Genomic DNA, 60,948 nt, shown 5'->3' with positions numbered 1-60,948 from the left:
CGCAAAGATGGATGTTAATATTGTTTATAGATAATTAAAGCGTTTAGCCGATTACCGCCAGCTCCACTGGGACAGTGGGCGTGTGTTATTCTGGGGGTGGGGCTGGCAGCAAAGACTCTTCCTGGAAGGGGCGGTTCCTCACTTTGTGGCGTCACAATATGAGGACTCACTGGTGCTCAGAAAGCTCAGAAACACGTGAATGGATAAAAATACTGCTTTGGGGGTGTTTATAGTGAGGAATGAACAATATAATATAGTTAAAAGCTCAAAAAGTTGATTTTGCATATAGGGCCTTTAATAGAATTAGCTTTAAATGCTAATGTACATTTATGAAAGAAAAGACAAAACTGATCACCTATTGTGTGACACTCAACAGCACCATGCACACTGTGGTTTCTGCAAGACGTGATGACGTCAGCTGTAGGTACTTTAACCAATGTACTGTGTCTGTTACGTTTGCCCACAGGTTGCTGTTGGTGAGTCTGATTTCTCTAAACACGCATGACATGATTGCAGCTGTTTGAAAACAGAGCTCGCGTCACGGGCGGCCCTCCTGGCGCGTGCATGCGTGAGCGTGCTGCTGCTGAAATAATGCCGCGGTTGTCCTGCTGATATCCCACAATTCTGCTGCGGGTTGCAGGCTGCTGTGTGATAGGCTGCCGGAGAGGGGGAGCTGCAGCAGAGGAGCAACGCTGTCAGGAAAACACAAGCCCGCCACGGCTGCAGTTCTCCCCGCCGAACAAGGACAGCTCGCCCGGTAAAAACAAAGCTTTCATTTTGATGCCGACAAGCGCCCTACTTGCGGGGGAAAGCCTCGTCTCCGGTTGTTGTTCCGTCATCGGATTCATTCACGCCTCGTTTTGGTCGCGTGAGCTCGGCTGCCGCTCACACAGTCACACTTGATCTCTGTAGTCGTTGCTGTGTTGTTTAGGCGGAAAAAAGTGGAGTGGACGTAGCTAGCCGAGTCACAAACACGGCAGGTCATGATGAGATCGTAACCGCGCGCGCGTTTCGGGACACGCCGCGCTGCGAGCAGCGTCGTGGGGAGGAAGGGTTCGCTTCCTTCTCGTCTGCGTGTCGTGTGTTGTGGACGAAGTCAAGTTTTGGTCGGTAGGTTTTGAGGGGGGCTAACGGGAAGAAAGTGAATAACTGGGAGGAACGGAGCGACGGGGAAGCCCGCGCGCCGCTGCAGACATCAGAGCGGGACGGCGGCGAGCCGCAGCCGCGTGCGCAGATAGTACTTGGAAGAAGTTGATGTCGCAGGTTAAGACGGCGTACACTCGGCTGCTTTGATCTGCAGTGCGGTGGGCGTGGCTAAGGCCAGGATGACTCGGGCCGAACCCTGATTTAGCATCCTTACATCCCGGTAGGCGCCGCGTGCTGAAAGGCAGAGCCCGACGGGGCAATGTGCTTCAAACTGCACAGTAAGCTGCTGCTACTGCCATCAAAGCTGGAGCTCCGAGGAGCAGAAACCCCAGCAGGCCTCGTTTTGAAGCTTTCGGAGCTCTGCCTTTGGGGCTTCACCTCTGTAAGTCCCAGAGAGAGGAGAGCTTTCTGAATCAAAATACACCAGAGTAAGAACACAACTCTCTTCATGGTGTAAAATTACTTCAAAGACTAAGTGTGATTTGGAGAGTGAAACCTCTCAGATCAGCTAAGCGTTTAATTTATAAAGGAATTGCTATTGGTAGAATAAGAAAATCTTCTGATGAGCCAGTATTGACTTCATAAAGGACAAGCAAGGTTAAACATTTCCAAGTGAGGCACTGTGGCTCCTTCGCTAATAACTGATCCAGACAGGGAGGTTTTCCTGCAGGAGCCTTTGTCTGGATGCAACCGTGTTGTTTGGATTTTGTTGCATTAATGTCCCACTCAAAGTAAAGTTTAATACAGTGTAAAATCTTTCCAGTAGTCTTTTAATTATAATTAAGCAGTTTTAAGCCAAGTGTATTATGTTCATTCCTCACAAAAACGAACCCAAAGTGGTATTTTGATCCATGCGAACATTTCAGAGAATTCCTCTAAAAACCTGCTCTCTGAGCACCAGCCCCTCCCCAATCCACAAGGAGGGGTCCTCACATTGTGGCATCACAAAGTGAAGAACCGCCTCTTCCAGGAAGAGTCAGCGCTGCAAGCCCCGTCCCCAGGCGATGACACATGCCCACTTTCTCCTTGGAGCTAGTGGTCATTGACGAAACGCTTTCCTTTTATATGAAGAATATGAACATCCATCTTTGTAAAAGTTCAGATGTTGTTTGTTTTTGTGGCCGGAGTCTCAGAGATCAAGCCCCCTACATTCCGGGTAAGAAAAAAAGGTGTGAAAATAATTCATGTTTCATTTAAAAAACTCTTTTTTTCGTGTGCCAAAGGTTAATATATGATCATATATATATGGATATAGTTTAATCTGAAAGTCTTAAGAATAGTATGATATGGACCCTTTAAAAATTAACTCCTTAGTTGTGGGTGTGGAGCATTCTCGCCCCTTTCCTGCCACCCATATATGAGAGCTCTCTGTTTACATGCTCTCCTAGGGGCTTAGGAGGCGGGACTCTTGGCACAGAAGCAACTCTACGTTAATATCCCAGCATTCCTTTGTGTACCCATATATAGCCAGCTCGTATGGCTGTAGAGTCCCTGTGTGCTTTTTTTGAAAAAGACAGTAATGCTAAGAATGTAAACGCTGAAAGGCAAGCGGATGGGATTTATGACCTCCTCAGCAAAAATGCTTGAAGTCACCTTCATGTGACCAGACTCTTCTCCTTAAAATTCTTCTGCTGAATGCTAATGCAGTCTGAGTACTCTGTCTAAAAGGAACAAAGACTGTAGGGAAAACTGTTGGAGCAGCTTCACAGTTAAATAACTGATTGTGAATGTATATTATTACCAGACAGGGATTAGCCTTGGGTCATTTTGACAAGTTTTCACATTTTTCCTAAAGGTTGGTTCTTTGTGTATTTCACGGAATCAACAATTGTACAATGTATTACGTCTTTCTGCTTTCATTTAACTAACTGTTAGCCTGCTATTAAGCTTCCACAGGGCTGCTTTATAGTGTTTCTTTGTTGGTTCCACAGTGAAACACAAGAGGCCCAGTTTGTTGTGCAGTGTGGAAGCAGAAGTGGTTGAAAACAACCCTTGCTTGTATAATTGTACAGTTTATCAGGGGTGGCTCATTAATGCTATTCAAATGAAGTTAATGTATGCATTGTGGGGGATTTCACAGAGGGATTGTCATCAGAGACAATTTGTTTATTTCTTCTTTAAAAAAGTGGAACCTTTAGGTGATAGAAAACAATCTCTAAAACCTTTGTGAAAGACGCAAAAACCCTTCATACGTTGTTGTGACTGCACTCATTCCTTGCTGCTGTCGCCTTTTATGGTCTATACTTTCTATAGCGCTTTCCAAACTTACTTAAGGCCCTAAATGCTATACAGTCACAAGTCCCCTTCACCCATAAACACTCACACATTCACTGTCTGAGTGGTAGGTACCATGCAAGGACACTTCAACTCATGGGAACCAAACCTGCAACCCTCTTATCAGGGGTTGACCCAAACTTTAGTTTGTTGCAGTTCTAGATTTGATTAAATTGCTTAACAATGAAACAAGGGTTTCCATGCTCCGACAGAAGCTCTCCACACAGCCATTGGCCCACAAAGACGAAGCAAAGGCCCGTCTTTGCCCAGACGGTCCATGTGTCTGTTTAAATGGCCCCCTGAAGAGTGGATTAGTCCTGTCCTTGTGTACACCTTCTCATCAAGTGACGCCTTTCCAGAACCAAAAGGGATTTAACCAGTAAGACCCCTTGTGGTCCAAATGTGAAGCACAGGACATGAGGTGGAATAATGGTGCTCCCTTTTTACAGCTAAAACGGACGACTAAAAGGTTGTATCTGTGGTTCTTAGTACCGGGATGATGATCTGAGCAACCATCTCCAGTCAGGATGTTTCTCCAGAAGGGACTAAAGATCAGCCGGTAACAGTGAGGTTGACAGGTGGGCAAACCTGAGGCGTCACAAACACATCAGCTGATGACTTTAAAGACAAACTATAATAACTCAGGTTGTCCTTGGTGTACTGCTGAACACTGGACCTCATAAGATCTTGTACGGATGTCAGTAAGATATAAACATACAGTATTTTAGTATCAGTCTCATCCCAGCAGCTTTTTACCTTTATGAACCTGATGCACCTCCATTTTGGTTCTTCAACGCCTCTAAATCCTAATGTTTTTGGTTGGAAGTGTTCGGCATTAAGAGGACTTTTGGGAACATTAACCTCTCCAACCCAGGGGTCTCGTCTGAGCGCTCGCACCAGCTTCATGGTATCTGCTTACACTTGCAGGGCTGCGTGTGACAGCTGTCAGCCTGCATGTAGCGACCTCATCATAGATAACAGGCCTGCTGGAGAGGGGTCAGGACACGTCAAATAACATCTACTCCCCTCCATGAAATCGGTTTTAGCCCCCTGTGGGGGTTTGCATGTGGGGTAACAGTAGAGGCAGAAACGGGCCCAGCTGTGATCTAATCTGGCTAATGGCACTCAAGACAGATGGCAGCTCCCTCCTCTGTTCTGTGTGTGTGTGTGTGTGTGTGTGTGTGTGTGTGTGTGTGTGTGTGTGTGTGTGTGTGTGTGTGTGTGTGTGTGTGTGTCTGCACGTACATGCATGTGCACAGGCCCCTTTCCAGCATTAGGAATTGTAATCACAAATGAGCCTTTAAATGGAAGTTTACACCCACTGCCACTACAGTTACTTTGTATCCCACTTCTTGGTAAATGCGATACCTGAATTAAAAGATCAAACAGCACACATTTATGTTTTAAAGGGTCTAAATCATGCTAAATCAACCTTTTTGAGCTTTTAAGTGTATTATAATGTTAATTCCTCACTAAAAACATTCCCAATCCCCATGGATCCATTCACACATCTGAATCAGTCGACCTGGTCCCTTTGCTGAAAAACAGCCCCAAAGCATGATGCTTCCACCCCCATGCTTTACAGTAGGTATGGTGTTTTTTGGTTGTAACTCAGCATTCAAGTAGAGTTCTTGCCAAAAGTTCAATTCTGGTTTCATGTGACCATAGGACATTCTCTCAATTCTCTTCTGAATCATCCAAATGCTCTCTAGCAGACTTTAAATGGGCCTGAACATGTACTGGCTTTAAGAGGGGGACACGTCTGGCCCTGCAGGGTTAGAGTCCCTGGTGGTGTAGTGTGTTACTGATGGTAGCATTTGTTACTTTGGTCCCAGCTCTCTGCAGGTCATTCACTAAGTTCCCGTGTGGTTCTGGGATGTTTGCTCACAGTTCGTTCTTGTGATAATTTTGACCCCACGGGGTGAGATCTTGGGGGGAGCCCCAGATGGAGGGAGATCATCAGTGGTCTTGTATGTCTTCCGTGTCCTAATAGTTGATTTCTTCACACCAAACTGCTTACCTGTTGCAGATTCAGTCTTCCAGCCTGGTGCAGGTCAACAATCTGGTTTCTGGTGTCCTTAGACAGCTCTTTGGTCTTGGCCATAGTGGAGTTTGGAGAGTGACTGTTTGAGGTTGTGGACAGGTGTCTTTTATTTAGGTAACCAGTTCAAATAGGTGACATTAATACAGGTAACCAGTGGAGGACAGAGGATCCTCTACAGAACAAGTTACAGGTCTGTGAGAGACAGAATGTTTGTTTGTAGATGACTAAATACTTATTTTCCACCATGATTTGCAAATAAATTCTTTAAAAATCAGACAATGTGATTTTCTGGATTTTTTTTCTCATGTTGCCTTTCATAGTTGAGGTTTACCTATGATGAAAATTACAGGCTTCTCTCATCAATTTAAGTGGGAGAACTTGCACAATTAATGGCTGACTGAATACCTTTTTGCCTCACTGTAGTTTACTCTGAAAGGCTTTAGAAAAGCATGATATAGACCCCTTTATATTTAGGCTTAAATGCATGTGATGATTCTAATTTTAGTTGAGACTGTGAAAGGATATTTGAGTTGTAGCTCATTTTAAAGTTATGCTCTGATTGTCTTTTCATCTATTTTCAAGCGTTCCCAGTGGTCTTTAAAATATGATGAAGCCGTTTTAGCCAAAATCCAAAACTTGTGTCGTTTTCTGGGGTTTCGGCAGAGCGGCAGGAGTTTATTAGAAATTCATCTCTGAGTCGTGTGTGTGTGTGTGTGTGTGTGTGGGGGGGGGGGGGGGGGGGGGGGGCTGTTGATAAGAAGCAACCATTGGCTGTGTAAGAGAACTGGACTGAGCAGCTGTAATGACACCCTTAGAAAATGCCTTACCTTCGGCTCCAGTGAAACAAAGCCATTTCAGTCGCCATTTTTCAGGGATATGGACGTCGCTGTGTTGGAGCCAGACAACAGTGATTGGTCCGGATCCTTCTGAGTCCCGTTTTTATGGCAGCTACTGTTAATGTTCGAGGTGAGGGGAACCACATAAGGCACATGACTGGTCAGTTTAAAACTTGCGATAAAGAAAAAAATATCATGAAAAAAATTAGGAATATCAAGAAGATGTTAAGAAACAGGTATCAGAGCCAGAATGGTGTTTTCTGACCAATAGGACGTCGAACAGCTGTTTATTTCTCTGCAGAAGTCTATGGGATTTTGTCCTATTAGAGCCAGCAGGTGCTTCCTGTTTGGAACATGAGGGGGAGGGGTCACTCAGTCCAACTCTCTTTATACAGTCACTGGTCCTCAGATCCCCAACTTAATATTAACGATGCAAAGAAAAAAAAATGTGGGCAATAACAGAGCTATCCAGCCGTACTGTTTAGAAACAGATTCCAGCTCAGACAAGTAAAACAAAGACGTACATCTATTGGTCTGCAGGTAGATGCATCAGAATGGAGCGGAGCAGGGAGACTTTGGCTTGGCCAGCAAATTTTCGACGTCACAAATGCCATTTTTTATTAACAGCATTTTCCGTCTGCTCCCGACTCACTATCTGAATAAAGAAATACTCAGAAATGCAATTTCTAGCTTAATTTTCTTTATACATGTCCTCCACCGTGAGAACAATTGCCACAAGAACACGTTAAAAACACCAAAAACATCATTTCCATTGGAGTGGGTCTTAAGCAATCCACAAGTTGTGACCGGCTAAGAAAGTTAGAAATGAATGTCTATAAGGGAGCAGTTCTCTGCCTAAACCAGAGCTCCGTTGGCTCCATCATCTCTACATTTGAGGCATTGAATGTGAATGCATTTTCTTGTGCCAGCTCACACACAAGCCCTCTGTTTGCGCTGTTGTGCGCGCTCGTGAAGGGTGCCTGCCACTGGCGGTTAAACGTATTCTTTTTCCATTTCTATGGTACTATGATGTTCCTCTCCTCAGTCCATGGTTCCTGTTTCCGTGGAGGTGCAGAGGTTGGATGAGTCGCCATTTTCTGTCAGCTGACGGCTGCAGATTTTACACGCATTGCCCAATATTGGAGAAGCACAGACTAGTGACCTTTTAAAAGTGCTTTCCTTGACTTGGGAAATATGTTTTTGTAAACGTCGAGGCTGCAATGTGGATCTTGCAACACTGGATTCAATGAAGTTGTTTCTAGTTTGGTGTGTTTTGTAGAATTGACGATCTTTGCAGTTTTCTTTGTCGTCGTGAGCTGGATAAGGATGTTGCATTCACTGACCCTTGGACTTCTTTTATTGAGTTATTGCTTCTTAGAACCAAAACTACATTGAAGTTTCCAGCAGGTTGTTGCTCTGGGTCATTTTTTTATGTGCTATAATCCTTGTTAATGTAACAAAATTTGGTGTTAAATGAAAACAATCTGTTGTCAAATGTTAACCTTCAGATGGGCGATGTTCTGGATATGAATGACTTTCAGTTGCAGCTTTTTTCAGCAGCCGTTTGGAGTTATTCATCACACTTGTTAAATAAAGCTGAGGCATGCAGAGGTTATGGACTATGCATAATTCTACATCTTGTAGATACATTTTTTTATTCACTCGAGTTCTTTTCTGCATTTCGTCAACATGCTAGCATTTTTGGGGATCCCCTTCCTCTGCAGTTGTGTTGGCTCAGAGGCTGCTGTCCTCAGCTGCGGCTGGAAGTCACAGATCCTCCCACCCTGCGGTAAACATGTCCCTATAAATAGAGCTGAGGGAGAAACAAGCCAGCGGCAGAACGACAGGCATCCACACTACAAGCTCCAGCACAAAAACACACACCCACCCTCCCAACCCAACATCCCAAGATCTGACCCTGTGGCTCCTGCTCCCACTCGGGGCCCCCAGTCAGGTTCATCCAATCCGTCATCACCGAGAGCAGCAGTCAGAAGGTGCTTTTTCCTCACGGCCCGGTTTGTGCCTCTGTGGACGGCATCTGTTCCTGTGCATTGCTGCGTGTGCTATTCACAGAAGTAAAGGTCAGGCTGGGAAGAAGCGTTCTGCTCGAATACTTTAAATTCTTGTGTGTAAATACTTGGGAGACGGGAGGTAGTATTCTGATTATTTTAGCTCATGAAAGACATGTGACTCCTCGTTACAGCTGTGAAACATGACACCCCCCTTTTAGAAAAGTTTTTTAAATCTAACTTAAACACATAAGTTAGCTAGTAAGAGCAAATATTTTCTGGCTACTTGTTGTTAAATGTTTTTTTTTTTTTTATGTGCAATTGAAGATCCAATATGAGGAACAGGTCCAAGCAATTGACTTTTCTTCAGCTTGATCTCCAATGCTTGGTGATTTTAGCACAATTTTGCAAAGACAAAAGAGGGTTTTTTGGGAAAACATCTATTGCTGCTCTTATTTTGTCTTATTTTAGCAGCAAAGTAAAATTAGAATCGGAGTCTAATCAGTTTTAAAGCATCTCATCAGCATTGCCCTTTATAATCAGCGGCTTAAGAGAATTTTTGACCCTGTGGTCCATCAGCTGACTCGCTCGGATTCTCTGTGTTCCTCCTCCAGTGTGATTTGCCATGACGACTGAATCAGGCTCGGAGTCCAAGCAGCCGCAGGAGAACAGGGAGGCGGAGAAATCTAAAGCGGCGGAGGAGCAGACCTCACCACAGAACCAGCCCGAGAAGTTCCCCGCCGCCGCCGGACACAGCACGCCGGCCAAGAGAGAACAGGTCAGCGCGCAGAGCTTTCCACGGCGGTTCTGACACAATGGCCTCCAAATCACGCCGTTCCCCATCTTTCTGTAGCATTTACATGGTAGAGAAATGAAGAATGTGTTTTGGCTGCTTTGTTGACCCAATTAACTTTGATTAACTTTTTTCTAAATGCATACTGTCTTTTTTGAAAGACCTCATTAGTAGTTCTTCATGAGGTCCTTCTGAATGTCATAACTCTTTGTCTTACGGTCAGTGCTCTTTGCTTTTAGCATCAGAATAAGGAAAGGACATTGACTGCAGCTCCGCAGTGTCACACCGCCACTATGTTCATTTAACGCATTTTCTGTGAAGAAATCTTGCGATCATGCAGATGTCCATTGAGGGTTTCGGGTCTTTAGTTACAAGTGCTATAACTGCAGAGAGCGTCCGTGCCTGAATGAACCAGCAGAATAGCTCTATATTAGATGATGTGGGGGACGTGACCATGGAAGCAAAAGAACATCTGCAGCAGGGCGTAACACTCGATCCTCCTGGTGAATGTGAAGAACAAACGTCTGAAGCCTCTTTTTCAGGTTAAAGCCGGTCAGGGTCGGCTTTGTTTTCACTGAGGTGGAAAATTAGATTTTTCGCTTAAAGACATAATGGTGCTGAACTTCTGATCTCATCTGCTTGGTTGGATTCAGTTTTACTTGGGTAGGAATGTGAGGAAACTGGTGTTTCTTCTGAAAGAAAGTGACGGGCGAGGGCTGCAGGTGAGGGTACTGCAGAGCTGTTTAAAACCCTTTCAGTCTCCAAAAAAGAATCATCACAGTGGGGTTATAAGTAAAGGGTTAATGATGTTTTCTGCTTTCAGGAGCAGCAGAGAGAGGATCAGGTGTCCCACAGGTCGTCCTCCAGTCGTCTGTCCAAGTCTCCTTTGAGGGGAGTCCGTAAAGTGAAGATAATGCAGTGTAAAGTGGCCCTGCTGGACGGCTCCGACTACACAGTGGATGTGGAGGTGACTTCTGGCTCTTCAATAAAAACAAATCCCTCATAGAGCCATAGATGTTTAAAAAACCGTTTCTGCATCATCCTGTTTTGTTCTGATTCTAGCATATAAAACCAGTCCTAACACAAAAATCTGAATCCTCTTCTTCCTCTGTGGGACCTGAAGGCAATCTGCAGCGAACAGAGCGTTCTTCTTTGGCTCAAACTGGTGGTCTGGAGTCTTTTCTGGAAACAGATGCAATTAAAGTCCCTCTCCAATCCTCTGCTGATCTATTTTCAAAAATATTGTCGTTTTCTAGGACATAATTTCTGCAGAGCGGCATTAGTTCATCAGAAATTCCCCTCTGATTTGTGGTTGGCGACATAAACCAGAGGAAGTAAGCCTCTGCTTATTTCCTATCATCCCTTTGTTTGCAGTCTCTTCTGCTACTTTACAGCCCCTCACAACTGCAAGCTAACTTCACTGAACAGAAATGGCAGCAGTACCAGACCTATCCAGCCGAACATTTTAGTATGGCGTTTCATATCTGCCATAAAGTGAAAGGGCATGAAGACAAATGAATGGGCGTATTCAGGATTTGAGTGAGGGAACCTTACAACCGCGCAATTCTAACCGAGCGATCCCGCATTTTAAAACTGCAGGCCTGCAATCCTAACTGAGCGGTGATCCCACACGGTCAGTTCCTCTTAGCGCCCTCACCAGCATTTTCGCTCAGTATCAAGGGGGTGTGTTTGTCACTTGCGGTCAGCAACCTTTCTGGTCATCTTTTGGTGGAATCATCCGGAGTCGATCAATACCAGAAAATATCAGACACTTAGACGCAAGTTCTCCTCCATCAAGCTATTCCTAAAGCTTTGACATGCAGAACTCTGAAGCTTTCCTTAAACGTGTTCAGGAGTCTTCTCTGCTAATCTCCTTTTAGCAGATTCCTTCACCCCGGGGGTTTGGACTGAGGGATTAGCCAACTCTTCTGGTGGTAATTGTAAGTTGATGAGTTCTGGGAGTAAAAAGCAGCATTTGTTAGGAGGAATCTGTGTCAGATGTCCCACTGCCACCTTGGAGGTTTTTTTAAGGGCAAGAGTGTTTATTCTAAAATAAATGTTTACATATTAGATTTTCTTATTTGTCGCTCCTACATGACAATCATTTTAGATTTTGACTTGTGGGAAGAAAAAATGATCTTTTTTTATTTTTAGGAATCTTGACCAAGAACAGTTCAAGTCTGAATGAAGTGAAGTGAAATATTTAGTCTTTGGGGTTAAAATTTGAATGAATTGGAGCCGTTCTAGAGATTCTTTGCTTAAACATGTGAAGATGGAGTTGCAGTAATCAAGACGAGAAATTTGACTTTATTTTAGATGATGATAACAACAGCGAACAAGTGACCCGACATGAGAGTCAAGGGATAAAACCTGGTCGAAAGTAATGAACTAACTGTGGAGCTCTTGTGCTGAAAACAGGATTCATTTTATGTTAAATGTCTTAAAGGTCCTGGCCACTTCCTACTCATCCCTAAATGAAATGTAAAGGTTTTTCTGTCATGATGGTTTATGAGTCTGGATTCAAGCTTTTCTTTGACATCAAATTCCAACATCTTTCTGTGAATCTGCACAAGCACCTGCTTAGGTGAGCAGTTCCTGGATTTTCACACTTGACTACATTAAAGGGGTCACAAAAACCGTTGTGACCAAAGAGGAAAAAAAGGGGAAAGGGCGTTATTTATTTGTACTGAAAAACCTAAAGGAAACCAGAATAGGTGAAGGGAGAGATCACCCTGGGTTGGTTTCAGTCTGCAGGCCTGCAGCCAGACTCAGTCCATCCCACACAGTAGACCTTCCTGCTGTGGCACAGAAGAATTGCAGAAATGCAGACTATAGTTGAGCCCTATAAACCTGTTTGTGTCGGTTCTATTCTGGATGGTTTCTACTTTTCATGGCTGGAACAAACGGATCACCTCTTTGAAGGAGGGGGGAATCCAGCAGAACCAGACTTTTCTCTGGTGGTGCTTACTGCCTAAAAAAGTTAGTTGCCAGTTATTTTTGATAAAAGCACAAAAGGGGGAACTGTTAGTCACTTCTGCAGCAACCACTAAGGCAGAGTCAGCCCGCCCACCGACAAAAAGCAGCTCCACTCACAGCCAGCAGACGTGAAGTGTTTCTTCTGGCTGTGCATGACCAACGATTGAGGTCAGAAGACTCTCAAATCCACCCAGTCCCTTTAGAAAGAAGTCCAGTTTGTCAAGACTTGACGTTTTTATCTTGCCGGTCTTGGTGGAATTTCCTCCTGTGAGGAGTTGTGTCTGCGTGTTGGTTATCAGTTCGGACTCTGTCCTTAAGTTTTTGAAGAAAATGCATCCAGAAAATACTAACTTCTGGTAATTTTTTCCTGATGTTGTTTACTAAGTGCAGCAGTAAATACCATTTGTATTGTTACGGTGATGAAAGGAGTTTGTTTTTCTGTTAGACAGACTGTCAGCAGTGTATAGAAACTCCTGAGGGTGATGGATGGAGGAGCTTTGCTCCGTCACAGCTTTACGTTTCTGTGTCAGAAGCTGCCGTCACTCCTGATTTTGCTGGTTCTGCAGGCGAATGAACTGTTGGATTAACTCCCCTCCAGCAGTGAAAATCCACACAGTTTGAGAGATTCTTTGGTCGTGGAGCTGGAGATCGATCCTCTGCATTTAAGTCCTCTTGTACACCTCGCAGCTCCTGCCATGCCGCTGTGCAGAGGATGTGTCAGACGGCACGCTGCTGCTTCAGACGGTTGCATTGCTGCAGGGCGCCATGTGTGCTCTGTCATGCTACTGCGACAGATGTGCCGGCGTGCTGCGAGAATCATCCGTGGCAGGCTTTTGGCCCACTCAGAGGAGAGGCAGGCGTGTGCATTCAGGAGCCGTGCACCAGTGTCTGTGTCAAAGCTTTGGGCGTTGGGAATCGGTCGGAGGGGGGGGCACAATGAGGAAAAACGAATATTTTTCTGGTAGTGGTGGAACGATGGCAGAAGCTCTGAACTCACTCAGCCTTTATAGGATTCATGTCGACCACTTCTCTGGTATCATAGTGCATCGTGGGTAACGTTTGCTTCACTTGAAAAAGCCTGTTTCCTGGTTTACTCTGTGAGCCTTTTTCATTCAACCATTGACTGTAAATGAGAACCGGACTGAGAAGCCCCTCCCCCCTCACTTTCCATACGGGAAGTGGCTCCAAGAAGCCAGAATCCCATAGACGTCTATAGAGAAATGAACCGCTGTTACTCTGTCATTCTATTGGTCAGAACAACCATTCTGGATATGATGCCTCAGCAAAAGTGTGTGTTCTCATGTCCAATTTTCAAAACGGTCGACAGATTTTCAAGTGGTAGGGGTGTGGACTTCCAACATCCTAACTCCTGATTGGCAAGAGAGGTTGCCATAGAAAACGTTGACTTAGACCAATCACTCATTGCTAACAATTTCTGGCGACATCCATATCCTGAAAGAATGGCGACTGAATTGACGTCATTCAGTTGGAGCTGGAAGCAAACCATTTCCCATGGAGGACGTCCGCCTCACTCGCTCCAGTTCTTATATACAGTCAATCCTTTTCACATACCGTATTTTCCGGACTATAAGTCGCACCGGACTATAAGTCGCACCAGCCCAAAAATGCATTATAAAGTAGAAAAAAACACAGATAAGTCGCACTGGACTATAAGTCGCATTTTAACTTTCACAACCTTATATGACACAATCATAGCAGACTGTTTATCTAATAATTTCACAGTAATTTTTTCTCAAACTTATTTATTTATTCTTTTCATGAAGCATCATTGGCCAACTAATACTCTGTTTTCATCCTGTATTTGTAGAAACAGTTTTCACTTTTATTGCATTTCTGAATCTATGAAATCATTGGAAAATAGAATATTGTGTTCTTAGCCTTCAAGATCTTACTGTAAAAAAAAGTTTGCTGATTCTCTGAGTCACTTAACATCCTCTTAACACTTAACATACCTCAAACATCAAATTGACCCAGAAACATCATCTCTGTTCCTCACAAATGAACATAACAGGAGGGTTAACAATGTATTTATTTCAATTTATTTCTAATATAAGTCGCTGCGCAGTATAAGTCGCAGCCCTTGCCAAACTATGAAAAAAAGGGCGACTTATAGTCCGGAAAATACGGTATATGGTTTCAAACAGGGAAATGTTTAGAGGCTCCACTGTGATCAGTGCACATCTGTCCTACACGGCGGACAACATCTGCCCGTCTCATCAGCACACACTCTCTGTTACATCCAAAGGCATAAGGTTTCTGCTTAAATACTCACCAGCTTTTAGGAGAATTTCTGATGATTGGTGGCTTCTTTTACAGAAAAAATCTGCCTCTTTAACAAAACTTCTTCTTTATCTGGAAAAAATGATACGCTTGAAAGTATACATGCACTCAAAATCTAGGAGCAGCTGTTTTAATCTAACGTTTGACCCAGATCAAGGAAGGCAGTGATCATCCACTCACTGAAAACCCCCAACAGAGTTTAACTTATGATTTACCCCCAGAATTTTCCTTTTGTTTCACAGAAACGAGCAAAGGGCCAAATCCTCTTTAGCAAAATTTGTGAACACCTCAACTTACTGGAGAAGGATTACTTTGGCATCACATACAGAGATATAGAGAACCAGAAGGTTGGTCGCCAAACTCCCCTCATGTTCATTTCTTTCTGGTTTTAAAAACCTGTTTACTTTGTAGTTGGCTCTCAAACGGGTGACTCTCATGTGTGCTTATCTGTGCAGAACTGGTTGGATCCCTCCAAGGAGCTGAAGAAGCAGATCCGCAGTAAGGAATCAAGTAAAACCACCAATCATGTCTTAATAATAATGAATTGGATTAATCTGCGCCTTTTCAGACGCTCAAAGCGTTTACAATATGTCCTTTATTCATTCACCCCTCGTTCATACTTGGTGATGGTAAACTACTGATGGGGCAGACTGATAAAGGCGGGAGGGTAAAGTGTCTTGCCCAAGGACACAACAACGGGGGGAGCGGGGATCGAACCGCCAACCCTCTGATACACTGCCGCCCAGAGCTTTGATGGATCTTCCTGATTTTAACACGAGTGTGTTTATGTCTTAGATGGTCCCTGGAACTTTGCTTTCAACGTCAAGTTTTACCCCCCAGACCCCTCCCAGCTCTCAGAGGACATCACACGGTCAGTCCCAGTTGAAGTTCTTTCGTTTTTTTTCAGTCTACATCTTTAGAAATCTCTTTCTATTACAAAGTGATTTTAAAGGAAATGGAAGATTTATGCGACCACAGAATATTTTTCAGACTTTTTTGACAAAACCAAATAAAGTATTAATGCCTTCGTACCTGCAACCCACAGGTACTACTTGTGCTTGCAGCTGAGGGACGATGTGGTGTCTGGCCGCCTGCCCTGCTCCTTTGCCACCCACACAGTGCTGGGCTCCTACACGGTGCAGTCCGAGCTCGGGGACTATGACCCTGAAGAAATGGCCAGTGACTACGTCAGCGAACTGCGCCTGGCACCCAACCAAACCAAAGAACTGGAAGAGAAGGTCATGGAACTCCACAAGACCTACAAGTTGGTGTCTTCACTCTCTCCGTCATTGTTTTTCAACCACTGTTTCTGCGTGACTGTTTTGTTTTCAGCCATTGTTTAGGAAATGTTTTGAAAGTTTTCACTGTTTCTAATGTCCTGTGGCAGTGTGTTCCATAACCGTGTGCCTATGATTGACACCACTGTTTGGCTAAACTTAGTCCTGCGTCTTTGAACATCACAGTCCCCTGGAGTTGGAGCCCTGAGTTCTTGTGTGGCTTGCTTATGTCGGATGTGTCTGATCAGGGGGATGACGCCAGCTGAAGCAGAGATGCACTTCCTGGAAAATGCAAAGAAGCTGTCCATGTATGGTGTGGACCTCCATCACGCTAAGGTGAGCAAATCTCTTCAGTCAACGCAAGTTATTACTGCAAGTCACTTTTCCTGCCTAAAGAAAACTAATATCACTTCAAAATGTAATAATGCAAGCTACAGTTTTCCCACCTGTTCAGAAATGTTTTGGTTTTTTTCTGCAACATTTCCTGCAGCAGAAATGGGGTTTCCAGTTCCATCAAAGGTGGTAAAAATCAAATAAATGAAATCTATTTAGAATACTTCTGCAGGTTGTGAAAATCCTCTGGCCTTTACTCAGTTTGACATTTCATTAGACACAGAATGGGACGTTTTCTCATGAATTTCTCTACATCTGAAGAATGTTGGGATGCTCTTGTTGGACCACTATGAGGAGGGACAGCTTAATGTTGTTCATGTTTAGCATTAGTTGATCTGCTTTATTGCATTGGCTGAGATGTTTTCCATGAGTTTCCGCTCCGTCCTCGCTGTGCAGCTGTTGCTGAAATGTGACGTGTGATTGGTATCGCTTGAGGATCATGTCTCCGTTCTCATGGATCGGTGTTGGCAGAACAGCTAACAGTGTTTTTTTTCATCCAAACCTCATCATTTAGTGGCTTTAGTTTGCTTGTTTCCTGAACTGTTGGAGTTTGTGTTGCAGCATCATTTCTCTAGTAGGAGGGGACACTTCCTGGAAAGAGTGTAAATATTCCTGAAGTTCATGTCTTACATTAAATAAAAAAATAATTCAGCTCTAAGTGAAAAGCCACGATTTAAAAACTGTACGTACTAAAAGTGACAGCTATGGGTTGTCTGGTAAAGGACAGTTTTCTTTTGGCTTCTCGTCGGGCTCTCCTCCTGAAAGAAGACGTGTTTTTTTTTCTTTTGATGTGGTTTAGAAAAGTGGCAGTGAGTCAAGGAACAACCAAAGTTTCTGTTGTTTCTAAGCAATCACCGCTGTGCAGAGAATCATTTGTGGTGCATCATGAGTGCGTGGAACAACTTTACAGCCAAGACCGACCTTTGTTTAGCTACGTGAAAAATTAGGCAAGAATTTAGCACATAATATAAATATTGTATTACAGTAATGAAAAATAACAATAAATCATTATAATAAAAAAGGTGTGGTTGAACAGAAATATTTCACTGTGTGATTATATAAACCCGGGGTCTCAAACTCAATTTACATTGGGGGCACTGAAGGCGGGGTCTAGCTGAGGCTGGGCCGGAACCTCAGCGTGCACACACTTGTGTCTGAGAGTCAATGCCAGTTTAAATCAGAATATTAGGCTAGCTTTGTGTTAAATGATCAATTAGGCTTAGAGTTACATCTCCTTTACCGTTTCCCTCTTCTTGAAAACATGCCTGTGGGCTTGCACATCTGGCAGCATCCTCAGTCAACGCCTTTCTTTTCTTTAATCTGGCCTTTTCCGCCCCGCCTAGTCTCTTCCTACCAAGGTTATTATAGTTAACGAAAACGAACGAAAAAACTAAAACTAGAACTGAAAAAACATTTTCGTTAACTGAAATAAAAATAAAAACGAGAGTTTTTAATAAAACGAAAACTAACTAAAACTGTTTGTTGTGTGAATAAAACGAACTGAAACTAAATAATAATAACCCCAAAAAAGACTTAGTTTTCGTCTTTGTTAATACATAAGTCTTTTGGGTTGAAATAAAATCTATTTACTTCACGCTGCTAGTTTTACTGTGTATTTGACCCCTACGGCATCACGTTGTCACGTTGTCTGTGAGGTCACATGATGTCTGTCAGACACTGCCGGCTAGCGTTGTCATAGACATTTACATGAGCGTGATGGCTGCATTAAAAGTTGGGAGAAAGGGGGAGAGTCCTATTTGGGACTTTTTTGAATATAACAGCGTCGAAAACTAAAGTAAGTGCCTTGTAGTCGAAGCAGGAGACAAAATTTGTGGAACGCTCCTCAAAGGGAAAAACCCTACGAATCTAAAAGTACATTTAAAAAGCGCACACAAAAACGCAAATCAACAGTACCTAGACAAGCTAGCCTGTCGCCCGCCCTCCCCCGAAAAAGAAGCTAGAGCAGGTAACGTAATGCTGTTATCGGCTGTTTTATTTTAATTTAAGGATGGTTGTCCTTGTGTCCTCTGAATAATAAGTGTTTCAAAATGTATCTTTGATTGAGTTTTTATTATACAATACTTATTCTGGTGATTTTGAATCATGCACCTGATAAATATCCTAATTTACAAAAAAAAAAAAAGAAAAAACTAAAACTAACACTAAAACTAATAAAAACTAAACTAAAACGAAGCAATTTCAAAAAATAAAAACTAATAAAAACTAGTAAAGCTGCCTCTAAAAACTAATTAAAACTAAATAAATTTAAAAAGAAAAATTCGAAACGAAATAAAAACTAAAACTAATAAAAAATCCGAAACTATTATAACCTTGCTTCCTACCCGTTTTTACGCGCGTTAATCTGCCGGCAGGCCCGCTTCTCTGCTCCAACTCGACTTTTTTTTTGGTAAGACGCGCTCTGGTGGATTCAACCAACTGTGAGCAATGCAAAAGGATGTTTGTGCATGCTGTTAACTGCCAAATTGGCGATGCCATTCCCTAAAGGGACGGGTCAATTTTGCAGAGATTCATTCATATTCTACTGTGACTATTTTCCCTTAACACCGACTGGCCCATAAATGAAGCGGCCCACCGGGAATCCTCCTGACTCTGCCGATTCCCCACTCCGCCCTTGAATGCAGCAGTGAAAAGATTTACAAATGAGCCTAATGGTGGAGGTTCCCATGATGCCTTATTTACTCTGCATGTTACATGAGTGACTTATGACATGAACACATTTCACCGGTGCATTCAGACGCCACGCTCGTCACCGCCGTCCCACAAACATCATGGCTGCCGTTGTGATGCTGCTGCGCTGACTCACACCGTCACCTCCACCTCTGGTTGGGGTGGTGCAGCTCTGGAGCCCAGCATGCTTTTCAGAGCTCTTTGTGTTCCACCGGCTTCAAATGCATCGTCCTAAAACCCGGACAGGAAGGACAGACGGAGCGCTGTCATCCCGGAGCGAAGTCATAATGGTCGGTCTCTGTGATGCCAACGAGTGCTTTGAAAGGCAAAACGGGTGTAAATACGTGGATGCAGGGAGGAGTTAGTCCTCAGATGTAGATCAGGATTGGTGAGATGACAGAGATGAGGAAGAGGCTTTGATCAGTCAGAACTGGCGTCACCATCAGCGCTCGGTGTAGCTCCTCTGAGTCATCATTTTTTATATCTAAGAAGCCTAAATGCACATCAGAAGAGCCTCCTTCTTTTGTCTTCTCTCCTCTCTCATTAAATGCAAAGTTGGTAGGGAGTCTCTCTGAATGCTTGGCTCTGGATGAGGAGGAGGTAAGAGGCTGTTTTCCGTGTGCTTCCACTGCCTGAGTGAGTGTTCAGAGTGTTTTTCCACTTCTGCATGGTTACAAAGGTATCCTTTCCAGCATCCCGTTCCTCGACCTGACTCCGGGTCTTGGTTCTTGGGATGAGCGCTTCCTCATTGGTTTCACTGCTCATATCATTCTTAGTTGTGCCAGAAGGTTTCCTTCTACATCCCTCGTTTTGTCAGACTTGCTTTTGCTAAAAGGTGCACCTTGAATTCATGTTCAGCGTCACCACAGAGTGCATAGAGGTGATTAGAAGACCACCTGCCTGATTGCACTGCCTGCCTGCCCAAACCTGTTATTATCACCAACCTTTTCTTAAATTCCCTCTTTATCCTGCTGGGCTCCAATGCTTGAGGACTTCCCGTTCTCCCTGTAGAGTTGAAAAATTTGAGGGTGTGTGGACAGAAACATGTTTACATGAAGGTTTTGAGCAACGCTGTGTGAGATGGTCTAGTTATGGACGTTTCCTTCTCTCCTCTCCTGGTGTGGTGTTTGCAGGACTCTGAGGGAGTGGAGATCATGCTGGGAGTTTGTGCCAGCGGCCTCCTCATCTACAGAGACAAGCTGAGGATCAACAGATTTGCCTGGCCTAAGATCCTGAAGATCTCCTACAAGAGAAATAACTTTTATATCAAAATACGACCTGGAGAGGTAAAGATAAACTATGGGAGGAGTTTGAATGAGTATCTTTAAACTTGTCTAATAATTTAAACTAGTCTAATGATTTAAATTAGTTTAACGGTTTAAACTAGTCTAATAGTTTAAATCAGTTTAATGGTTTAGACTAGTGTAATAATTTAAATTAGTTTAATGGTTTAGACTAGTGTAATAATTTAAATTAGTTTAATGGTTTAAACTAGTCTTATAATTTTAATTAGTTTAATAGTTTAAACTAGTCTTATAATTGAAATCAGTTTAATGGTTTAGACTGGTGTAATGATTTAAACTTGTTTAATGGTTTAAACTAGTCTAATGGTTTAAACTAGTCTAATGGTTTAAACTAATCTAATGGTTTAAACTAGTCTCATGGTTTAAACTAGTCTCATGATTTAAACTAGTCTAATGATTTAAACTATTCTAATGGTTTAAACTAGTCTAATGATTTAAACTAGTCTAATGATTTAAACTAGTCTAATGGTTTAAACTAGTCTAATGATTTAAACTAATCTAATGGTTTAAACTAGTCTAATGGTTTAAACTAGTGTAATGATTTAAACTAGTCTCATGATTTAAATTAGTCTAATGATTTAAACTAGTGTAATGGTTTAAACTAGTCTAATGATTTAAACTAGTCTAATGGTTTAAACTAGTCTAATGGTTTAAACTAGTCTAATGGTTCAAACTAGTGTAATGGTTTAAACTAGTCTCATGGTTTAAACTAGTCTAATGATTCAAACCAATCTAATGGTTTAAACTAGTCTAATGGTTTAAACTAGTCTAGTGGTTTAAACTAGTCTAATGGTTTAAACTAGTCTCATGATTTAAACTAGTATAATGGTTTAAACTAATCTAATGGTTTAAACTAGTCTAATGGTTTAAACTAGTATAATGGTTTAAACTAATCTAATGGTTTAAACTAGTCTCATGGTTTAAACTAGTCTAATGATTTAAACTAGTCTAATGGTTTAAACTAGTCTAATGGTTTAAACTAGTCTAATGATTTAAACTAGTCTGATGGTTTACACCAGTCTGATGATTTAAACTAGACTAATGGTTTAAACTAGTCTAATGGTTTAAACTAGTCTAATGGTTTAAACTAGTCTAATGGTTTAAATTAGTCTAATGATTTAAACTAGTCTAATGGTTTAAACTAGTCTAATGATGTTTATTTAGTTCAGACTTTTTTCCTTGTAATTGTTAAAAAAATGAGTAAAGTCTGGATTAGTTTTGTGAAAAGCAGTTGATAAATGTTCTTTATCTGACAAACATCATGGGGTTTTCAGGCTGTTCTGCATATCATTTGACAGGAACTGATCTCATTATTTTCCTATCTTGCAGTTCGAGCAGTTTGAAAGCACAATTGGCTTCAAGCTCCCAAACCACCGTGCTGCCAAACGGCTATGGAAGGTGTGTGTGGAGCACCACACCTTCTTCAGGTAGGAGTGTGACCCTTTGGAACTGCAGCAGGTGCAGCTTTATTGAAAAACATCAGGTTAAAGTCGGTCGACAGGAAAGGATGGGATGCCTTGTTAATGAAAGACGGATGGTGGGAGTGCACGCGGCTCTCTGCTGTTTTCTGGCTTTGGGTGATGACAGAAGTGCAACCATGCAGTTTATTCAGTCGCTGTGTGTGATTTCTCTGTAGGGAAGGAAAGGCAGAGTTTAGGCTCTTAATTAGAACTTCATGCAGACTTGCTGCTTTAAGCAGAACGTGGAAAGTTTACACCGAAGGCTCCCTGGAGATGGTTCTAACGAAGAGTTTCAATGTTTTTCACTGCTTGTTTTAATTCTGCTGTTATTTCCAGTTTGATTAATGGGCACATTTGAAACCGGTTACAGGCTCGTGTCTCCAGAGGCCCCTCAGAAAAAGTTCCTGAGCCTGGGCTCCAAGTTCCGTTACAGCGGCAGGACGCAGGCTCAGACCCGCAGGGCCAGCTCCCAGATCATACGACCGGCGCCGTTCTTTGAACGCACCTCCAGCAAGCGCTACAACATGTCCCGCAGCTTAGATGGAGGTGAGGCGGCCCAAGCACCTTTTAACCCCCCTCCCCCCCTTATCATAAGAAGCATGTGCACACGTGAACCGCTCTTCACATTTCTAACATACCTGCATCCTTCTGGGCTCCAGCTACCATTGCAGAGAACCACGACACTCTGATGAAGGACAGCACTGCCGGCGGAGATACCAAAGCCGCCGCCATTATCACCACGGTAACCACAGAGAGGGAAGAGAAGACGGAGCAGGAGGATGCTCAGAAGAACTCCACTGACACGCATGAGGCAGGTGCCACATCACAGGAACCAAAGGTAAGCGGCCGTCTCACCTCTGCAGCATTCAGGCGCCCACAGCGCTGTTCTCACTTTGGGAGGGGGGGCTGTCAAATAAACAGTGGGATAAAGGGGCAGTTTTGCTTTTGGAAACCTTCTTAATTTTCTTTTCTTTAAAAAATCCTTTACATGCCGCTGCTGTAGGTTAGGTCTGACTGCTTCTCATCTTGTGTACGCTTTACTAATTGCTTTTTTTCCCTTGTCCTTCCTTTGACCCCACAACACACACACACACGTGCGTGCTGGTGTGCATTCATCTCCTCCCCATTTTGCTTCTCCTCACCGACGCACACGTCGCGCTTCGGTTGACCTTTCCTTCCATCAGCGCCCCCTTCATGCGTACACAGCCGACCCGCTCCGCTCTGAGCTCTCGTTGCCGTCATCTCCTGTTCTGTCCACCAAAGTGCGGCGGAGGCGCCGGGAGAGCGCCCATAAGAGGGCTTCATCAGTCAGTCCAGCCAAAGGCGGCATCGGGTGCCGCCGCCGGCAGGCTCGCGCCGACCGCAAAGCCGCTCTGCTGGAGGAGCAGGAGCTCTTGCTTTCGGCGCGAAAGCAAAGGCTGGAGCAGGGCAAAAGCCGCAGTGGCACGCTCTTCTCCTTCTCCCTACACCTGCCTCACCTGTCATCCATCCTGGATGACGATGGTTACATCACCTTTCCAGACCTTTCTGAGATGAGCTTCCTCCCCCACTGCGCGCAAAACTTCCTGCCCATTAAGTCCCCATCGCTCATTCCCTGCTTCCTCTTCATCTTCTTCTTCCTCCTCTCCACCTCCTTCTCTGTACCCTACGCTCTCACCCTCTCCTTTCCCCTGGCTCTGTGCCTCTGCTACCTGGAGCCCAAGGCAGCCTCCCTGACCGCCTCCATAGCCCAGGGCTACCATGACCATGACAGTTCAGAGGAAGAGGAGGTGTGTGCGTACGCCTGTCTACACCAATGCCCGCCCACGGCGGTCTGTTTACTCCACCTAACTCCATAACTGTCCTGTTTCACCTGTTCAGAGCTGACCTGCAGACAGTGTGTGTGTCCCAGTGTCCCACTCTCTGCCCAGTCATGCTCCCATCCTGTAGCAAACCTCATCATCTGCATCGCCGCCTTACAGAGGTTGAGCTGCAAGTCTCACCATTTCATTGGCTGCTCCACCTTAGGAAGGATTAGTCACAAAATCGCCACCCTTTCTTTTAACTCCCCTAAAATAAAGTCGTTCCGGTATAATCTCATTATCTGCAGAGTGATGTCAGCGCCTAACACATCTCGCTGTTACCTTAATATAAGGGTTAGAGTCACCCCACCACCACCACCACCATGGTGTGCACCTCAGACCATCAGCTGCATGCAAGACCTGTCCATGTTTGCAGCCACTTTCACTCATGCAATCAGTCTCTCAGCGGCGCCGTCCGGCTCCAGCAAAGCAGCAGAAGTGGAGAGCAAACCCAGCTAGATGTTTGTGGAATGTTTTTTTCCATCTGGCCACTCCCCTCCATCTGATCAATGCAGCGTGAGGCGCGGTGAAGCGGAGCGACCGCGGCACGTCTCAGGGAGGAGGGAGGTTGTGAAGTGTTCATGTTTCCGACCCTGAACCCTCATGGCTGTGGAGAAAACCAGGCGCTCTCCAAATTGAAAAAAATCTTCATCAACGATCGATCTAAGTGACTGATTGATGGTTTCATCTTCCTCTGAGTCTGTTTTGCTTGTTTGTTTCATTTGCATTTAGTCGTTTTGTTTGCTTCCAGTTCCTCTGCTGTTCTTGTCTGATGATGTGTTGCTCACAGTTCCAGCAGTCAGAACATTCCCATTTGTTCCATTTGTGGTTATGAAGACGCTTTCCTGACAGAAATGACATATTTGCACGTTTACAAGTTGGGTCCTTCTGGTTTTTTTCCCTGCTTGCCCCTTGGATTGGTTTGTTCTGCGGAAGCAGACGGACAGCGAACGTACTGACTTTGCCTTTGATGGAGACATTACTGTGACAGAGGTTTGTATTTTAAGCCAAACACGCGGGCCTCACATTAGTCTGTGACATTTATTGAAATTTTAGGAGTGATGCATGCACTTTCAGTTCTGCACGTCATGCATGTAACGTATGGTGCTCCTTTTTTTTCCCATTGTCGACTGAATTGTTCTTAGTTTTGGCTGTTTTCACTGTCTTTAAAGTTGAAAACGAGTCCATGAATCCATTATGCTGTTACTGTATTGCTGCAAACTGCAGTCTCCAGATGGTTTTAGTTCAAGCTTTGATGTGAAATGTTTTGAAGGCAGCTTTATTTTTTTGTCTATAAATGGAATAAATAGTGAGTTGTGATACTTTTGGCTCTCTAAAGAGGATTTTTAAGCATTTTTCTGTTTTAAATCACTGTCAGTGTATTAAAGGGCCTATATCCTGCTGTTAAGCCTTTCAGAGTAAACTGTATCCACATTTATGATCATATATTACCTTTGACACACCAAAGAATCAGTTTTTTATGAAATATGAGTTATTTTTGCAGCTAATCTTCTTACCGGGGAGTAAGACAACTCAATCTCTGAGGCTCCGCCTTTCTCTCCTTGTGGGTGCCGCCGATTTCGTGATGTCATCCTAGAGCCGGCCTCTGCAGTTTCTCTAAAACAAAAATCTGAACTTTTCCAAAGATGCACATGCATATTGTTCAAATAAAAGGAAAGAGTTTAGCCAATCACCGCTAGCTCCACTGAGAAAATGGGCGTGTGTGTTAGTCTGGGGGCGGGGCTGACAGCACAGACTCTTCCTGGTAGGAAGGACCCATTAAGTAATGAACAATGAACTAAAACGAAATGCTTAGATGCTCAAAAAGTTGATTTTGCATGATATAGGCCCTTAAAAACGTGAATGCATGCTGTTTGATCTTTTACTTGTAGCTTTGAAAAAAGTCAAAAGAGGTCATCTTATCCCTTTAGACTCATTGCTAAGAGTTTCAGTAGAAGCTCATGTCAGCAGCTTGAAGCTAAAGCTGCACAGACCTCCAGGATGCTGGAGGCTGTGAGTGGACGAATGCTGCTCACAGTTCAGCTGTTTCTTGCTCTTCATGTTGTCTCTCTGAGCTCCTTGCACTTAAGTGCTGCCTCCGTTTTGCTAGTTTCTCATCAGACGTTTTTCTTTTCTAACAACGTGCTACTGCCTCGTCTCACTGTCTGTGTGCTCTGCTCTTTATCCGCCATCAGTCGGAAGCAGATGAGGAATCTGAGACGCAGACTCAGGTAGACCGGCCTCGCCTGGAGGCCTGGAAGCCGCACCAAAAAAAAAAAATCTCCCATCGATCACTTTGTGCTGTTCTTTTGTGCTTGCCTGCTATTAGTCTATGCTTTTGTGATCAGACACAAAAGTGACCTTTTTTGTTCCTGCCTGCGCTCACCTCACAGGCGGCTGCAGGGGTGTGGCTCCTTCCATAAACACTTTTTTAAGGTCCCACCACCTCACGCCGGAGGCCTGTTTTACCTTTTTTTTCCTTTTGTAATGTTTTCTTCCTTCGTAACATTTGTTTACAGTCGTTCTCTGGAAGACAAGGCTCCCATTTCTCTGTTCTTCACCTGTCATGACGAATCCTTTCCCCCTCTGTCTCTCTGCAGTATAGTTTCATAAGACGAGTAAAGGGGGAAAACGTTTTTATCAGGCATAGCAATCTGATGCTAGAGGTTGGTGAGCAGGTCGTGCATAACCGAATAATGCATGCTGGTTCCTTTCAGCTATGAAAAATCCTAACCGATTAGAAAAAGGGAAATATTTCCTCTTCTCCAGCCTACCTGCCTGTACTGGACTCTGCTTGTGGTGTGAATAAACTCTTCTCATATTCTAATATATCGTAAATATCTTGTATCACAAATAAAATAGAAGCTCTTCTAGAAGAAGAGGAGATTTGGGAGTGTTGTGCCTAACCAAACCCGTGCATGCAACCCTTTATTTTCATCAGGTTGAGCAGGTCTTAACTGTGCTGCTGCATTTAAGACCATGTTTGGTCATTGCCTCGTAGGCAGCTGTTTTGCTGTTATTGTGACGTTTTTGTGCCTGTAGATGTTTTCAGTTTGTTAGCAGAGCCCTTCTAAGCTGCATGTGTGCAGCTCAGCATCTCTGCAGATGCTCCGCACGCTGCAGAACAGAAAGCATGGCGCTTTGCCCGAGCTCATCTCCTTTAATCACGGTTCGTCGGCCACTTTAGGACACAGAGCCTTTGCCAGAGGTGGCCAAGCACCAGACAAACATCAGCGAGCTGAAACGCTCCTTCCTGGAAACCGCGGGCAGCAGCACGCCAGGCCCAACAGAGTGGGAGAAGAGACTCTCCTCATCCCCTCTGCGCTCACCCAGATCAGACGAAGCCCCGATGATCGAGCCGCTGGAGCCGCAGGACGTAAGCGGACGCAGACAGCATGATGGCATGGTTGTGAGGCATGACGTCACCAAGGAGACGGGAGGAAAACAATGGGAGCAGTGTTGGACCGGGCTGCAGGGAGGCTTAGAGGAGCAGATGCGGATGTCGGGATCGTGCTGTTTTTCTCTCTCAGCTTAACGCAGCTTAACAGTTTCATAAAAGTGCCAGAATGAAGGAGTTTTAAGTCCTTTCTTTTATGGTTATCAACACATGACAACCTAGGCTGTCCTGGAAACTTCCTGAGCCGTCTTGACAGAGACCTTCAACATAAGCCCAGTTTGAAAGGCAGTGTCAGAACTCATCCATATTTAGTTGCGAAGGAGCAGCACAGAGGTTCTCCTCTAAATTTAGCTGCTGCTTCTGCCTTCTTAAAAGAATTTTTAAAGTAAACTATGGCCAAAGCCGGAAATCAGTTTTTTTTTAAATCCCTGACAGAAGCGCGTTCTCTCAGAATGGAGCCTCGTTTGATTCGATTCCAGGTTTACTTCCCCTTCGTCTGATCTTTGCTTACTTCCTTTACATGAAGTTTCTCCTTTCTGCATCAGCACACGTGACTTCTCATTTCTAATATGCAGTTAGGTCTCATTTGACAAAGTTGTTATTTTTCTCTGTAACTGAATTCTGAGAGGAACCTGTACAAACGCATCTGACAGCATCTCAAAGTGCAGATCGTCTCCTGATAATGAAACTGTCTTTGTCTGCATAGTTGGATGCACGTTGAGTGTTTTTTTTGTTCCCTCTGCCAACATTTCTCTGTTTCATCAGCTCTAGTTGTTTATAAAATCAGGCATTTTAATACTTGGGGAAGTCCGTAGTTTTGCGCTGATTTCAGTTTAATCAAATCTCCTCCATTAGGATGTAAGAAAAACCCCTCAGGCTGCAAACGCTGTCTCTGCTGTTCATTTTTAGGATCCAGAACTTCCTTGTTTTAGAAGGTTTTTTAAGTTCACTTCATTTTTTGCAGACCAAAGATGATCAGCAGTCTGGAGCAGAGCGGAAAGAGGAGGTGGGACCTAAAGGCACAGAGGTAAGCTGCTTTCCATTCGATCTCATTTGCCGTTTCTCGTCTGCCGTCTTCTAGCTCCAAAAGTACGAGGCCTCCAGTCTGCAGGGATGTTTACAAGAAGAGCCTCTGGGTTCTTCTTTTTAATTGACCCTTTTCTTTCTCCCATCAGCGTATAAAATTCGTTAGACGCTGGCATCTTCAGTCCTCTCTTTTCAGAGCGACGTCACGTCTTTGCCAGTGGAAGCAGAAGTGCGAGTGGATCTGTGTGTTTGGCGTGACGTTTCTTTGTGATTGTTGTGTCTTCCTCTCTGTCCGTCTCCAACAAATCACGTGTCTCCCCAGGCAGCAGGATATCTGGTCAAAGTCGTACCGGACAGCGTCGTCACAGAGGGGGTCACCTCCTCGGGGCCCCACGGGATTAGCTTGTCGACCACAATGGACGACGACGTTTTCCTGGACGGGACCTTGAGGGAGGAGGTTGAGGAGAAAACCCCAGACTCTCAGGAGGAGGTGTCGGAGACGTCTGTGTTGAGGCTGAGCCCTGGGGCTGTGAGACAGGAAGTGTCGCAGGCCATCACTGACAAGAAAGGCACGCTCATTATCCTGAAGGAGGCGGAGGACCAAGCGGACTCCGAGGGCGGAGTGATGAGTGCTTTGGTTGACGAGGAAGAGGAGGCCGTTGGCCCTGAAGAGCTGGAAGCTGACAAGAACCAAAGGTTCCTTTTGTGTAAAGAAGCAGAAATTGCCCCAGAGGACATTTTTACCCACAATGCAGTTGTGAAATTGTTGAGTCTGACGGAGGAGATGAAAGGTGGTGACATGAATCATGTTAGAGGCCTGGACTCCCCCAAAAAGGCAATGGCCTCGTGGATTTCAGAGGAGGTGAAGACCGAAGCCTCAGAGGTCATCAGTGCGAGACTGAAGTCCAGCCCGACTCGGATGACAGTTTCTGAATCTTCCGCTATGCCTTTAGTGGTGGTATGAAAGCAAAACCCAACACCTCCACCAGCTCCACGTGCTGCCTGCCCTCATTCATTTGCTCCAGCAGCAGCAGATCCGGCCTAACAGCAGTGTTTTCAGGCCCCGAGCATGGCTAACGGCCCTTCCCGCCCACACCCGCAGCTCGACCAGTTTCTGTTGCAACCAGGCTCCTGGCTTTTCTCACGTTTGAGTTTGTGTTGGCACCTGAACCGCCGTCACACCTGAGCGGCAGGAGTTCTGAGGAGCTTTTGATTGCTCCGCCGTTTTGCTCAAACCATTTTTCTTTGTCGGTGCTCTTATCATCTCCCTGGGGGAGGGACTTCCCAGGCCTGCCAGGGTGCTGTTCCCTTTTGTCCTGCTCATACCCCCACCTCCTCCCCCACCCAAAGACCACTTAAGAAAATTGTATGGATGTCCCAGCAAAGACATTTCGTCTGCTCTAGAAGCAGAACTAAAAATTTCCACACGTGGCTTTGATCATTTGATCATTTCTGTTAAGCTGCTTAATGGTTTTCCATACAATAACTTCATTCCTCCTCAGTTTACCCCCCCTCTCAGTTCATCTTTTGCGCTCCATCAAGATGTTTGCCTTTCCTTTCCTTACTTTTCTCTCTGTTCTTGTGTCCATCTGTCCCTGTATGTCATCATTCTACGCCGGGACGCGTTTCCTCCCCTCAGCAGGTGACCACAGCTCTCTGATAAACTCTTTAAATGTGATGCTCTTTAATCTCAAACCAACAGTAAACCTGCCCCGTGATGCTGGGTTCATGACACATCACTTAACTGTACATTTATCATTCACAGGGGCCACCTGGCCAAGAGAAGACAGCGGTTGCCACGGAAACAGGAGCAGCACCTGGCAAGACAGCTGGGCAAATGGTGAGTAAATGATGAGGAGAGGCTGCTCCTTTCAGCCAAGCAAACCGCTGGGTATGATGGGAAATGATTGGGAAAGTGACGATTGCTGACGCTGCGCTATCTTCCCAGCACACAGAGATGATGTGCATCATGTTCAGAAACCTGCAGCTCAGGAGATGATGCTCCCAGTTATGGACTCGTCAGACTGTAGAGTCAGAGGAGCTGATTTTGGTTCAGGAGGAAGACGAGGCTGAGGGATATGGGGGTTTTGTGAAGTATTTAAACCACATCTGCAGTGAGCACAATAAAACTCACAGAAATCTGCCCTAAACAATCTGCCCAGAGGTTAAAAGCTAAGTGGAGGAGACGACGCATGACAGGGAAGACGTGAACCTGCAACACTGGCGTGTTGGTGAAAAGGAGGCAAACGCTGGAAACGGCTCCAGGAAACTCTGAGCTTCTTACATCCACTCCAGCATCAGCTCGTCATGAGCCTCAGCTCTGTCATCTCAGCACCCCTCCTGGTGGCTGGGCCTGCCACCAGCCACCAGAGAGCAGCTCCACCGGAAAACCAGGCGTGTGTCTCAGAGCCTTGGCTTTGGGCGAGCTGAGCAGATCAGATGGCCTTTAGTGTGATGTGGTGCAGACGCTGATCAGAACCTTGTGATTTGCATTCCTCTGAGCCCCGCTTTACTAAATTAGACGCTCCTAATTAAAGCCCACATGTCTGCTCCTTTCTGACTCTTTGGCTCGGTTTGTTAGAACGCGGTGCTTATTGAAGTCATTTGATTTCATGTACATCATTTTAAGAACAGAACCATCCAGTTTAAAGGAGGCAGCTCAGGAGGATTTTTAGAACTGGCTGTGCTCTGCAGGCACTGACCTGAACCTCTTCTGTTCTTCTGTCCTCCAGCCTCTGGACTCTGTGGAAGCAGCCACCAAGGACGTACCTGTGATCCACACAGAAACCAAGACCATCACCTATGAGGCTGCTGCAGATGTAAGAAACAGAAACACCGTCTAGAACAGGAAAGCATTCGGAGGCACCATGAGTGAGAATAAACCACAGCAAAGTAAAATGTTGACCTTTTCTACTGCTGGAAAAAAAACAAACCTTCATACATCCGGTTTGATGGGAAAAAAAGTTGTTCTGTAAATGACTCTGCCCCCAGAAGATGACATCACTGTGGCTCTGAGTGTTTGCTTCCATTTATGTAAAAATTCTACATATGGGAGGCCAGAGCTTTATTATTAGAGAAAACTTACAGAATCACATGTCACCTCATTTGACACTCTTTCCCTACCCCAACGTTCAGCCTCCAAAATAGTCTTCCACTACCACTCCATGACGTCATCAATAGTCGCTGTGGAAAATGCATAACAAAGTCGCGTTTATAACTTTAGAAAGTCGTTACATTAAAACGTAAACCTCTGTGCTCCAGAGCACAAACACGTGAAGAAATGCGTTTCTCCTTCACCTCACAAGCAGTTCTGCAGGGATGCCCAGATGATCTCCAGGTGGTTATTTTGATTTAGTTTGTTCAGAGGTTCCCTGATCAGAACTGAGGGCTGATTGAGCGCTACAGGTCTCTCCTGGCACATCTGGCCTCCTGTTGGTGGCTGTGCTGCACCGTCTGAAAGACGTCAACGCTGTCATCTGTCACCGCTGTCATCTGTCACCGCTGTCTTCTCTGCACTAAATCTTCAAGGGCCTTCATCCCTCTTTCCTGGCTGTTTCTCCGACAGGCGGACACCAACGGTGATGCCGACCCCGGGGTGTTGCTAAGCGCTCAGACTATCACCTCGGAAACCACCAGCACCACAACGACCACACACATCACAAAGGTCAGGGTGCGGCTGTCGTCGACCTCCTGAGCACGCCAACGTTTCAGCAGCTGCTTCCGGCTGCTCGTCTCTTCCTGTTGGTAGATTGAACCGTTTTACTGAGGGATGCTGGGAAGCCGTCTGTGCTTTATTAGACACTCATGGCCTGGCCTGAGGAAGCTGCCCTGTAAATGCTGATCTGCTCGGTTTGTTTTGGGGATTTCGTAGGGAGGTTGAAGCTCAGCGCTGCGGATGTGAGTACACACTGTAGCTGGGAATATAAAGGTACCTGTTTTCTGTCGGTCAGACGGTGAAGGGAGGAATATCAGAGACGAGAATCGAGAAGAGGATCGTCATCACAGGAGATGCAGACATCGACCATGACGAGGTCTTTTCACGTTTTCATGCTGTTGCTATGAATGTCGTTGACATGACTTGGCAGTGCCTGTAGATGCACTTCACATTATTAACTCATAACGCCGCTTTAATACTGGAACTGTGACAAATGTGACTAAAAGGTGACTTCTCCTTTGACACACTGACTTACAATCCAACCTCCCTGCTCCCTCCCTGCCCTTCCCCGTTCTCTGTCTCCCCCTGGTGATCCCTCCTGGAATTGCACTCCTGCATTTAGGCCCTGGCTCAGGCAATAAAGGAGGCTAAAGAACAGCATCCTGATATGTCAGTGACCAAAGTAGTGGTACATAAAGAGACAGAGATCACACCAGAGGGGGAGGACTGACACAGGTAAGATGACAAGTCCCCCAGTCCCCGCCCTGTAGACTTTAGATGGGCCTGCTCTCTGTTTGCTCGGACTGAGCTTTGGCATGCGGCTGCTTCTGTGTCGACTCCCCTGCTTTAGGATCACTCACCCCTTTGCATCATGCTGTTGTCCCTCCATTTCCCCCCCCTTCAGGGAAAGCTCACTGGCTTGGATAATGAGGTTTCTGAAGCTTCACACTAATTCTCTTGCAGGTGTCTGAAGTCCCTTTTTATAGCTGCAACACTGCCCCCGGTGGACTGAGGTGGAATCTTTATGCTGAGGCACTAAAACTGTTGTCTGAAGGAAACCGATTTTTCTTTGTTTAACCATTGTTTTTGTCAGTGATGTTCTTTTGTGTGTAACGTCAGAATTGTCCGCTAAATGCTTGCCGGCCTTTTGTGTCGTTTTGGCCCAAGAAAAGGAACTGCAGGGGCTGAGATCAAATTCTGGCTGAACCGGCTTCTGCTTCCCAGAGCTCCTGCAGGCTCACCTGTGTGCTCTGAAACCTGATCTCCTGTTTATCCAGACAGCCTTGGTCTGTTTTAACTGGAGTTCCACGAGACATTTAGGATTTAAAGAAACTGCCCAAAGCAAAGTAAAGTAGTCTTGTATTCTAAAAACACACTTGGTTAGCTAAATCTTCCTTCTTCTTGTGAATAAGTAAGATTATCTAATCATATTTTGCATGAATTAGATCAGTTGTTTTACACAAAGGCCGTAACATAACGATCAGTTGATTTAAAATCGGAGAAAAGGGTCAGCAGTGGTTTCAGTGCCTCCTCCAATCCAGCTTGTTCCTCCTCAGGGTTTGTGGGGATTTTATTAGATGTGGCCTGCATGAAGGAACTTGTCTTTTTTCTTTAAGTATTTTTGAGTGGATGGGAGGCGCTTGATGAGCAGTCGAGTCAGATTCACCTTTCAGCTGTGAGGCTCTTAACCCATTGATGTGCTGGCAGGGTGCAGGGCCGGGGATGAGCAGGGCTGTGTGCACGTGACTCACCGTTGGAGACTGCTCTGCTTTGTTTCTGCAGCCCGGCTGGTTGGGGTTCGCGTGGAGACCACATCCTTTAATAAATGTCTCCTTTGTGTTTTTCATATCACGGTTTTGCTTAAGAGACTCGCAACGAGCAATAAGACACTAGAGATGACACTCTAAATGGAAGGTTTTAGACTTTCATTGTTAAACCACCCCATTGTCTGTATAAGAGAACTGGACTGAGCGAGTGTGACGTCACCCATGAATCCAGAAAAAGGAAGGTCAGTTCGATCGCCACTGTTCTGCAATACAGACGTCTCAATAAAAAATGAGGATTATTAAAAAGGTATCAGAGCAAGAAATGGTTCTTCTGTCTTAAAAAGACCTAAAAGGCTTGGATTTGAAAATAAAGGCTTAAAAAGTGTTTAAACTCCCGCTCTGATAGCAATTTTTTTTGAGTTTTTGACATATAAAAAAAGCAGCGCATCAGCTTTCCACAAGCTCCCGTCCAGTGTGAAGAAGCTCAGGTGCAGCAGGAGAGAAGAGGGCACATTGCTGCATTGCTGCACGCATCCAAGGCTGGATTTTGTTGTTTGTTTTTTATAAATAAAGTTTGATTTGATTTGTATTTATACTTAAAGTTAAAATCCCAAATGTGTTCTCTCTGACCCAGTTGGAAGGCTTGCTGTCCCGCATTAACCAGATGGGGATAAATAAAAACGAGAATAAAATTGGGGGGCCTGTTTAATTATTGCCTCCGTGAAAATAAGAAAAACATTGTAAAGTTCTGGAGGCCCGAGCAGACTGGCTCCCCGTCCCGCAGCGGGTCTCTGCCTGGCCGCCAGCCGGCACAGTGATCCGGATCGCAACAGCTCCATCGGTCCGGAGGCGGCAAACAGTGCTGTCTGTAGAACAGATCCGATTACACCCCAAGCAGGCAGAGGCATCTCAAGAACGGGAAAGCTCCCGGTATCTGTGCCATAACCGCTGACATGTTGACGTGGGGTGGGGACGGCATGACAGAGCGACTAACCCACATCTTTAATGAGGTGTGGGGGAGTCGGATAGGCTTCCCACTGACTGGACTAGAGGGGATATCCTGCCCCTCTGGAAAGGCGAGGGTGATGAGCTTATCTTCAGCAACCACCAAGGCCCTGCACTCCGCTCCATCCCTGGTAAGCTCCCCACCAGGACCTTCCTCAACCGGACTCTCCCAGTCATCAGAAGCAGCCAGCAGGCTGGCTTTAACAGGGGGAGGGTCACTCAGTCCAGTTCTCATATACAGTCATCGCTCCACCCGAAGCCTGTCCTGCATGTGTGCACGTCATTTGCTCATCCCGGCCGGGGTCAGTCCAAAGACAACCACAACCATCTTTCTGGCTGTGTTCCTCACTGAAGCCTCAGATCTGTCTGCCTTCAACGGATCCCTGCATGTTTTCATAACCCAGCAGCTCTCCAGAGACAGACACCCGGTCACTGGTGTGAGTGAGCATGCAGCACAGCAGCAGCAGAGGAGCTTCTGCTGGCAGCATCTTTGTTTCTTTCTGTCTTGACTCGGCCTGCTGGTTTCTTCAAATACTTCTCCGTTTTTGGTTTGATCTCATCACTTCGGTCCACTTTTTGTTCATTTGAATGTTGGAAAATAAGAGGACAAATCTATTCTACCTTTAGTGGAACGAGCACAAAGCGGGAATGTTAGTTTGGCGAGTTTATAAGATCTGATATGCCCGATGCCTAAGCAGCGTGCATGTGTGTGTGTGGTGTGCACCCTGGTAGCTTTGTGTGGCTTTAACGGCTGGGACCTCTCGTTTTGGGTGCTGAAAAGGTCTCTGGTGAGTCCACAATGCTTTAACTTTGACCTCTTGTGCTCCTCAGGAATAACAGTGAGGGCTCTTTTCTCCTCAACCTCCATGAACCCACAGCTCCATATGTTCCGTCAGGACGCGAGGAGGACTTCAGAGGCTCCTACTCTCTGAACGCCGCAGCTCGCTGCTAGTCGCAAACATCCCCTCCAAACAAACAAAGCAATGCATTCTGCATGAGACGGACGCAACGCTGCCTCCGATTTCCCACGGCGTTCTCAGCCCCTCTGCACGCCCAATCCAATTCACAGCAAGCAAACCGGTTGCTTTCACTGCCTTATGACTTTGATGCTTTTTTTATGATAAATGAGAATAATTACTGTAGCAGCATTTTATTTATGAAGTAAAGCCATCACTCCAGGAACTTACAGCTGCTCTAGGCTGTGTATGTTAGAGAACAGACACTATTTAAGCTGGCTGTAGAACCTCATTTCCAGAAGCACTCCCTCCAGCTGTACTATGATTTCCCCCTGTATACGTCTGCAGCTCCATGCTGTACATACCAGCACCACCTAGGAATATAGCAAATTATCTTTCAGGCTTTCTTATACCTGCTTCAATTCTCGTTTTGTATTTCATTTCTTTATTTTGCTTCTCTTCGATTCTTTTGCAAATTGTGTTTTGGTCAAAGCTAAGGAATGGGTCGGGGGGCTGACATGAAGACCAACAACAGCACAAATGTTTGTGCGACTGTGAGGCTCAAGCACCCGCACTCGGCCCGATTTGGACGCAGACCCGAGAAGGATGCGTGACCCCCTCCTGACACGTCTGCGGTCTGTTCCCTCATTCCTGAACCGTTTTCATGTCCTCTGCTATAGGTGGAAGAGGAGTGACAGAGCTTTTATTCTTAATTTGAAATGTTCCTCTAAAATAATAAAGTGAACACCGTACCAAAGCCAGACTTTTGTTCTATTTTTTTCTGAGTTGCGCTCTTTGTTCAACCACAGTAAGGATTACACAAAAGACAAAATAGGGGGACTTTAGAAGACAAACTTATGGGTTTATAGGCATCCCCTTAGCAAAAAGGACTCCAAGTGTACTACAAGTATACTAGTCTATGATAAAAGTGAAGCAGCATCCTTGAAGTTTTTAATCTGTAAACTTAAAATGTTCCAATTTAATTTGAAGTATTCAGTTATTGTACTTCCGAGACTACATGGTCTGTAGTAGACTTGCTATACGTAAACTCAAATTATTGACCTTATTATTGTCATTGGACAGCTCTATTTAAAGAAAATCCTTCAATCACGAAGGCAGGAATTGTTTGAATATATTGGGTTTTTTTTAAATATACATTAATTTTATTTTGAAATGCCAGCTGGATTACTTAGGATATTTAAAATGTTTGTTGTGGTAGTTGAGAGGTAATGACTTATTTAAAACTGTTAAACTGTAAAGCTGCTTCTGATGTCTCTTCCTGACGGAAAGACCAAACGCTTAAATGTCTGAGTTCGCGGTCTGAACATCGGAGGCTGCTGAAGCCACGCCCCCTCATTTTGGTCTTACCTACCAAAGAGTGAGTTAAAGTATAACATCTCACTTTGTTTAAATTGCTCTGCCCAAAATATTTTAAAAGTTTGTCATTAAAAATTCATTTAACTTAACCTGGTAGAAAGGAAGCACAGCATGTGTATTTCATGAGTTCTCCCGTAAATAATTGTTTAAAATGTGCTGTTAACTCTTTGAAATACAAAAAAAAAATGTATTGCGTATGGTAAATATGTAAATGTTCATATTTAGCAACTGTTTTCATATTTATAAAATATTTTACAAGTTATGTTTTCTCTTCTAATATTTCTGTCAAGCGAATTGAAGTCTGAACATTTCGCATTTTCAAAGGAGGAAGGGGACTCTCTTCTGAGCGTAGTGTTGACTCCCGCACAGACGATCTGTGCTGCTCGCCTGCTCCGGGCCTGTAGGTGGCAGCAGAACGAGGCTTCACTTCCTGTGCAGCCTCGCAGTCACAACAAGAGGAGGAAGAGGAAAAACGACAGCTTTGGATCTGGATCGTCGTCGACTGCCTTGCGTGACAACACAAGGACCGCGTTCAGGCTCTGGTAGGAGCTCTTTTACTCTGTAATAGTTCGCCGCGGGGCCGCAGAAAAGCGTGCCGCGGGGTTTGCGGGATCGCTCGCCGCCCTGCCCGCCGCTGTCCGCGGGCTGACTTGAAGGCAGCAGAAACATGCCAATGGAGGCTTGCTGACCAAAATGGCTGGGCGCAATGAAATGTGAAATATTGTCGCTAAGTTAGTCCTTCCTCACACGCAGCGACTTTGCCACACAAATATTGCGGTGGAAATCCCGCAGCTTGCTTGGGGAAAAGTGTTTGTTGCTGTTGTTTTTTTATTTTTATGAGCGCCGCTGCGGCTCTGGGGCCTGTCGTAGGTTTCTCTTCCTGAAGTGCGTCTGAACGGTTAATTTAATGGCTTTCCTCTCGCTTTGGGCTTTGGAGGTCATTTGCAAGCTCGCGCGCGCCTGGATGCAGGTTGTTTGTGAGTTTGTGGACGCTGAGCGCTCAGCCTGCATACATTAGTGCAGGCATGCTAAGGCAGCTCCACCCCTCAGCTGTGCAGGATGCATCCCCACTGCCGCTCTGACCGAGCCTTTCCACGCTTCCCTCTACAGGTTGCAACGTTTCCGACCTGCACCATGTCTGACCTACTGAGATACATCGACTACGACCACAAAGCCACCTTCCTGAAGATGCTGAACCAGCAGAGGATGGAAGGGGAGCACTGCGACGTGGTGGTTGTGGTGGAAAACATCGAGTTCAGGGCTCACCGCTGCGTCTTGGCGGCCTGCAGTAACTACTTCAAAAAGCTCTTCAAGAAACAGAGCGAGGAGGACAACTCCATCGTGGAGCTGGACTTCATCCGCTCCGACATCTTTGAGGAGGTGCTCAACTACATGTACACGGCCAGGCTGGCTGTGAGGAAGAAGGACATCAACATGATGATGTCGTCTGGTCAGATCCTGGGGATCAACTTCCTGGACAACCTGTGCACCCAGAAACGGGAGCTGACCAACATGAAGACGCGCGAAAACCAGGCTCCCGGTGACCACGGGATGAGGGCGCAGGACGCCATCCTGAAAGAGCTGGCCATGGAGGAGGTGAGGAAGAACAGTTTCTACGACCAGGGCATGGACGGCATGGGGCCCGGCGGCTCGCACGTGTCCCAGCCGCACAACTACAACACCAGCCTGGCCAAAGACCCTCACAGCCACAGCTGGGGCTCCTCCACCTCCAACGACATGAAGCTGGAGTATCTGCTGTACGGCCACCGCGACCACGGCTCCTGCCAGAGCGCCGGGGCCAAGCCCTTGGACCACAACGCCAAAAAGGAGCGGCTTCTGACCGCCAACCGTCCGTACGGCTGCGAGCACTGCCCCAAAGCCTTCACCACCGCCGCCCACCTCAAGGAGCACCTGAAAATCCACTCGGGCTTCAAGCCGCACCGCTGCGTCGTGTGCGGCAAAGCCTTCATCAGGGGCCCAGACCTGAAGCGGCACGAGCGGGTCCACAGCAACGAGAGGCCCTTTGCGTGCCAGCTCTGCGAAAAGGCCTTCAAGCACAAGTCCCACCTGAAAGACCACGAGCGGCAGCACCGAGGCGAGCGGCCCTTCAACTGCGGCTCCTGCGACAAAGCCTTCATCAAAGCGTCAGATCTGAAGCGCCACTGGAACACCATGCACAGCGGCAACCCGCGCAGACAGATGTCCCTGTCCCCGGTGGCGTCCCAGCACGGCCAGGCGGACGCCCCCGACCAGAGAGACTGGAAGCTGGAGACCGGGCCACACTCGCACAACTCAGGAGACTGCTGAACCCGCAGCACACTCACACACACACACGCCCCCTTTGAGCCCACGACCGACCATGGGACGAGCCGCACGGCCCCGGGGCCGGCGGACCGCGGTCAGAGTGAGCAACCAGAGATCATAGCATGTTCATCAGGCTGTGAGGCTGTATTATTATTCTAAAGAGTTATGTCAAAGCTGTTTCCTTTCCACCTGTAAAGTCATGTAAATGTTTAGTTCACTCTACTATACATCTATTTTTCACAAAGCATTGTTGCTATCTAGACCGAGGGTTCTCATAACATTTTTCTCTTTTACTTTAATGAGATTTGTAACATTTAAATGTTTCTTTAACCTTTACTGGATTTTATGGAGATAAGAGAGACGCAGAAACCGGAGAGAAAAGACGTGTCTGCATAACATTTGTTGCATTGACTATATTCATGTGGATGTTTTTAATGGATGTGTTTAGTTGTATGGATTAATATGACACTGTAAAAGTTCTCCATTTGACATTGGAAGCAGATGATACCAAAGTCTTGGGCGTCGGATGGATTGTCTTTAGAGGCTGTCCTGCCCAAGCGGCCGGCCTACTAGATTTACTGTTATACAGTATAACCGTCAACCAACTATCAACAGGTAATGATAGGTGTCTGTATATACTGTAGCTTAGATTGTTGCACAGCTAGAGTACATGAGAATGAATTATGCACATATAGCATTGTCCTACTCCCACACTTTGACAATAAACACCATTTGCTGTGTTTTATTGTTGTTGCAACATTTGTTTCTTTCTGCAGATGCACAGCAGCCCTCCTCCAGCAGGCTCTCATGTGGGTCTCTGGGGTTCTGCAGACCTTCTCAATGGTTCCGATGTTGCTCCGTGGTGCTAGGCTCACCTGGACCGGGTTCCTCTTGGTGTTTTTTGTTGGGATGTTTAAACTCCCCCCCCCCCCCCCCCCCCCCCTTTGTGGTTTGGAGGCTTCTCCTTTGGGGAGCAGGTCTTCAGTCGGTCGGGGTGGACGGGACGTGGTCCTGGGATCCATAGAGGAGGGACAGCCTTTGTAGTTTTCTTTTTCCGTCTTCTCATAGGGCGAGTGCAAAGGGCTTCACGGTGAGGAGGGGCGTGGCCTCCTCTGCTACAAACTGTGATCAAATAGTTTGTGCTGCAGAAACTCAGTTTCATCAGGTTTATGTCTTAGTTGTAGTAAAAAGATTTGAAGACTCAAAGACCTCACAGGTTGGTGGACTTGTTTGAGACGGTATACCTTAAATATATGGAATCAGTTACTTGTCCTATGTTCTATACAATGTTCTATTGTGTTCAAGTACGTTTTCCAATTCTTTATTAAACGTAAAAATGCGTCGATTTATATCTGAAACTTTGCCTAAGAAGAAGTGGTCTTGTGTTTTTAAGTGTAATACAATAATGTGACTAGAAAGTAGACGACTAACTGTGACTTGGTGGAAGTTTTGCCGTTCTGGACGTGTTGCTCGGGTTGTTTAGCAGTGGAAATAACCACTGTAGGTTGTTTTTTTGGTTTAAAGTTGCTTCATGCTCAGTTGAAATATTCAAACTAAACTAAAGGGGGTGTCATCACAGATTGGCGGTCTGCAGTCTTTAACGCTAAAAGAGGTTCAGGTTCTTACCGACCAAAGCCGCTCCCGGTGAAGAAAAATACTCTGTTCATGTTTTTGTGGCCATTAGGAAATTCCTTTATAAAATGCAGACTTTAAATCTTTACAATATTTGAATTATAAGTTTGATATATTATATATATGTATATATATATATTTTATTACCATTTTAGCTTTTACCTTTGACAGCAGCATATACAAGTTCCTTTCAAAATAAAATGCACTGTTTGTCAAATATGATCCTCCTGCTGCAGCAGATTTATTTGTACTAAAAGTGCATGAAAGCCGAGTCAAACATGGCAATTTCTATCTCCTTTTATGGTCATATAAACACTAGAATATTAGTTAAAAAAAACGTAGATTGTTAGCATTTTTCTTTACACCCAAAAAGCCATAATGGAGGGAGAAAGCGGCTCTGCAGCCTCGGGTTGGAGACTCGTGGCCTAGGATGAATCCAGGACCAAATGGCCAACAGCAGAACTGCTGCCTGCAGACACATGGACCTGTCATGAACGGTGCAGATCTACAGGCTGGGGATCTACGGTAAGGCAAATAAGTATTTGAATTCTGACCCTCAAAGACCAGTTTGCATCTAATTAGTCCACCTCCACTAATTATCCTAAATTAGAAGCACCTTTTTGAGGTGGTTGGCTGCATAAAGACACCATTCCACCAAACACACTCCAACCGCTCACATGGTCAAGACCAAAGAGCTGTCCAAAGACACCAGGGACAACATTGTAGACCTCAAAAAGGCCTAAGGGGCAATTAGCAAGCAGCTCGGTGCAATTCTTAGAAAATGGAAGAAGCTAAACATGACTCAATCTTCCTCAGTCTGGGGCTCCGTTCAACATCTCACCTGGTGGGGTCACAGTGATCCAAAGAAAGGGGAGGATTCAGCCTAGAACTGCACAGGAGGAGCTGGTCAATGACCTGGAAAGAGCTGGGGCCGCCGTTTCTAAGGTTACGGCTGACATGTTTGAAACCATGCAGCACATGTCCAGACCCATCTAAAGTTAGCCAATGACCATTTGGATGGTCCAGAGGATCATGGGAGAAAGTCATGTGTTCAGATGAAACCAAAGTAGAACTTTTTGGTATAAATGCCACTCGCTGTGTTTGGAGGAAGACGAATGAATCCCTACAGTAAAGCATGGGGGTGGTAGCATCACTCTATGCTGGTGTTTTTCTGCACATGGGACAGGACGACTACTGTATTAGGGAGAGGATGACCGGGCCATGCCAGATTTGGGGGAACAACCTCCTTCCCTCAGTTAGACTATTGGAGTAGGGGCGTGGCTGGGTCTTCCAACATGACAATGTCCCGAAGCACACAGCCAGAAGAACCAAGGAGAGGCTCCGAAAGAAGCAGATCAAAATTCTGGAGAGTTCTAGCCAGTCTCCAGACCTCAACCCAATAGAAAGCCTTTGGAGGGAGACTGTTTCTCAGCAACAGCCCAGAAACCTGACTGATCTAGAGGAGATCTGTGGGGAGGAATGGGCCAAAATCCCTCCTGCATTGTTTGCAAACCTGGTGAAAAACTACAGGAAACCTTTGACCTGTGGAATCACAAACAAAGGCTACTGTACCAAATATGAACACTGATTTTCTCAGGGGTTCAAATACTATAGATCAGTTTCCCTGCTGTCACCTGTAGAGGCTTCAAACAGGGAGGCGGCTTACTTTCTGACTGCGAAGGTTATTTTTGGGTGAAAAATGTCACATTGGCTCATCTCACTCATCACTTCTGAGTTGCTGCTCCTATTTACACCTTTCCATTCTTTTCTAAGGTCTGTAGGTTACCCTCGGTAACCAACAGTTATGTTTCTATAGATTAGGAGTAGGCTAATTGATGACATTTTAAAGAAGGGTTTGTTTTCTCTCAGGTTGACTGTGCATCTTGACAGAGCAGAGGTCCGTTTTCCCAGCAGAGAGAAATCTAAATGTTGTGGAGTGTCCCAGTGGAAATGTTGGAAACAAACCAGAAAGTCTGCTAGAGGAACATTTCGTGAAATATTTACAGCAGAACAAAGATTTTAACGTTATTTTCTATTATTAAGACGAATTTTCAGCATCTTTCCATGGATGCTCGACTTTTCTGCGGCTCTTTCTCTTTGAAGCTGGTCTGCATGTGCGCGCGCACCCCTTCCCCCCACCCCCGAGTTTTTTCTCTGCAGATTCTGCTCTAACCAAAAGTTCACCTGAAGCGCTTCTCCTGCTCGCGCGCTCCCGACGCGGCGGCCTCCTCCTTCCATACTCCGCCTGCAACACTAGATGGTGCCCTGTTCAAAGCCATTGACCTGTTGCTGCTCCGTCTGACCCGCGTGGCCCCCTGAGGATGCTGCGCGCACGTGACCTTTGAGGCTGAAGTTTACGCGGAGCGCGCGCGTGGCCTCAGTGTAATGTATGGCCCCCTGCACATCGCAGACGTTTCCATACATTTTCACTCGTCGGTGAGTCATGGAGGGGGCCCCGCAGAGTGTCGGGGGCCCGTCAGCCACAAAGTGCCGGTTTCTTCCCGCTCTTCCTCTGTTCACCACAGGCTGAGCGTCGGGATTGGAGGAAGAGCTCGTCCTGACGGTCACTCACTTCCGGAAAACTGACATCAGCGTCTCGTGCAGAAAAGTCTGTTTTCTGCATTTCCTGTCCATTTCCTGCACGTGTGTGCGCGGCCATGGAGGGGGAGCATTAAACCACAAAGGGTTTTGTATCACAATTTTAGACTGATTGCGTGCGTGCTTGTGCATGCGTTTTAGCAGAGGTATTTGTGTGTTGTGTGTGTATGTGTGCTCTAATGTGACTGGGCGGGGAGTGGGGGCGGCAGAGTTTGAGCGTGCACGCGCTGCGTGTGTGTGCACATATGAGCGCGTGCCGTTGTGCAGTTCTTCTGTGGGAAATGCTACGGCAGTGTTGTGCCGAGCCTGCACGCATATGTGCACATCATGTCGGAAGTTCATGTTTCATGATCTGCTCTGATGCAGATTCTCGTGTGAATCTGTCTGTATGTGGCATTTTGTCTCTTACTGGGGGGTGGGGGGTGCAAGTACGCGTAAAGCGAACACCCGGTTTCCATTACCCCGAGCGGGCACGGTTCCACCAGCCACGCCACAAACCTCCCGTCTCCACTCAGGCTCCACCCAGCGCCGCCACAGGCTTTCCAAAAAAGAACAGCGTCTAATTAAAACAACTTTAATTACGCGCATCTTCATCTCCACTGGAGGAGAGTAAAACAACCGCGTGCAAACAATTCCACGCGGGAAAACATCTTTTATTCTTCTTCTCATACTTCTCGGCTCTTGGAGCAGAGAGGCTTTTACTGGGAGTCCATGAGCCTCAGAGGCTTCTGTGATGTCCTCCACTGGAGCAACATCTGGAACGTCTTCACCTTTGAAATCCTCATGATTGCAGCCCCCCCCACACACACACACCACCACGTCATCTCCACAACAGAAAAGCTACAAATCCTTTTCTTACTTCTCTCTCTGAACCCTCTTGGCGTCTTGGTGACATGGATGGTCAGTGGTCTGTCCTTGGAGCTCTGCCAGGAATTCAATTCAATTTTATTTGTATAGCCCATATTCACAACAACAGTCGTCTCAGTGGGCTTCCTACCAGTAATTGTAAGGTAAAAATACAATCAAAAAGGATCATAAATACATAGAATTCAATAGGAAAATACTAAATTGAACTAACAAACTGAATAAACTAAACTGGCATCCCTGTCCTTAGACCCTACTTCGCGGTGAGGAAAAACTCGTAAAAAAACGGAATCTGGAAAAAACAAAGAAACCTCAGGGGTTCCCACATGAAGGAATCCTCCCCCAGGAGGGACAGGCGATGTACCAGAACTCTTTGAGGAGAATTCACTTATCTAACACTACAACTACATATTTAAAGTCCAGCAAATGATCTTCATCCAGATGAAGCTGGGGGACGGCTGGGGGTGCGAGACGAACCAGAGACGGGATCCACGGTCAGGTACAGGAGCACGGATGAGCCAACTGGAATCTGGAAGCACTCTGGAGTGGGAAAGAGTGACAGTACATGAATTGCACTGCACCAAACAGAGGGAACTAGATGATGAATAATGATCAAGAATAGATAAGAGAAGGAGAGTAGAAGTAGACAAGAAAAGAGGACAGAACCATAGTTACCCCAGCTTCAAACTTCTAGCAGCCTAGTGACAACTTTATTGTTAAGTTTGACTTAAACAAATTAATAGTAAGGTAATTAATCTCTGAACACTAGCTAGTCTGACAATAAGCCTGTCCAAAGAGGAATGTTTTCAGTCTAACTTTGAATGTAGAAACTGAGTCGGCCTCTCTTCCATGAGCTGGGAGCTTATTCCATAAAACAGGGGCTTGATGACTAAAGGCTCTACCTCCAACCCTACTTTTACTAATTCTGGGAACCACAAGCAGTCCTGCAAGTGTTCTGTTTGGGTGGTAAGGGAAAATGAGGTCCTTAATGTAGGGCGGGGCCATACCATGTAAGGCCTTATAGGTTAACAGGAGGATTTTGAACTTGATTCTAGAATCAACTGGGAGCCAATGGAGAGAAACTAACACAGGAGTGATGTGATCTCTTCTGCTAGTTCCTGCTAACAATGTAGCTGCTGCGTTCTGAACAAGCTGGAGACTTCTTCAGGAACTCTTAGGACACACTGCTAACAAAGAGTTACAGTAATGCAGCCTAGACGTAACAAATGCATGGATGTGTTTTTCAGCATCACTTTTAGAGAGTATATGTCTAATCTTCGCTTTATTCCGTAGGTGAAAAAAATGCAGTTTTCCACGCCTGAGATATGTGGGCCTTAAATGATAAATCTTGCTCAAATAGAACCCCTAGGTTTTTCAAGAGGATCTCAGAAATGCCAGGGGAGGACAATCGCCTCCCGTCTGACCTGCTACCTCCCTCCATCAGTCCTTTTTGGAGCGGTGACCCTGCGAGGCTGCAGACGGAGCCGGAGCTGATTTTCCGGGCTGAGAGATGTCCATTACTTCTCAGCGGGAGTGCCTGCAGAAAACCCACACATGCACAAGAAGAACATGAAACTACACAGAGCGGTCCCAGCGGCGTTTGAGTCAGGACCTTCTCTAAGATTAGAGCGCTAACCATTGCACCACCTTGTCACCCCCCCACTCCCCTCCCTTCCTCGTCTGTTTTCTGACCATTTATCTCAACAATATTGCTCTTATTCGTCCCCCTTTATCTTTTCCTTTGGCCCTTCTCTGACTTTCTCCTCTCAGCTCCTCTTCATTCCTCCCGCAGAGATGATAAGATTAGTAAACCCAGAACACGCTGGTTTTCCCATTTCTTTTTATCAGTTTCTCTGAGGAAACCTCCAGTTGTTCACTGATGGACCCCAGAATCCATTTGTGACATTTCTCTGATCCACTGATGTCACCATGGGTTCTTAGGGCTACATGATATTCAGCATCTTTAGCCCTTCAGTTCCTGATCAAAAAATTGAGGCGTGAAGAATTGCGTGATATGCACGGTAGCACGGCTTCTCAGGTTTGAGCCATTTTAAGATGGTCCACTCAATTTACAAAGTCCAGATTTACCGTGTGAGCCCTTCAAAAGAGAAATGTTTATCCAACATTTGATCCTTTTTCCCCTGATGACAAAGACACACACCCAGAAAACAACATACCTATTTAAATTTGTAAAGAAAATAAAACAGTTGTTTACGGTTAGGACTGAATATTCCTAGTAATTTCCTTGTTGTATTGGATTCAGTATCGTGACTTCATGACTAGATTTTATTGGTGATATTTGTAATTTGATTTGATTTAAAATTGTTTATTTCAAGCAATCAAAGCAAGAATTATGCACAAAACGATACAATCAGCAGTTTTACATTCGTATAAAGAAAACTAGACATTAAATCAAAGATTGCTTGAAAGGGAGTGGAAGGAAGTAAACTTCTATAATCCCACCCTGTTCTACCGTAACCATTTTCATTACATGATTTATCATGTAACGAAAGGCCGGGTTTGATAACCCCCGAACCCGGTGGTGGACACCGGAAGTAAGGGATGCCGTTAATCTGAAAAAAAGAGTCCTACCAGGCCTAGCTGGCCTGTGGGACTCCAGAGGCAGCTGACAGGTACCGGCAGTCTAAGCGAGCTGCGGCCCGGACTGTTGCGGAGGCAAAAACCCGGTCCAGGGGGGAGTTCGGTGAGGCCACGGAGAAGGACTATCGGTTGGCCTCAAAGAGATTCAGGCACCGTCTTCAGTGCAGGTGGGAAGCTGTTGACTTCGACTGGGGATTTTGTCAGGCTGTGGAAGGAATACTTCTAGGATCTCCTCAATCCCACTGACACTCTTTCATTTGAGGAAGCAGAGGATGAGGACTTTGGGGTGAGGCTGTCTATCACCCGGGCTGAAGTCACCGAGGTAGTCAATGAGCTCCTCAGTGGCAAGGGTCCGGGAGTGGACGAAATCCACCCTGAGTACCTCAAGTCTCTGGATGCTTTAGGAGTTTCTTGGCTGAGATGTCTCTGCAGCTTCACGTGGCAGTCGGGAACTGTACCACTGGATTGGCAGACAGGGGTGGTGGTTCCCCTTAAGAAGGGGAACCAGAGGGTGTGTTCCAACTACCGGGGAATCACACTCCTCAGCCTCCCTGGGAAAGTCTATGCCAGGGTACTGGAGAGCAGAGTCCGTCCGATGGTCAAACCTCAGATTCCGGAACAACAGTGTGGTTTCCGTCATTAAATTTTTAAATTTGAAATTTTAATGATTTAAAATTTAATGACTAATTTTTGCATGAACAGCTAACACTTATTGGATTATCAAAATATTATAATGACACAGCTTGTTCTTCACTGTAGTGGGGAAACAAGTGTTGAGCTGGTCATTAACTGTCTGTGGTGGAGAGCAGCCTGAGCCACACCTTCCCAGTTTCTGAGCCCATTTAATTGAATACACCCACAAATGGCCAATCAACATGGACCTGACTTCTGCTCACAGCCCCCTCACTCATGGTTTTACACCCAAGATTACCCACTTCCCATGAGTCTTAGGGGCTGAAGGCGGGGCTAACCCCCAGGTCACCATACAGTTCACACACGCATGCTCAGTCTGGTGTGTTTTCCAAAATACATCTCAGATTTTCTTACCTTGCTGGGGTAATGGGATGATGATCTCAGTGGGATTTGTCGTTTCCAGCAATTCTCTGCAGATCAGGTTCATATTCAGTCCTAGCCTCTTTGATCGGTTCCTTTACGTGAGTGTCTGTCAGAACGGAGCGATGCCTTGATTTTGTTGTGTTTCAAGGTAGTAACCTTTTTTCTTCATTGATTTGCGATCTTCAGTGGTGTCCATGGATAACATGAAATCTTTCCACCTTTATCCACCTTTGTCATGATAGGGAGAACACGTTAATGCAAGGGTGGGGTCATCTAAGATAGCACAAGGTAATAAACAGGGACTCGCAGACGTATATTGAGGAGAACGTCGACAGCAGCTTGAGAGCACCTCTTTTACACACGGGTATTTTTCCGTTCTCCAAAACAGGGCCTTCTTTCAAAGAGATTTCAGCTCAATCATCTCCGGTTCACTTGCTGCCTCATCAGTGACAAGCTGGGATCTCTGGCAGTCAGTCTCTGCATTAAAGGGTCGATGAGAAAAGTGATCTGCGGCTGCTTCTGCTGCAGATCGTCAAAACACAAAGTAAAGTTTCCGTCCAGCAAGCAGCGTCACGTTCTGGGCTTTATTCATTTGGATTGCAGCCTTCTGCTGTGAACTCCACAAAGAAGGAAAGTGGCATGATGGCTGTCTTGAATATGCACTTTGAAAAGCTTCAACTTGTAAATAAAGGAGACAATTGGTGATAGATCAGGAAGAGTTTTTAATTCTCTCCGGGATACATTTTTTTCTTTTCTGCCATGAACACTTTTACTGCTTCCAAAAAAAGCTTATAATAATAAACATAGTGACTTACCATTCCATTCAGTAAAAAAGAAAGAATCTTCCCATTCTTCCAGAAACGTCCTGTGTTTATCTTTATACTCTGAATTTCGCCATTTTGAACATGAGGGTACCAGTCTGCATCAAATGTTTCCCTTTGTTTTCCGGCATTGGGCGTAACCCCCGCAAATGATTGGCGGTCACTTATGTGTCAGGAGCAGCATCAAAACACACTGCCAAATTACTTTTATTATTATTTATTTTTATTACCCTCTGATGGATTTGAGTGTGGTTTAAGAGGGAAAAAAATGTGAAATGAGGTACAGTATGTAGAAAATATGATGAGACGTAAAGAGCTGCATGCGGCTCGAGATCCACGTGTTAGCCACCCCTTGGTTTAGTACCAAGAACATCTCAGACTTGGTGGTCCCACATGGAACATCACACACCTTGAGAAACTCAGGAACAAGCTTAGTTCCTTTAAAAGCCCTTTATATCACCACAAACACCTATCACAGCTGGGCCAGGGGAGCCGGAGCGTCGCTTAGCTGCACATTAAGTGCTGTAGCGGTTGCGGTGACTGTTGCTACTGCAGCATCATTGTTGGATCAAAGTCTAGATCCTTTAATGTTCTCTCTATCCCAGCAGGTGCTCTGAGTCGGTTATGTAAGGGTTAATGGCCGACGAAGTGTGCGGTTACTACTTTTTAACGCACGCCGTGGAAGCCTGAACCGTCCGACGCGAAGCGGAGGACGGTTCAGGCTTCCACGGCGTGCGTTAAAAAGTAGTAACCGCACACTTCGAAGGCCATTAACCCGCTTATACCATGGTCACTTACAAAAGCAATACATATTAACCAGGTTTTAGTCCTTAATTCTTGTTTTTTTTTCCGATTTGGATCACTTTTCTCATAAACAGCGTACTATATGTTACGATGCGCCGCATCACGTAACATATAGTCCGCGTCGTGCAGCACCACCGCTGCAGTCAAGATTCGGCGATATATATATGCTGATCGTCCCGATGGGTTGAATAAAGCATCAATTCAGAGGGAAAGTTAATCGCTTACCGCTTGTTTTTGCCCAGATGATGAAGCAAAATGTTGTTTTACAGAAGCCGGCGCAGTGATACAAATCATTTAAGCTAGCCGACCGGAACTTCTTTTTTCACCGTGCGGTTATCAGGTTTTAACGCATACCCAGCAGCCAATCAGAATCGAGTATTCAACCGGACCATGGTATAACTTTAGTTGTTTGGACCATCAGAGCTTTGATTCTGGTGTGTAATCTGAGGACGGTCCTGCGGAGAGGAAACGATTGGATTAAAGGGGACACTGCCATCTTCCTCCATGAGGCCTGTCTGTGGTCTGAGCTTGAGAAGAACTTTGGTGAGGAGAAGGTAATGAGAGGGGCTTGTGTTTTCCTCTGCCAGACACTCGCACGCCACCGCCCAAACACAGGCGACAAAAGGACGGCTGTCCAACAAAAACGACATCCAAACTCCCTTCTCTTTTCTGGACAGACAGGAAGCAGCTTCTGTTTTTATTCAATGAGATAAAACAAACCTGAGGGAGCCAGTTTAGCTCGTGCTTGTTTGCGGTGCCTTCCGTCCGTGAAACCCAGGTTCAAATCCGGGCTGCTCCTTGTTCCCTTCTCTACTTCTGTGCCGGTCCCAAGCCCGGTTGCTTTGAGAGGGTTGCGTCAGGAAGGGCATCCGGCATAAAACATTGCCAAGTTTACCATGCGGCTCGTTCACTGTGGCGACCCCTGATGGGAAAAGCCGAAAGAGAAACAGATAAAACAAACCCAAGAAATTGAGTTCTTTGAGGATTTTAGATCATCAATTATTTTGGAAAATTATTTTGCATTGTGCTGCTGTTATTTAAAAAGTACACAAAAAAGGGAAAAATCTGGTACTTGTTGCACATTTGCAGAGAAAACAAAAACAAATTCAGTCAGCAGTTTTAGGTTTTATGACATTCTTGATTTTTGGAAAGGACTACAAAACCTCAGTGACTGATTCCAAAAAGTACAAGTCTGTAAAGTCTACTAATGGTTTTATAAATGACCAAAGAAGCTAAACTGCTTTCACTTTATTGCACTCTTGACGGGACCTGCATTAAAAATGTGCTGCACAGACCCGGGGACTGAAAAAAGGCTGCAACACAACCAAACACAGGAGCAGTCTCTCTTTGCGAAGAACATTCATGTTTGATCCCTTCAGATGCTCATTTTCCCCTGAGGCTGTGAATTCAGCGCCTCGTTTTCAATAACACTCAGTTTACAGTAACAAGCAGCAGCAACAGCATGGAAAGGAAGAAAACCGCTCTGCACATGTCGCGGTTGAGCCTTACAGCCCATCCAAACGTCCCTTCTCCGGTGATTTGTGTCCATGCATTAATTAGGGAAAACAAACCCAAACACATTCAAGTCTAAGAAGGTTGTTACCAGAACACTGATGGGATTGTGAAGAAAGCAATATTTCGTTTTCCACTGGAAAATGCTGCACAAACTTCAGCTTTAAGGTGGTCAGAATCGGTTTTATTGCTGACTAGCTTACTGCATGACATCACTTAGATTCTGGACAAACAGGAAAGTGTACTTTGCTGCCATTCTGGCCTTAAACAAACAGATTTGTAAGAAACAGCAGACGCTGTTGGAGGCTTTTTGGATTTCAAAAGCAGCTGGATTGACTTTTAGCAAGCACACCACTTTAGGTTGTGTCATGCTTTAAAGCTTAAATGTTTCACAATGAAAACAACTTCTTTTTTGTTTTGCTTCCTGATGGTTGTAGATGTTTTATTGTCCATTTCTTTGCATTACGTTTTGGGGGATGTTCCACAATACTCTCACTCTTTCTACACTGCTTTTTCAACATAAAACTGCCATCAAGCTGAGTTCAAACCAAACGGCTCCATTAGTGGTGGTTTTACGAGTTTGTAAAGTCCCCTCAGCTTTCATCCCCCCACTCGTGACTGTGATCACACAGAGCTGATGTTATCAGCTGCTTCCTCGCATCTCTCTGATCCACACAGAGCCACAGAGGAAGCCTTGTCTCTGATCTAACACAAGTGGACAACCAAATGTTTTGGACTCACAATCTGGCAGCAATTGCAGATATCATGCATTGCGGTGGTTAAAGTGGTTGATCAGCTCGTCTTCTGAAGGGAACCCTTCCTTTTTTTCTGAGCATAATGACCAAGTGTCCAGAATACATTTTGAGCATCAGGTCACACTGTGAATATGCTGTTCTGAGGTCTCAAAAAGGGAAAAAAATAAATTTTACCTTGGCTTCAAACCTAACATTTTTAATCAAAGCATCACAGTAAGAATGGAACCAGGCAGAGCTACGAAGGTCGAGACCATTGACTGTAATCGAGAACTGGACTGAGTGACTCCTCCCTCCTGGCGTTCCAAACAGGAAGTGCTGTCACTAAGAAGCCAAACTCCCATAGACTTCTATAGAGAAATAAACAGCTATTACTCAGTCGTTATATTGGTTGGAATAACCATTCTTGCTCTGATACCTTTTTTTAACATCTTCTTGATAATCCTCATTTTTTAAGTTTTTTTTTTAGTTTAAGTTGTTTAAATGACAAACTGATCAATCAGATACAACAATAAAAGTAGGTGGTCTCAAGGTTTAATGTTCAAAACGTGTGATTGACAGACAGGAAGTTGTGTCAGAATTCCTTCACTAACTGCTCAGTACCTTAAATAGTGCCGCGGTCTGCAACTTTTAACACTAAACGAGTCATGTGGTCCAGTTTCTTACAGACCAGAACCCAGCAAGAGCTGCAAAGTCTCACTTTATCACTTAGAAAAAGACACAATATTTATGTTTTTGTTGTCAGTAAACATTTATTCATAAAATTTAGTTTTTCGATATTACAATAATGACATACAACAGTATCCATATGTTTCTATATAAGACAGCTTTATTGCCTTGAGTTTTGACAGCAGCACACACTAGTTTCTTTCAAAATAAAATGAAAATCCAAAAATAATATGATCCTCCTGTAGCAGATTTACTTTTATAATTGAAAATGTAAGACAGTCAAACATGTTTTTTATCATTAGGATTTTGGCGGACCACCATCTTTAGTTTACTATCTTTTGTCTCCTTTTACTGTCAATTATGAACAACTTTGCAGAAGAATCTGGTTATTAACTTAAAAAACTCAATCATTTAGAATAAACTAAGCTTTTTAGTGTCATTCTTTAAGATGTAAGGCACAAAACAAACTACTCTAAATACTTTTGAGTTGTTTTAAACTGCGTTCCTTCAAAACTTTAACCACTGCAGTGTAATTTACCAAAATTAAAGACTTTTATTCGACTAACATAAAAAAAAACAATTTATGAACTTTTCTAGAGAATTTCTATTACAGTAAATTAAACTTTTGTTTGACATGCTAAAAATCTAAACAGAAATGACAAAACTTAAATAAAATGAATCAATTATTTATTCAATCGTTCGCATTTTTCATTAAAGCCAAAGAGACATAATAATAGAGATGAAGGAGCCACGTGTGTCTCCGGGGCCAAAGGTTGCAGAACAATTCCAAAATCCAGCGCCCTAGAAATTTCCCAGAAGTCTCTATGAAAAGATAGTCGATGGTCACTAGATGGGCAAATATTGACCACAATGCATTGTGGTTTGCCTGTATTTTATTTGATTTTTTTAATCATCCAAGTTTTCCTCATCAAAACGCAGTAGATTCTAAAATAGTTTTCATAAAATGTTCATGTTTGTTAGTTTTTTCTTCGGAAAATCAGTGACGTCATATTTGCCCGAAAAACAAACAAACAGTGATTCTGTATAGCTTTTAAAATCCAGGGCACAATGATGGTCCCTTATGCAGTTTTGAAGTAGTTAGGAAAGGAATTCAGACTCAACCAGATTCTCCAGAGTCCACCATCATGTGACAAGGGTGTAGATTTCCAACAGGTGGTTGCCATAGAAACGTTGACCCAGACTAGAAACTGCATTGACTTTAATTGGCTGGGGCTGAAAGAAAGGCATCTTCTATGGGTGACGTCACACTCACTCGCTCCACTTCTCATTTACAGTCAATGATGGAGACATGGGACCCCCCCCCCCACACACACACACATTTCTGCCCAGCAGTTGTTCCAGCTCAGAATCTGCAGGCTGTGTGGTGAACAGGTGGAGGAGAGGCTCCAGCGGGCGTGGTGCTGTCAGCGCTGTTGATCTATACATTTCCACATCTTTGAGATCCTGAAGTTAAAGATAAGGCATCTTGTGTCAACAACAGTTGGAAGTAAGAGGCCACTCGCTTGATTTATTCCCAGCTACAGTTTGCTAACAGCCTGAGAGATAAATGTAAACAGAACACAGCCTTGGCCTGAGCGCCACACTCCCTCAGCCTCTCCCACACCCATGACACGGCCTGTAGCCTGCCACGCCAGCGCTCAGGGAAGTTCAAACAACCTGAATGATGAATGGCTTCCTAAGGGGAATGATTCACCAGCTTGATAAAGCTAAGGACGGCTCGGGTCTTGCAGATCAAGGTGAGCAAGTGGCGATGGAAAGTGGAAAAACTGAGCGAGCGGTTCCTGCTCAGCAGTCAGCACCACCTTCCTCACATAATCAGGTTAAACAGGTGAAGCTGCTGGAGGACGAAGGGCCCCTAAAACACAAATATTTGATCTAGCATCCATCATGTCACTGACATCAAGAGACGAGGAGGAGCGAACAGAAAACCTCTTTGTTTCTGCTTCTCTACATCCCATTTCCCATCATTCCCAGTTTTCAGACAATATGTCAATGGCGCCTCGATATGCCCGTCTTACCATACAAAAGAAAGGGGTTGAAGTCCTGTGAGGTTTTTCCTAAAATCTTCTGTTCTGCGACATGAAAGCTGTTGTCTAATGAGAAGCATTCCTGCAGAAGGAGAGCAGCGGTGGCTCTGAAAGGCCTTTCATTTTCCACATTTGTACCTTTGATTTTTGCTTCCCCTCAATTGCTGCGTTCCTCAGACATCAGGTTGTTTTTCTGTGCCCATGTGTTTCTGCTGGGGGGGGGGGGGGGGTGCAGATGTTGGTTTGGGTGGCCCTCATGGACTGTTTTTGAATGCAGATTTCTGGTCCCAACATTCTGCAGCATCACTGACATTTGGCCCTCAAGCATGACCTTCAGGTCAAGAACACACAACCTGGGTGAAATCATAAGGACTTTCCTTTATTGCAGAGGGATTCAGACTGCAAAGGCTTTTCATTGAACTCTAAGAACTCAAACATCAGAAAGATGAGAACAATATGGTGTCAAATGAGAAATGTGTTGCAGTCCTGTTGGTGAAATATCCGTCCATCCATTTTCTTAATCTGCCATGTTCCTTTCCCAGTCATGGGGTTGCCAGAGCCTGTCCCAGACACTGTTGGACAAAGGTGGGGTACACTCTGAACAGGTCGCCCGTCAATCACTCCCACACTTGCACAACTAGGGGCTCTTTAGAGTAACCAATTAACCAATGAGGCATGTTTTTGGACTGTGGGAGGAAGCTGGAGAAAACCCACCAATGCACGGGGAGAACCTGCAAACTCTGCACAGAAAGGTCCCAGCTGGGATTCAAACCAGGGCCTTCTCACTTGAGGCTCTTTTCATTCAGTGAAGGTTTTTGAATCTTGAAACTGATTCACAAGTAAAACAGTGAATGCACACAAGCAGAGATCTGCAAATGATTTGTGTTTGTCCATACATGTCTACAGTTTCATAAATTTGTCGTGTTTTAGATTTAGACGACCATCAAAATTTACAAAGCAAAACCACAATTAAATTTAAGTTTCCATCTGTTAACCCTTGTGCTATCCACTTTAACGTTGGGAGTTGGGTCATCTAGACCAGTGTTTTTCAACCGGTGTGACGTGGGAAATTGCCCCATTAACTGATCTAACAATATTTTCCACCTCCAAGATATCAGCTCTTTGTTCATCCAAACAGGCCCTGATAAAAAACTGAGAAATTAGAAATATGAAAGATCGTAAAATACTTTTTTCTTTGTCTTTATTTGATTCTATTAAAGACATTTTGATAAGAATGACGACACAGCGATTTAGCAGCAACTAAAGCCGTTTTCTGAAAAGTTCCAACCCTTTAACTGTCTCCAACAATCATTCTTGGTGGCTTAATCACGTCATCAGTCTGACCAATCAGAAGTGGTTAAAGTCTTCACTTCCTTGTTCTGATTCTGTTGATAAAGTCTCTCAGTTCTAACAAAAATAGCAGCTAAAGCTCGTCTTTAGCGGTGTAGCTTTCCACAGAATCCGGTGTCAGACCGTGGAACAAGTGAACAAAACAATGAAGCTCAGAGACACTAGTCCAGGGGTCGGGAACCTATGGCTCGCGAGCCATATATGGCTCTTTTGATGGTCACATGTGGCTCGCAGACAAATCTTTAATTATACTTTTTTTTTTCATTAGACAGGTCCTTCTCGGGCCCGATGCGATGCCAGAGGCGCGCAGTAGTAGCGGTGCTTGGAGAGAAAAAAGAGAAAAATCTGCGCCACCACTATCAGTTTACTATTATCTATTATTTCACAGAGTTTGTACCACCTGGAAACCTGTGAATTGCCGTGCCTAAAACGGCGCGCTCCCGTCTCTGAGAAAGAGCGCGCAGTTGCGGGGACGGGATGTGTGAGGGAGAAAGCAGAGGGTGGGGGTGAGGGGTTGTGGGGACCGGCAGCAGGTGAATCGCGCAGGGATTATAAAAACGTAAAACCCACTGCCCGTCACTCACTGCAGCGTGTGAGTGTGTGTTTGGCTCCAGGTCTGCATGTGATCAGTCTTTGTCACATCTACAGAACATTCAGACCAATGATCACGTTAAAGTCTCAACGCCTGCATGAAGCAGAAACTCACCACCTATCAACCAGACTAGACCATCAGCAAAACTACCACGAGAAATACTCATCATTTATTAGCAACAGTATAACAATGTTATTAAAAATAATCCACAGACTTATTGTACTTTAAAAATGTTGAAATTACATCAAATGCACACATTCATTTGTATATTTACTTTTAAATATATCGTTGCTTACTGACTTGGACTGGGTGGCTGTTGGGCCGCTTTACAAGTTCTGGAGTTCATGGAATGCATCAAGCAGAGATCTGATTGGCTCTCAGTTCTGTCGCTCAGCCTGTTGTTAGGTAATTTGGACCAATGGGGTTCAGCTATGGGCCGAATAAGGAAAATGGGAGGGCTGGAGCGGGAGCAGGTGAATATAAAGTTGGGAGAAGCGCTGTCGTCTCGTCTCGGCGGGAGAGATTCAGAAGTTGCTGAATTAGTTGTACGGCGTTTGTTGCGGCCTGCAGTAACCAGAATAAAGAACCTTAAAAGAGGTTAAGTCTCCGTGCCTCAGTGTGGGAAAGAGACACTACATTATTGTATGGCTCTTTCGAAATTACATTTCAAAATATGTGGCGTTTATGGCTCTCTTGGTCAAAAAGGTTCCCGACCCCTGCACTAGTCTGTATGCGTTTGGCGGATTTTTGCACTACATCTCCCATGATGCATTGGGTTAAAGAGACAGCTTCTCGTCTTGTCCTTGTTAAACTTCTTGAAACAACAACTAACACACATCAAACCGTTTTTAAATCTTCTGACTTAACTTTAATAACATCTTTTAGAAAAAAAACAGCTGCAACTTCCAGGTTTTTCTGCCACAATGATCACAAAAATGCAGGTGAGATTGTGGAGGGACTGTAGAAAAATACAGACTATGAGTTTTTCCTTTTTTTTTTTTTTTGGATGCTTGTGTGCCGCTGGATTTTTGTCAAGGTTAAAATGTGCTATGGCTCAAAAAAGGTTGAAAAACACTGATCTAGACCCACTAGACAGTGCTCTGAACCTTTTTTCTTCAATGATTTGTGATCTTCACTGGTGTCCATGAATTACATGAGATCTTTCCACCTTTATCCACCTTTTTCATGGTAGGGAGAACACATCAATGTAAGGGGGGGGTCATCTAAGATGGCACAAGGGATAAAGATAAATGCTGCTGTTACCCAGTGGAATGATTTTAGGATTCTAGATGTTTTTTTTGTTGTTTTTTTTCATTTTATTTCTTGTTCTTGTAACCTCTTTCCTCCTTTTTCAAAAGGTCTTAAAATAAGAATGTTTTTCTTAACCTGTCCTGCCTGGAGAGATAAAGGTTAAATAAAAAAACTAAAATATTATTTCACCATCAAGAAAAATAAATTATAGCTTGTCTAGAGATCAGTCATGAAAGCTGCATATTTGTGAACAGCAATACAAGAATTCACAAGGTTATTTTATTTTGGAAAAAATGAACGACCTTGGGAGTATTTCAGGCAGACAACTCTAGCAGTGCGTTTACCTGGTTACTCCTCCCTGTGGGCGTTTCAGTCTAATCAACTCACCTGTTCAGCGTCCTACTTAAGTCCAGGTGTGCGGTCCAATTCCTCTTCTTCCATTTCCGCGAGCTCTGCGTTTGTCACCCCACCCTCCTCCCCGGCTTCCAACTGTGAGCTCCGTTAGGGGTAGTTTATTACCCAAAGTTTTCTATGGAGATGTTTGTTTTATGTTTCTGAACGGAGCCTTATGCCAAGCTAAAAGAAATATGGAATAAATCTTCGTAACCCTTGTGCTATCTTAGATGACCCCCCCCCTTACATTGACGTGTTCTCCCTACCATGACAAAGGTGGATAAAGGTGGAAAGATTTCATGTAATCCATGGACACCAGTGAAGATCACAAATCATTGAAGAAAAAAGGTTCAGAGCACTGTCTAGTGGGTCTAAATGACCCAACTCCCAATGGTAAAGTGCCTAGGATAGCACAAGGGTTAACTGCATGAGTTGTTTGACTGAAAAATAGTTTTATTATCTACATTTCATTTTTTTTAGTTATGCTTTGCTGTTATTTATGCCATTAACAAAGACAAATCATGAAAGAATTGAAGAAAGATGTATTAATATTAATAATAATCCAGTTTTTTTGTTCATTAGTGGAAGAAACATTGTCCATGATGTCTCCCGTCCACGTAGGACCTTGGTTTGTTCTCCGGGTCAGCACTGGGATGAGTTCATGACGGTTTTTAGTGCAGAGCTGCTTCATCTAAAGCTGAGTGGACATTATTTCATGAGCGTCTTGAGCCTCATGAAAGTCTAAAGCCTCTGGATTGTAGGCCAGATGCTGAAAGGTGCCTCCACCATTCCAGATTAGTCCTCCTTTGAAGTTCAAGCTTCTTTTTTGTGACATTTTCATTTGGAGACCAGCGGCTGTAACCAGAGATGGGGAGGGAGGGGGGTGAGCTTAAGGAGTGAGGGGTTCTTTTTGGGTGGTCTGAGCACAATTGAGGAATGCTGGGAGTTTGCCTTTGAGCTCACACAGATGACTAATTACAGATTCCTGTGACCTTGGAAACTCTAACCTCAGCACCTGTGAGGACGCTGGTCCAGATTTCCGAGCAGAAACAGACGAAGAAGAAAATCAAAACAAATGAAACTTTTTCTGTTCAGATGGTTGCTGCTGCTGCACAACACAGACATGTCTTCTCTGATGACTTCAGCGTCTTAAAATGAAAGGATTTACGATGATATCAGAGCATTTCTTGAAATTTTACAGCCCAATATTTCTGACAAAATCAAAGTTCTCCAGCAAAATGTTCTGCATTAAGGACATTTTGAACAAAACTGATTTCAACTCAACACATCTTTGAGGGAAGTGTGATTTTTTTTTTCTCCAGATTCTTCCAATACAACATTTGTTATTTAAGCAAAAATGTCCAAATCCAGCCTGGCAGCTTAATGTTACTCAAACAAAAACTCATTTAGACAAGACTCAGGAAAGCAAATGCTTGACACGATAAAAAAATCTTTATCATAAAAAAATGCATTTTTGTCTGAAATAATCCAAAGTAAACTTTCAAAAGTCCACAGTTATGTCTTTATTGTCAAAAAGCAGTTTGGCTGTGAGACGCAGGCGCTCCTCACATAAATATGTCTGACACTGATCTATCCGGGAGATCAGATGAGCATCTGAAAATGAAAACCAAATGTGTTAATAAATTACTCACTTTTTTCCCCCTAGAATTAAACTCAGGCTGTGACACGTGTGTGCCTGCGTGTGCGTGTTTCAGTGCGCATGTGTGTTTTAAATCAAGTTGATTACTAATTCATCGATTTATTTAATTTATGGCATCATAAATGAATTTCCTTTAGAAATATTTGACACAGATTCTGAAAGTTGTCGTTTACAGAATGAGAACAAACCAAAATAAAGCGTTTAGCAAAGACAAAAGTCTGAGTGTGCTTTGTTACATGAGTGTTGCTGAAAGCCTGCAGCTGCAGATCTGCTCTGCCAGGTAATGAGACAACTGCTGGTGATAGTTTAAACGTTGTCACTGTTTTTCTTCACTGCGACTCCCATCTGTTTCCAGTGGGGACCAGACAGAACGAGTTTCAAGTCAGAGATGTGTTTGAAAAGTCCTGCCTCACAACTCATCAGTAATGACGTGTTTGGAACGGTTCATGCTGGGGGGGGGCAACGGAAGAACAGCCCCGGGGTCTGTGGCAGATCCTCTGCACGCCTTTGATCGCTCAGAAAGTCATGCAACACTTCTGCGCCATGATCGCGGATCCACCAAAGCTTCATATCTCTTCCTGAATCCGTTTGTTCCAAAGTGACGGTTGGTCCTCACTAAGAGGAGGACAGACTTTTACGAGTTCTGGAGAGCAGCTGGGGATGTTTCAGACAACAACAGCCCACTAAAGGAAAACAGAAATGTCTGAAAGATGATAAACCAAACTCAAGTTTACAGGCCGTGTCACACTGCAGACATTTAGCGCATTTGGCACGGATGAAAATTGATCATATGTGGATAAATGTGGAAAAAGTGAGAAAATTTGTGGTCTTGACGAGACATTTTTACAGATGTATTATTTCTATAAATATGCAAATTATTAGTGATTTGTGTGTCAATTACGTCATTTGAATGTGATACGTGTGCTGTATACGTGACATAAAAGTTATGTTTTACCAACTGCTGCTTTGACAGTTTAAAGGATAAGATCCAAAAACAGACAAAATCCTGATGCTCATGCAATAACAAGCTGAGTTAAAACCCTGTACCAGCGTTGTGAGAAATGAGACACTTGAACGCACCATTCCTCACAGCTACCAGCATCCCCAATCCCATAAACCGGGAGGATTGAGGCCCATGAGTCATTAATCTTTAGGATTATTTAATTAAAGAGATTAAATATTTCTGCCAAAAGCTTGAACAATCGAACCACCTCATAGCAAAAAAGAAAGAAAGAAAACACGCTTTATACCCCACAACAGATGTGAAGGTATGAGGATCTGCTATTCATAGAAAGAGGAGAAAGCTTGAGAGGCATCTCTGACCTACAACGGCTGATCCCTCTGCTCTCACAGCCTCATTCCATCTTTCACTCACTGCATCACAACAGATTCCCAATGAAAGACAGACGCTGCATTCTCTGATCCAGAGCAGCCTGCAGGGATCCAGAGCGCATTGTTCTGTGTCAGCCTGAAACAATCTGAAAGGACAAAAGAATCAGCCTCACAAACACAACAGC

General features: G+C 44.6%; 2 protein-coding genes across 18 annotated transcripts; both read left to right on the top strand.

Moving 5' to 3' along the window:
• The first annotated feature begins 531 nt into the window (after positions 1–531).
• Positions 532–35,908, top strand: epb41l3 (erythrocyte membrane protein band 4.1 like 3). 17 transcript variants are annotated; one of them, XM_020710722.2, is made up of 27 exons: positions 532–757; positions 8,924–9,087; positions 9,926–10,069; positions 14,622–14,726; positions 14,835–14,877; positions 15,175–15,250; positions 15,425–15,643; positions 15,905–15,992; positions 19,293–19,337; positions 19,871–20,023; positions 21,371–21,468; positions 21,872–22,047; positions 22,161–22,339; positions 22,686–23,270; positions 24,279–24,335; positions 25,538–25,573; positions 25,943–26,008; positions 26,530–26,718; positions 27,704–27,766; positions 28,088–28,723; positions 29,375–29,407; positions 29,531–29,605; positions 30,498–30,584; positions 31,331–31,429; positions 31,716–31,796; positions 32,043–32,155; positions 35,023–35,908. In XM_020710722.2, exons 2-26 carry the CDS (start codon positions 8,935–8,937, stop codon positions 32,148–32,150), a joined length of 3,594 nt encoding a protein of 1,197 aa, XP_020566381.1. In that variant the 5' UTR covers positions 532–757; positions 8,924–8,934; the 3' UTR covers positions 32,151–32,155; positions 35,023–35,908. The 17 variants fall into 17 exon arrangements, with proteins under 17 accessions (XP_020566381.1, XP_020566398.1, XP_020566384.1 ...); XM_020710725.2 differs by lacking the exon at positions 25,943–26,008 and having other exon boundaries at positions 534–757; positions 14,835–14,889; XM_020710724.2 differs by lacking the exon at positions 29,375–29,407 and having other exon boundaries at positions 534–757; positions 14,835–14,889.
• Positions 35,909–36,941: 1,033 nt separating this feature from the next.
• zbtb14 (zinc finger and BTB domain containing 14) lies at positions 36,942–39,573 on the top strand. Its single transcript, XM_023964927.1, has 2 exons — positions 36,942–37,066; positions 37,635–39,573. The coding sequence occupies exon 2, from the start codon at positions 37,659–37,661 to the stop codon at positions 38,829–38,831; it is 1,173 nt and encodes a 390-aa protein (XP_023820695.1). The 5' UTR covers positions 36,942–37,066; positions 37,635–37,658; the 3' UTR covers positions 38,832–39,573.
• Positions 39,574–60,948: the final 21,375 nt, after the last annotated feature.

This window comes from Oryzias latipes, chromosome 17 (genome assembly GCF_002234675.1).
Source record: "Oryzias latipes chromosome 17, ASM223467v1".
NCBI lineage: Eukaryota > Metazoa > Chordata > Actinopteri > Beloniformes > Adrianichthyidae > Oryzias > Oryzias latipes.
The sequence above is the reverse complement of the archived record's forward strand: the minus strand, read 5'-3'. Positions and strand labels throughout refer to the sequence as shown.

Excerpts from the sequence above, each read along its gene's own strand:
- epb41l3 (XM_020710722.2), top strand. The coding sequence starts at position 8,935 with ATGACGACTGAATCAGGCTCGGAGTCCAAGCAGCCGCAGGAGAACAGG. Across the intron at positions 27,767-28,087 it reads TGGGACCTAAAGGCACAGAG|GCAGCAGGATATCTGGTCAA; the intron begins GTAAGCTGCTTT and ends GTGTCTCCCCAG. Across the intron at positions 31,430-31,715 it reads CGACCACACACATCACAAAG|ACGGTGAAGGGAGGAATATC; the intron begins GTCAGGGTGCGG and ends TCTGTCGGTCAG.
- zbtb14 (XM_023964927.1), top strand. The coding sequence starts at position 37,659 with ATGTCTGACCTACTGAGATACATCGACTACGACCACAAAGCCACCTTC.